This window comes from Pecten maximus, chromosome 7 (assembly GCF_902652985.1).
Source record: "Pecten maximus chromosome 7, xPecMax1.1, whole genome shotgun sequence".
Lineage (NCBI taxonomy): Eukaryota > Metazoa > Mollusca > Bivalvia > Pectinida > Pectinidae > Pecten > Pecten maximus.
In genome coordinates this window covers 40918514-40979461 of record NC_047021.1, presented here as the reverse complement: position 1 = coordinate 40979461, position 60948 = coordinate 40918514, and the positions used below count along the sequence as shown (strand labels likewise).

The following is a 60948-nucleotide window of genomic DNA, read 5'->3' as shown; positions in this document are numbered from 1 at the left end:
CGGCCAGGTAGTGAACATTTCGATAAAGTCTCGTCATCTACGAATTCCACCAACGTTTATAATTGACAGTGTGTCGACACTTGCCCATCAAGGATATGATGACATAGATTTCAATTAAATGATCACACGGAACCATTAATATTGTAACAATATTAACTACTTCCGGTCGAGAAATACGAAACTAAGATTGTAAATAAAGTTTGAACCAAAACTTCCGTTTTGTATACGATTCCGGGCCCACGATTCCGAGTCACTCAGTCAGATCATGGCACAGAGAAAAGCATTATCCTTCGGTTTCTCGAAAAAAGTTAACAGTAGAACACTAGAAAAATCTCAGTTACAAGAGGACAGTGAAAAGGCGAGCGAAGAACATCCAGATTTCGTCACATCTCTTGAAGATCAAGAAGTGAAAGGGTAATTGGCCATAACACAAAAAGTAATAACATCATGATCAACAGCTGATCTAGATCTCATGCTTGTCAGAATTTTCTGAAGATCTTGCTATGAAGATATAAACCACAAGGCAGCTTGAAAGGCGATTTTAACATCAGAACTCTTCGGATTAACTATAACCTGGGATATGCACTGGAACATGTTTACAGTATTTTATTTAAAACAAGAAATATCTTTAAAAAAGATAAACGGCGTAGTTTTAATGCTGGTGGTTATTATGTAAAACTGATGGTGAAATAAATTAACGAACTAAAGCGTTTTAGCACAAATAAAAAAATAATATCAGTTTGAATCATTTTTGGTAATAATAAGACTGCATTTGAATCAGGAATATGATTTTATTAATGTGTCATTAAAAAAGAAAATCTACTTATTCAATCTTATCTTTGTTTCGTTTTTAACTGCATAACTGTATTTTGCATTTACCGCTACATTGACCAATCACATACTTCATCTTGACCAGTAACGCCACCTGTCACGTCATATCCGGGGCAAAAAGAAAATTAAACGGCTATGCCGGAAAAAAAAACCAACAAAAATCCAGATTTTTTTTTATAGATATAAAAACCCAAGATACAGATGTCCCAAAGGGACATGCCTAGATATTTCAAAAAGAGTTCTTGTATATTTGCTTTAGAAAATACCTCCTTGTGGCTGTAATGTGGCTATATGGAACTGTCTCTGAGATTGTCTCGGAAAGACGAGAGCTATAAATTTCCAGAACTGTTTATCAGCTATTATTTTCATTCAGGTGGAAAAAGGGATGTGATATTACACACTACATAGCAGAAATGAACATTTTCACAAACTGACAAAATGACCACCTCCTCCACATTGACCATAGGGACATGCATATTTTATCATATGTTAGCCAGAAAAACCTCTATATAAAGAAAAGGGATCCGAATGAACAATCAACAGTGTGCCCTATTCAAACTTCTTATTTACATAATAAATGTTCATCATAGACATTATTGGTCTCTTTGTTGCAGGAGGATATAAAAGGTTTTATATATATAAATGACACATATAAATATAGTTCATTTTAATCATCATCCATGAAACGATTTGTTTACACTAGATAATACATTAAAAGTTAATATGCATATAGATAATTAATCAATTCTCCGATTGACTAATATAGACAGTTCTCACTCTTATTATACAATCACACTAGTAGTAACTGTTGCCTGTGATGTATCCTGCTACATATGTTTTTTGGCCTGTAGAATCTCAAACACCAAATATTTAGAAATGGTCTGTTAATGCTGATTGCCATTCCACACATACATACATTTCTACAGTTTTTTTCTGAGGGCCATTTAAGGGTCGTTAATTATATATATAATGTGATTGTCACCCATTCCAAATTGAAATAATTTTATTTTAAATTATCACATACATGCAACTTCAAGAGACGAGTCTGCACAGTGTTCTGATTATGAATGGTAATAACCATAATATACACATTCATATAGGACCTGCCGAATTGTAATGTTCTTGTTTTGCAATGATTTACATTTATATAGGACCTGCCGAATTGTAATGTTCTTGTTTTGCAATGATTTAGGTATTTACAAAACATGGTTGCAGATACATTTAATTTCCATAATTATGGGGAAAGATAAGTGTATAATGAGAATATTGATAACATTTTCTAACAATAATGTTTACAGATATACTTGTCAATTTAAATAGGCTTTGCCTGATGTCCGATCCTGTCAAATGTATTATGTCAATAAAATGTTTTAGTTTGAAATAGAATATATGTTAATAATTTCTTTTCACTCTATTCCAGATCATCAAAACCACAAGAAATCAAACAGAAAGAGTATGTCATTCCTTTGATATCTAAAAACAAATGGCGAAAACCTGAGAAAGATGAAGGCAGGTCGAACAGTAACGGCGCTCCAGACACAGGCAGAATAGACAACCAGGCAATACAGGAACTCATCGAAGGTATTGTCTTTTAAATATTGGTCACACGACTGCAATAAAATTAGAAATGTTTATGTAGCATCCAAATATGATGGGAGTGGAATTTCAGAGAGAAAACAATGCTTTAGTGATCAAATGAAAGACACTCGTACATCTAATATGTTTATCAGTTGAGCCATTTTTCTTTATGAAGTATAGAACAGCATTCATTTCTCTTTCTCTAAATTACCATAGGTTAAACTTGTTCCGGTGCATGTCCAGTAGACAACAGAAGTTACTTCCCTTGGTCCATCAGGAAACAGAAGTTACTTCCCTTGGTCCATTGGAGAACATAAGTTACTTCTCTTTACCCACTAAGAGAACAGAAGTTACTTCCCTTTACCCACTAAGAGAACAGAAGTTACTTCCCTTTACCCACTAAGAGAACAGAAGTTACTTCCCTTGGTCCATTGAAGAACAGAAGTTACTTCCCTTGGAGAACATAAGTTACTTCCCTTGATCCATTAAGAGAACAGAAGTTAAGTGCATGTTTATGTTTTACAGATGCAGCCAAACAAAATGATAACTGGGATGACAGAGGCAAGATTGATCCTAGTCTTTCCATTCCCCTGATAATGAGGAACAAAGTTCCAGAGGGATATGAGACTGATGATAAACTAGACGTCTCCCTACGACCTGACGAGGTATGTTTCTCACCTGAGTAAAAACTCAACAGATTTTAATTGTTGTAGATGGTCACCCCAAATTTCATTATAGGGATGTATATATAGCTACAGTCAAACCTGCTGTAATGACCACCTGTATATAATGACCCCTGTCTATAACGACCTCTTTGTAACGGCCCCAAGCATTTTAAATTATAATGGTATATAACAACCACCTGCACAATGCTTCCTGACCAGTCTCCAAGATTGATCACAAGAGTTGCTTCCCTTTGAACATTATTTCATTTTGATTATCAGAACTAGCTCATGTTTTTTAGTGTGAGCTTATGCCATGGTGAAGCAAATTTACTAGTGTTAAGAAGGAACAGAATCTTGAAATAGGGCCGGATTACAGAATAGACAGAGTCTGAATTAGGCAGAGTTAAACTACTGTCGGGAAAGAAGGAATTTTTAGGGACTAAATTATTTGACCAGTTTAACCAAAGATCTGGATTGGACAGGATCCAGTTTAGACAGAGTCCACTGTATGAATATATTGCGTAGTCAATTAGGGCTTTTTCTGAGAGCTTTTTGGGGCCGTTAATGGGCCCCATTCCTAATTCAAATTATTTCATTTTTAAAGCCAAATTACCAAAATTTTGTGTTAACTCCCGAAAAAATCTTTCCCAATTCACCAATTTTCTTCCCAAAAAGAGACATAAAAACCCCATCCCAAACTAGTGAGGAAAACCCCTGTCATTCAAAAGCTTTCAATACCTGTACTTTAATCATGCAATCCTATGATGGAAAATAATTGCCTTTTCTGTATACATGCATTCTACAAACTCATTTATTAAATTGAACCTGTGTATATTGAATAGTGTCCAGAGTTACCCAGATTGCCAGTAAGCCCCTGGCCACAAATAAGCAGAATCTTTTGCATTTTTGGTGTATTTTGGTAATTTTTAAAAGTTGTTTTCTTTTTTTATGTAAGCTAAAAGGAATTTGCAAATAGCTCTCCCAAACTTTGATACTAAACTTTTACACTAGGGGAGGGGGATTATTTGAGGTTATAGATGGTTGGTAGCCATTTCAGATATTCATCAGTATTAGTCTTTTTAGGAAATAAGTAAAACTGGTAAAGGAGGAGGGGGCTTATACTAACTAATGAGACCTGCCATGACTGGTCCCAGTTAATTTTGTTGTTTCTGTTTCAAATGGCTCTATAATCTGCTCATGAAATCTAAAGAACCAGATTTGATTTAAGTTGATAAGCATTTTGCATGAATTTCAGGTTGAAGTTGACTATGAGGAGATACCTATAGAACACTTTGGAGTGGCCATGTTAAGAGGGATGGGATGGAAGGATGGCGAAGGTATAGGAAAAAGTAAACAGTAAGTATAAATTATATGTACGGCTATGCTGTTATGAGAATTAGTCTTTCCTTAGTATATAAGGGCTATTCCACAATTATCTATGTGGGAGGGGTGGGAGGCACTTGTATTATAATTTGATGTGTAGAGGCTTTTTGAAAAAGTGCCTTCCACCCCTCCCATATGGAAAAATTTGGGATAGCCCTAATTAAGTTTATATGTCACCCAAGACCAATTTTCAAGTGACCTATTCTAAAAGACCTCGTTGTGCATCCTGCGTCTAAATAATTTACATTCTAAACTCCATCTCAGAAATTAATCCCTGAACCAATTTCAATGAAACCTCTATGGTCAAAGGTCAACCAAAATAATGAATTATGTGGTCCCCAACCTCCTAGAGCCTGAGGGGTGGTGGGTGGGGGTGGCAATTTTACACCTAAGTGTTGATGATTCCTGCTGATCTATCCTGTTCCTCTGTGTCCCATCACGATTGGTAAGGTCATGGCAAACCTTTTTGGTTGAGTCCTGATGACCCGTCGGCATAATTGCTCTATCATCTGAAAGGTTTGGTTTGGTTTGGTTTATTTTGTTTAACATCCTATTAACATCTAAGGTCATTCAAGGACGGCCTCCCATGCGTGTGACATGCCTGCGCGTGGTGAGTGCGTATGTGTGTTTTGGGAGGCTGCAGTATATTTGTGTTAAGTCTCCTTGTGATAGGCCAAAACTTTTGCCGATTTATAGTGCTACCTCACTGAAGCATACTGCCTAAGACACCCAGCAGGACACCCCACCCGGTCACATTATACTGACAACGGGCCAACCAGTCGTCCCACTCCTTGTATGCTGAGTGCTAAGCAGGAGCAGCAACTACCATTTTTAAAGACTCTGGTATGTCTCGGCCAGGGGACAGAACCCAAAGCCTTCCTCACAGGGGTGCACGCTCAACTAAAGGCCAAAAGTGAGGCAGTGTCAAGGGAGACGTTAGGAAGAAGAAAGTTGTTAAGAAAGAAGAGTAAAGATAAGATCCCAAATTTAGTCGCCTCTTACGATCATGCAATGGGGGCAGCAGGTACAATTCTTACGCCCTACCTGCAGGGCAGCATCTGAAAGGCCACTGGGTCATAATGGGAATGTGTTCAAGGTGGATCATAGCAATCCCAGTCTTTCACGGATCTTTCCTGTTCATACTTGGAATCAGTATGTTGATACTGACCCAGAAAACAGTTGTAAATGTTAGGTGTGGTATCCAGGCAGTGTTCGGAACTGAGGAGACTAACTCGGTGACTAGGAAAACAATATCTGCTTCTAACACAGAAAACAAAGACAAAAGTTGAACAATTTCTTTTAATATGCACTTGTATATAATACATCCAGATTCTGAAACAGTCAATATGCTCTCTGTTATAGTAAGTAATTAAACCCCTGAAATGTACATTTTCTTTGTTTTCAATCTTAGTCAAAACTATTTTCATATGTTGACAATTACCGATCTCTATAAACCGAATATGTGTATAAACCGGCCTAATATGCTGGTCCTGGTGACATTCAAATTAGACAGGTTATACTGTATATTGATGTCTTTGTTAAACTTTAATCTATTTGTTACTTTACAGGGCCATCGCCCCAATTGCAGCCCAGCTGAGACCAAAAGGCCTTGGCTTAGGAGCAGACAGAAGTAAAGCAGCGCAGGTCAACAATGCCAAGGCAGGTGGAGGCAACAGTGGTGACAAGGATGAAGAACAGTTGGAACTGAAAATTGGGGCTTATTGTATGATACAGAAGGGGCCACACACAGACCGTTACGGAGAGGTGGGTACACCATAATTACTGTATGATACAGAAGGGGTCACACACAGATCGTTACAGAGAGGTGGGTACACCATAATTACTGTATGATACAGAAGGGGCCTCACACAGATCCTGACGGAGAGGTGGGTACACCATAATTACTGTATGATACAGAAGGGGTCACACACAGATCGTTACAGAGAGGTGGGTACACCATAATTACTGTATAATACAGAAGGGGCCACACACAGACCGTTACGGAGAGGTGGGTACACCATAATTACTGTATATACAGAAGGGGCCACACACAGACAGAAAGTGGGTACACCATAATTACTGTATAATACAGAAGGGGCCACGCAGACCGTTACGGAGAGGTGGGTACACCATAATAACTGTATGATACAGAAGGGGCCACACACAGACCGTTACGGAGAGGTGGGAACTCCATAATTACTGTATGATACAGAAGGGGCCGCACACAGACAGAAGGTGGGTACACCATAATTACTGTATAATACAGAAGGGGCCACACACAGACAGAAGGTGGGTACACCATAATTACTGTATGATACAGAAGGGGCCACACAGACCGTTACGGAGAGGTGGGTACACCATAATTACTGTATAATACAGAAGGGGCCACACAGACTGTTACAGAGAGGTGGGAACACCATAATTACTGTATAATACTCCGTGGGAACACCATAATTACTGTATAATACAGAAGGGGCCACACACAGATCGTTACGGAGAGGTGGGTACACAATAATTACTGTATAATACAGAAGGGGCCCCACACAGAACGTTACGGAGGGGTGGGTACAGCTTGGTCCTTAGTTGTGTCATTTAATTCCATTTAGATTCCTCTTATTTCCAGTCTGATCAATTCTAGAAAATAGAGAAAAATTCAATTTCTTGAAAGTAAGTGTATTACAATATCACTCTGTTTTTTTTTTGCAGATAAAAGGCCTAGACGAGGACAATGCCCGCTGCATGGTGAAGTTGGCAGTCAGTGGTCTCATGATCACAAACAGCCAGTACTCCCTAAAACTTGTTGACAAGAAAGAATACTCAAAATACTCAAAATATCTCAGTAAGTGATTTTTGTCTGATCTGCAATATAAATGATTAAGAGTGATGTTTCAAACTTCATGTAATCTCATAATTTGTTTATGCTAGATCTGTTTTCATGGGTTTCGTTCAAGTTTTGAGATGGACTAAGCTATTGTTATTATAGATTAAGTTATACAAGGTGTCGTTTAGGTCACTTGAGATAAAGACCTATTATACTTGCCTTTTTTGTCTATCATCATGCATCTGTAAGCAATTTACATTTTTTGGTCATCTGAGACAAAGTCTCAAGTGGCCTATTCTAATCGCCTTTTGTCTGTTGCTATGCTTCGTCCATTGTGCATACGTAAATAATTTACATTTTCCACTTCTCAGAAATCCCCAAAGCACTTTCATTGAAACTTTGCAGAAACCTTCCATGGCAAAAGGTTATTCAAACTTGTGAATTACGTGGTCTGACTGACCCACATGGACTGTTGGACAAGGCCAAAATTAATTGAAATATTTCAGTGGTTAGGTGATCGTTAGGGCCAATGGGCCCCTTGTTTTGACATAATTTTTGTAAAATAAAGCTATTCTCTGAAAAGACTAAAATTTCTAATGGACAATTAAAGTTGAATCATAACTGTGTGTGGAATAAAACTTTTAAAATATGACTGTATATTGTATTTAAATGTTGAATTCTGATATTGCAGACAAAGGCAAAGTAGACAAATATAAGAAAGATCATGAAAATAATTCTGAGGAGCATGAATCTGAAAGTTGTAAACACAAGAAGGACAGACATAGTAAAGAAGACAGACGAGATAAGAAAGACAGAGAGCGACATCGACATCATGATGATGAGAGAAACAGAAATGATGAACGGAAAGACAGACGGAAGGAGGACAGAAGGAACAGGGACCAGGGATCAGATATGGAGACAGATAAGGGGAACCAGAGGCTACAGGAGGAGGACCACCACGGGGACAGGAAACGAGAAAGGAACAGGGACCAAGATTATACCTCTGGTGCTAAAAAGAAACGACACAATGAAGAGAGGTAGCTAGTCCACAGTGATACCATGTTATTACTACAATGTGTACTTGCATATAGATCTCCCGAAATCCATTGTCGGCCATTTTGGATTTTGACAGTTGAAGTTTGTTCTTTATTACATTGTACATGTATATAGATTTTTAGAATTTCAGCAAATATTAATATTTTAGCTGTAGTATTGTTTGTATGAGATTAATAGAATCTCTCACCAGCTGAAAGGTGACACTAATAGAATCTTTAGCTCCCCCTTGGGGACGAGACAGGATCTCAACCCAAGGGGAAAGATTCTTGAATTGCCAATCAATGGACATCATTGTAATGATGACATGTTTTCATTATTCTTATGGAATTTTAACATTGGATCAAGGGCCCAGTAATAGTCTATAGATTTTTTGTATTGTATTAATGTAATCAGGATGACAGATATATTCATGGCACCTGTTATGAATATTTATGTCAGCAAAATTGCATTTATATGGACAATGAATATAACTGAACAAGCATTTAATTGTTATATTTCCATTAACTTATGTTTAACTCTTTATTTCCTTAATAATTCTGTGCTTTATTGTCACCCATTTCCCTGTATGTTCATTTGAATAACATCTTTAAATCATATTCATTTCTGTGATTGATTGACAAGCAATCTGACACAGATTACAAAGCCTTGCCATGACCATGATCAACATAGTATCGAATGACATCACAGTAATGAAGTTGTTCTTAATCGTTATCCGTGCATTTGATTCATATGTAGCACATTGCACAAATAACAATGGATGACATCATAACTGTGTTTTAAATTCTAATATTAGTTGGATGAGTATTTAATCTTGTTATATTCTTGTCTTAAGAGTTTGCTGTTTTTTTATGTTCTAGATCTCATCATCCTGATCAATATGGCAGCAACCACAGACAGAGTTCCCCAGCCTCAATCTGGATATGTCCACAGCTACGGGTCAGAGTGGTCGATGACAAATACAAAAAGGGGAAATACTTTAATACAAAGGTACAGTACGGAGAGAAGCTTATAAAGTATTAATGATATATTGTGTGAATAAAGCACTTCTGATTATTGAATGGCTTTTCAAATACTTCTTAGAATACCTTGTGTACAAAGCAGACTCCTCCCTCAGAATATCTTTTCAAATACTTCTTAAAACATGCATTACATTTGTGTACAAATGGTTCAGGTCATTTTATTCTCACTGCATTACATAAATGGTTCAGGTCATTCTATTCTCACTCAGTACATGTGTGTACTAAAGGTCCAGGTCATTCTATTCTCACTACATTACATGTGTATACAAATGGTTCAGGTCATTCTATTCTCATTGCATTACATGTGTGTACTAAAGGTTCAGGTCATTCTATTCTCACTACATTACATGTGTATACAAATGGTTCAGGTCATTCTATCTCACTACATTACATGTGTGTACAAAAGGTTAAGGTCATTCTATTCTCACTACATTATATGTGTGTACTAAAGGTTCAGGTCATTCTATTCTCACTACATTACATGTGTGTACTAAAAGTTCAGGTCATTCTATTCTCACTACATTACATGTGTGTAGTAAAGGTTCAGGTCATTCTTACTCACTACATTACATGTGTGGAAAGGAATTAATTTAAGCTTTAAGCTTGTTTTCAGATTCGAAATTATAAAAATGTATATATATTTGAATGACTTTTTTGAATAAAAAAAAAAATTGTTAAAATACAAAAGGTTCAGGTCATTCTATTCTCACTACATAACGTGTGTACTAAAGGTTCAGTTCATTCTATTCTCACTGTATTACACTTGTTGTTGGTGTGCTTTAGGTTGAGGTAATAGATGTCTTGAGTCCAGATAACTGTGTATGCAGGACAGACAACGGCAGCGTACTTGAAGGTTTGTTTCTTATTTGATATCTATATCTCGGTTATTTTTATACAATGGCATTTCTACTCAAAATCATTAAAATAATAGCTTTTTTTAAGCTTTAATATACTTTACCTGGTAATTTGACCAAGAATGTTAATGATTAAGGAACTCCTTTTTTTTGTAATATAAAAATATATGATCCATGTTTATACATTATAACGATAATTAGGATTTTGACTTTTGATGACAAGGAGCAAAATATTACTTATCATTTACATAATTATTTTGCTGATTTAAAGTATTAAAAGATTATCGCTCATTAGAATAATAATGATGGTGTATGATTTCTAATAACCTAGTCTAAATGCATATATGTCTACCTATATCGTACACATATTTTACTACCGACCACTTGTTAGAAATTAATTATATATGTTGAACTTGTAGGCCTTTCACAGGAGATGCTAGAAACTGTGATACCCAAATCAGAACCGTCATTTGTACAGTTGGTAACTGGGAAATGGAAAGGACAGGTTGGTTAGCTTCTAGCTTCTGACATTTTTTTCTGACAATTAATTGATATAACATGCAATTAAGAAAATAAATGGTCTCTCAGCACTTTTATACTTTTTTCAGGAACTTGGTAATTGTCCATTAAAAATTTGAAGTCCTTAAATTGGGCGATATGATAATCTGCATCCAGGGTCAAATTTCATTGATTCATGATTTTTATTTGAAAATCTTTTAAACTTTCAAAATTTAGTTAATTGACAATTATTAGATATAATGCATGAAAGCTCTACCAAATGATTATAACAAATTTGTTTGAATTTTGCAATTTATTTCTTTTTTTCAGTTAGCAGAATTGATGAAGCGTGATAAATCAAATTGTATGGCGGTTGTCCAGTTACTGCAAAACAGAGATGAAGTCCTCAAATTATCCTATGACAGCATATGTGAATTTGTTGGAGACATAAATGCTGAATTTGACTACTGACGGACACTGTTTACCATTGTACCAAGTACATTGTATTTCACTAGCCAATATTGGACAGGTGATTTCTTAAACAACTCAGGATTGGTAATTTGTGTTCGAAATGTTAACAGTTAAATATAATTGGATCTACTCAGTCTCTTGAATGGTAATAAAAGACGTGATGGTTAACAAACATCCTTTGTCACTGATTTTTGGTTACATGTAGGCCACAAGTCAAAAAAGTTAATTATGAAAATTGAAATTGTCTGCATCCATGTTTTGAAAATACTTTAAATAAATGCAAAACAATAACATTACCATTTGGCCCTACAAGAATGAATACATTCCCACCATCTTCAAAACTACATGAACTTTCAGCTCAAACTTTCCTCAAATCATTCAAAGATGGTCTTAGTCATGAAATTGTGTAGTCTGAAATCCAAGATGCCCGCAATGACCATATTTAAAAACTTCTTCTCAGGTTCCACCAGTTGGTTTCAAATCAAACTTGCCTGAAATGTTTTGCTGAGATAGTTCTGAACAAGTATATTTATTTGGATGCTCAATATCCAAGTTGGCTGCCATGGACAACATACAATTATTGACCGAATATAGTACTAGGTTCTGTTAATGTCTGAGATGACCATTAATGCCCATAGGCCTCTTGTTGTGAGAGGCAGTCTTGGCAATACACTGTCTTAAATCAACAGACCTAGAAGACAAAAATTTTCCTAAACTACACTGAATGGACGTTGGTTCTTTGGGGATCTCCCCACTTTAATTTATAGACCTAGATTATGTTATTTTGATGAAATATTAAGTACAAACACACAGTTCAGATAACTATAATTTATTGTTTAATGAATGCAATTAAATATTATTTGATATCTGCTAGAGTAGGAAAACCGGTACAATGTGGCCTAGTAGTTCATTTGTCACTCTTGCAGTGACAATGACAAGGCACAGCAAAATCATTTATATTGACATTAAAGAATTGAGACTGTCAAACTAATAGAATAAATAATTTTCATGATAAATGTGATTATTGTTGTGCATTTTAATAGTAAAATACCTAAAAAATGTTTTTTCTCTTCTTATGAATAGATTCTGTCACTTGGGCATAGGCTGTACCAAAACTGTAGTCAGCCATGGGACGCTTGCTTCCTCTCTGGTAGACACTTTTCTTTGCCTGAAAAACATTACAATTAATGTTTAATCATTGAAATTTTAATGTGTAAAAAGTTGAGCTCCTCTTGAATGCAAATGGCAAATTAACTTACTCACACAATAAACAAAATAACAAAAAACAACAAATGGATAAGTATACAATTCTTGAGGGAAAAAAAACATGAGCGTTGAAACACCCACAAAAATAAAACCAAAATGAGTTTGGGCTCACAAAGATAAACCAACAACCCTCTGAACAGATGGCTATTTTGAATTTTTGCAGTTGAAGTTTGTTACCCGATACTCTATTTCTCAGAAAATACTTAATAGTCTCAAATGTCACATGTAGGTTTCTCTTGGCCTTTACCAGTTTTGCATAATTGATTTTCAGACTGCCTAGAAAAACACAATGACCAACACTTGCTAATCACAGATTTTTGATACATGAAGTTTGATACAACTATTTCGTGATAAGTAATGAAAGTACTCAAATTTTCATAATTATGTATAATTGGTCCTTAGTTGTGCATGTTCATGTGCAGTTTTTCAATGGTATGTCAAGAGGTAACTAGGAAAAGAGGAAAGAAGAGAAAATTTTGATCTTTTGATGAACCACCTAATGAAGTCCCACCAAAATCTCTCTGGGATCTTGTATTCAAGATGTTAAAGTGCGACCTTTGACCCTTAAACTTGACAGATGATCAACAGAATCTAATAAATATAGAAATTAAATGATGAATGGATACTTCAATATGATTCTGATTTGTACTGAATCTGTAGAAAGGTTCATAAGATATAACTTGATATTATAATACTTTTGGCGTGAATATTGGTCGGCTATCTTTCATTTCAAAAGTGGTCATGTGTGACCTTTGACTATTTCAACTTTGACTGGTGACCACCAAAATCTAATCTGATGTAGAACCAAGTTTTATAATAAGGTGTATGAACTGGCTGAACTGACCCTGCCTTATTGAGATGCCTGACTATAATGACTTTGACATGGGTTGTGTTTTTAAAAATTTATTCCTCTAATCTGTAATTGTTTTTTGGTCCTGATGGCATCTATGTGAATATGCACATAAAACTGGCCTGTGAGAACTAACAGCAACAGGACTAACTCTCTTAGTCATGCATGGGGACTCAAAGACAAAGTGATTTCTATATCAGTATAAACTGGTAATTATCGAAAACAGAACTTGGTTGAGGTGGTTAAAGCATGGTGTAAAGCAGTAAGCAGACTTGTATCATTCAAATGCTTTCATCCAAATTTGTGGAGCACAAATTAGCAACTGTTATGTACTCCATCATCATATTCTTCAAACAACTCCTGAAATGCTCAGTGTAATTTGATTTTAACAAATTTGGCTAAAAATGTTTTTAGGCTTGAAAGATGGGAATAACTTCATGACTATTTTTGTTGTCATTGATGAGATCAATTATCACATAATTCATTTTATGATTTAAATGAATTAAAATTTTACCTGTTTGCTGTACTTACTTGGTCGTTGATAGATCCAACAATGCTAAGAAAGTCGTCATCATACTCCTTATATTGACCCTGGCTTTTGTCCATGTTTTTGGCCGCTGAATATATCATAGATCAAAAGTTGTTATAAGATGAAGTTTGATGGATAGATATTATGAAAACCGGAACTGTAAGACTGATTGATTATCACTCATGAAACTTAAGCATGAAAGGGGTATAATTATATGTAAATCACCAAAATAACATATATTATATCACATGCTAACGCAACTGCTTTAGCTACATATCAGTATGTACTCAGCTTGAAGCTGCTTCATAAAAGATCAGTATTTAAGGAGCACATTCAACTGGTACTTTTAAATATGATTTTATATGTCTAACAAACTCATCATGAAACACAGCTACTTCATATGTATTAATCGTGTGAAGTCTCGTGGAAACAAGTTCAGATAGTAAAAAGTGTTTCTTCGGACAAGTGCAGATGAGATAGCTATGGTTACTCTGGTTACAGATTACTTCCCCTCTCGTCCTACTAATGTTGAAGTCATACAATAAACATAAGAGACACAGACCTAAATTGTCTTCTTGTCTACAAAGACTTAAGCAGGAAGAATAGAATTCATATTGACACTGCTTTCTGTAAAATCTTTAAGAATCTGTTTTCCATAATGGAAGTTTTGGTCAGCAGTGGTTAACTACTATTTCAGTATAGTCAACAAAAAGCATTTGACATAAGGAACTTGTTAAAGCCCTATTGACCATCCTCACATCTTAGTGTAACACCATGAGAAGTTCAGAAGTTTGTGAGATAACCTCTGGAAGTGAAAGTGCTGATGGATAGATGGACGAATAAGTGAAATCACCCTACCACATGGGACCCTTACAAGAAATTTGAGGAAGCAAATATCAAATATGGTCAACTTGTCTACATATGTCATTGCACAGCATTTACCTACCTGCTTCCAAAGTCTGATACCTCTGTGTCTTGTCTCGTTTTACTTTCCTCTGAATAACAATCTTTGTGACAGAGAGTGATGGGGAAGACTCTCTACTGCTTGACTGAAATTTGATTCATTTATAAAATCTTTACAGCAAGGTAGTATAATTATCTTATGCACAAGTATTAATTTCTTGACAAAATTGCTTGAATTCAAACAAACTATACAGCATATTCCAGCTATAATTTACTCAAAATATCATATCATCACCTTTACATATGATATTCATATCGCATAATTGCTTGGCTTTTGGAATGGTAGGTATCTATAACAGGGGGAAAGTCTATTTAAATCGACCTTAAATAGGGAAAATGTCTTTTTTAAGAGAAAATCACATTTTGATCTTCTTTGAAGTGTGATATCCACCTGTTGTGTAATAATTGATATAAAAAATGAACAGTATTGTCGGACTAAAATACAGCACATATTTGCCAAAATTTTTCAACTAAGGTATTGGATGGAAAAAATATTTCACTAACAACCTTCTACTGCCAATATCTACATGTGGGCTTTTTCGCACAATTAATGACCAAGGGGACTTGATCTAAGTTCTTATATTTCATAAGTACAATGTAGGTTTCTGTTTGTATCAAATAATTTAGAAGAAAGAAGAGACATTAACATAGAAATAAAGATTTCTGGAATCTATTGTTGATAACTCACCATATCTTGGCTGTATTCATTGTGTTGGCCAGGTAATTCTCTATGAACAAAATGAAGACAACAATGTTTTGTATATTTTTTAGCTCAGATGAAGTTTAGGGGAGCTTATTGCTATACCCTCGGCATTATAATACAGTGTTGAGTCAAAAACTAATGAGGATACAGCTTAGGTTTTTGACATGTATGTTCCTTAATTGTGACTAGACTTTTCCATTGGTACATACATGTATACTACATTCGCAGATCTGCTGACCTTGCATGACCGTGTTCTTTGATCATGCTACTTTAAAAAAATATTAACCTTGGCCACGGTATATTAACCGTATAAAATAGGGCTTGTATATATGTGTGTTTCTCGTATCTGTAAGACCTTATTCCATTTGTGCTAAATTTGCTTGCCTTGACTGTGACCTTTGACCTGCTGGCCTTGATTGTAACCTTTTACCTACTTTTAAAAAACTGATTCTGAATTTCAACACACTTTGTGAGCTACGTTATCTTCTGACAATTCTTGTTATAACAATACTTAAGGCAACTTCATTTGAAACAAGACCAAGAGGTGAGCCTCTTGGTGAGCCTCTTGGTTACATAGAGGTTCTTTCAGAATGATATGTATAGATTTTATTCTAATTATCTATTCCATAAATGTAAACATATTTTCAACAGTTGCATCTTCATTTCTCGATTATTACCTTGAACTGATGAAGTTGAGAGATCTGGAAGGTTGATTTGAAGGACGAGATCCAACAAATGACTGCTCGTCTCTGAAGTCGTACACAGAGGCTGTTTTACTTAGTCCACATTGTTGAGAACCACGTTGCATATTTGATGATTTAGTATCTGGAACTTTGAAACTGCTCTGTCTTGGGGTCCTGCTGTATTTTTCAGTGTTTTTGCTAGTGTAGCATTTTTCTGTTTTTCGTTGCCAAACAACAGGCTTATTTAACAACTCTTTATTACATTCTTGTCCAATTGTTTGCCTCTGACTGTGTCTCATGTCCGGCCTTGGTTCGTCTGGTGCTGTTTCTCTCTTCCATGATTCTTCTTGTAGTATTCTTGGTGAATTATTTTGCTTCTTTTCTTGGTACATCACACTGTTTTTAGTGTAGTTATCCCTTCTAGGTTGTTTGTCATCTTCTTTGGAACCAGTTTGCATGACCGAAATTCTCTGGGATTTTCTAAGTTCACCGCTGTTGAAAGAATTTTGTACCTTTTCCTCTACTGAAGTTTCCTTTGTTTCCAATAGTCGTTGTGACCTTCGTTGTGGCTGAGCACTTCCTCTCGGCTTCATCTTTACTGCTTGTTTCTGTTCATCAAAAGATGGCCTGTCATTTTCATACATTTTATGGGTTGTCCCCCTATCTTTTTGCTGTGGGTACACTGTAGCTACTGGAGACGGGTTGGATCTACTAAACAGTTGCTTTGCTGTCCAGCTTGTTTGCGTTATTTTACCAGGTGATATGAAAAGGTTATTTTTACCTCGTTTAAATGTGAAAGAATCTCTTTCTTGGTCACCATTCTCCATTTCTCGAGACTCTAAAAATTGAGAATGTAGCATACTGGTGCTTCCAGGGGGCATTAAACAATCTTTTTTCTTTTGGCTTTCTTCATTTCTCTGATTAATTTCCCTTCGGATTCTCTCAACTTCTTTGATATGGTTGCTATGCATTTCATCCAACTGATCCTGAATTTTCTTTGGTACAGATTCGTGGTAGTCAGAAAATCTCTGTCGACTTTCCCCAATCCTTGAGGTTTCTAATCCAGGATTTGTTGAGGCATTATTTTCTTTAAACTTTTGGTAGATAAAGCCCTTTAAATTGTCTTGTTGTGCAATGATATCCTCTTTCATTTTCTGACAATGGCTGTTAAACAAATGCTTAGATTGTTCAATGTTGTCTTGTACATTGTCATCCAAACCAGATCTTATAAATTTCTTCAGGTCCTCTGTTCGTCTTTGTGATGAATATACATTTTCCCTGCAGAAATTCTCTAGTTCATACTTGTGACGATCTAATTCCTGTCGCAGTATCAAAAGTTCATCTAAAACACTGTATAAATAATAAAAAAACCTAACTTTATAAATTTGACAGCATCAAAATGATAAGCTGCAGTTCACCTACTTCACAACTTAATGTTCACACATATAATGCCAAATATTTGTTTTACACAAGTTATATTTTTTGAGAATTTTTTATATACCAGAAATTGAATAGAACAATAATAATTCTGATAATAAGGATCTTGATTTCAACATAATTACTACACATATGTCAATAAGACTGGTGCATTTCAATTTTCTAATATAAATGCTGTAATCAAATAAAAAATTATTTGGAATACAGCCTATAACTGATTTTTTTTCTTGAATAGGACAAATAGATTTTGAGATTTTTAGAAAAACCTACCCCCACCCCAACCCAAACCAGGACTGAAGCAGTCAGACACGAAAGCAATTTTTTAAGAGATGTATATTAGAATTTATTTTTTGTATGTACACTTATTTCACCTTTTATTATCTGTGCCTGTCTGTGCTCTAACTGCATCCTGAACTTCAAGATTTAGTTGGTGCTGCTGATCCAGTCCCTCTCTCTGCTGGTGAATTATCTCCTTCTGATGATCCAACAACTCAGTAGTGATATCTGCAAGCCGCTCCAACTTCTCCTTGGTTACGGAATGATGCTGGTCAACCACTTCCTTCACTGACTGGACAACATTCCTAAATCCCATTTCATGTGCCTCCTTTACCTGCTGTTCCAGTTCTTGGATTCTTTCATTTTTCTGAAAAATAAAAGTAATTATCAGGGAGAAGTATTATATAGAGAAGACATGCATAAATGTGAGAAGACAGCAATAATAATACGTCAAAATCATTTAAAGATACAAATTGTCACATCTCAAATATCAAAACTGATTGAATTATGTAAGAAATGATAAGCAGATCTAGATTTGACCTCAACACATTATGAAAACAATTAAGGAATACCGGTACATGCATTTGTCCCACCATATTCAGCCTTCCATCTTTCCCGTATGGATTATATGACAACTGAATTATGAAATAGCATGTGCAGTACTTTTCTTGCTGTTGTTTGTTTTCCCTTCACCAATTTGTCTACATACTCATTGAAAATGTAAAATGTTATGGCTTTATCGCTTTCCTTAATTGTCACAAGAATAACCTATTGAAACAAAATAGTTTTGATTACATAAATCAATAAATATGTGAAAATTAAAAAAATTATTTAACATCAAATTTAACTCTTTACAATATAAAGAATTTGAATTTGTGTTGTTTGAATGACATGTATACAGTAACAAAATTTCAATGTACTGACATGTGTAGATTATCCACTGATATTACCTACATGAATATACGACAAAAAAGTAACAGACCTGTTTTATTTCATGTTTGAGGCTATTCTGTTGATGCCTATTCTGATCTCGTTCCTGTACAGCTTCAATCATTTTCTCACAGTTCTTGTGGATGTTTTGAGAAACTGCAACATATTTTCATAAACATCAAAAGAGCTATTGACTATAATCCTGAAAGTGATTGAACGTCTGGTGCTGAAAAATATTATCAAAATTCACCAAAATCTTTACTTTAAAATTGTTAATACAGAATAGTGAATACTTAATTAATAGCTGCCTAGGAGATGATAATTATCATTATAAGTTGTTAATGGACTAAAAGGCCAGAATATTTAACATATCTCTCAATACCCTGACTCTGCCTTCAGTGTCAAATATTTCCAGCTCTTCAGACACAAAAATAACTGACAAATGTATTTTTTGTACATGTATTGTAATGACACCCCACAGACCTTAGTCTTAGTTCCATTTTTTAAAGATGGGTGTTAATAAAAGAAAGGGAAAATGAGAAACTAAGATGTATTTGGTAGAGCATTTTATATGGAATGCATTACTTTTTTGAAATAAAACTATTTGTCAATGAATCACGCACGGGGCTGCAGTTTCACTGAAATGGATCTTATTTTAGATAGTTTCTTGCTAAAGATATTAGCTATGTTACATTTGTACAAAACAACAGTAAATATAATCAATGAAGAGACAATTGGAATACGGTATATAAAAATCCTATGGCTATAGCCATCAATTCAAAACAGCCAAAGTGCAACTTATTTTTTCACATCAATACAATGATAAATTGGCTCTTACTTGAGGACATAACTTCAGACAATTTGTCATCTGTAGTGTTAACAGATCTGCCCAGTGTATCTTTCATGTCGTTCATGGTGTGCTTTATCTGCAACAGACATGAATTTCTAATTTTTACTGATGATGGTCCCGGGCCATCTTAAGCTTCAATTGCTGTTTTGCTGCTATAGATTTATATGACTGAGACTATAGTAGACCAATATCCTTGTAACCAAAGAGAGCACATTTAAATTCAATCCTAATTTCTGTATGACTGTCATATACTTATTCATTTCTAACTCTATCAGCTATCTGTTAATAGTAATTAGTGAATCTATAAATCAGTATGACATCTGAAAGATCTAAGAACTTTTTGATAAATATTGATAGCATTTAAAACTTTATATGTAAAAATTCTAATAGCCAACTATTTCAACCTAATCAGTCTCAAATTTGAAACATGCACAGTAAGGGACCATTGGGGGGGGGGGATGCTGGTTTGGTCTACATAGAAAGATCTATGAAGAACTTTCTGGAAAAAAAACCTGATAACATATATGTACTTTTTGTGTTCTGATCAGTCCCAAAATTAAACATGCACAACTAGGGACCAAGTGAAACCTACATAATGAAATTGATAAAGATGCACATAGCAGTTTCTGAGAAATTGGGATAACATTAACTTCAACTGTCAAAATTGAAAATGGGCACCACTCAGCCATGGATTCTGTTTTCTAATCAGTCTCAAAATTGTTCATGCACAGCAACAAAGGACTAATCACAGGGAAATGTGATATGATATTTGAAAAAGATATGTATTGTTGGAGAACTATCTGAGAAATAGCAATGATCAACATACATATATACGTATATAATGCTTCTACTGTTGAAATTCAAATTTGCCACCTGTCCACCATTTTGTACTGAGTACTCACCAATCCCAAAATTAAACAAAAATAACTAGGGACCAAGGGGAACCTGCATATGAAATTTGATAGCTACCTGTCTGGTACTTCTCAAGAAATAGTTTGCTCACAGATGGTGAGGTAAGATGGAAGGATTGATGGATGCAGTCATGAAAGACCATAGACAAAGGGCAAACTGAGTATACCATTTCTTGCAAATAACTTACATCTTCTGAACATTCTTTTACTGTTTTTACCATCACATTCAACAGGTCTCTGCAAATAAAATAATGTTTTCAAACATTTTCAAGAATTTTGTTCAATTTTTAGCTAGCCTGCCTTTTCCTTACGGTGTGATATTGTATTCCAATACAGCAAAAACTTTAATATGTTTATAAATTCCTTTCATGGCTACCAAGGTAAATGTATTAAATACTTCATCAACTACATCTATGAACTTGACTGACTTTCCAGAACACTAATAGAAATAGCTGGAGTAGCATGCTGGGATGAATGGCCAACAGAACATGACAGTCTTTTAGGAAATTATGCTACAAATATAGCTAGCATGTTCTTTTCTCAACTTTAAGTAAGTTTCTATTTCCAGTCTTGAATTCAGTGAAAAGTTGATTCCAGATGAACTTATGAGTGGGAAGAGTCTGACACAACACAGCATAATTAAAAGCTTTACATTTTGGCTAGGTGATCAGCTACAATTTAACTAATGGTTTAGTATCCTCTAGACAACTTAATATAAAAAATACCCTGACAAACAGGTAAAATCAGAAGAGCTATTCATTTATAAAGTTTGCTTTTTAAATACACTTAATACTGTAGTGTAACCTCTAATTTGATAAAACATTTTTTAATTGAGTGCATTTTACCTCTCATCTCTTTCTTTAGCTTTGGCTTTGTTAAGCTGCAACTGTTGTTGGAAATTAGACTTTGCAGAAACAGCAGAACTGATGTGATCATTTTTTATAGGTTTTTGTTGGTGGATACTTCCATGTCCTCGAGGCTGATGGCTACAATTTTCAGACATGTAATTGTCTAAAAATCTTCTGCGGCCCTGAGACTGGAATTTTTCAAATGAAAGAAGAATCTTTTATAATACATTACATATACTATCTTAGACTCTGGTGTCAAATTCAGTTATATACTCAGGGATCACTTTGGGCAGAGATTTGGGGATTTTTACCCATGTTTTTCAAACAAGAATTCCACGGAAGTGGAGGTGTCGCCTGTGTATGCGAATAATTAAAGGGTCATAACTCTTTAAAATTAGGACTTGAAAAAATAAATGGCTTAAAAACTTGCGAAAGACTTCCCATGAAATTTTGAATTAATTCCAGTAATTAAAGGGCCATAACTCTTTAAAACTAGGACTTGAATAAAAAAAAACAATAACAAACTTATCCACAGTATTATGGTAACGAACATTCTATTTTCGCAAAAAAAATTAAAGGGCTATATTTCTTTTAAAAAGGTCCGAATAAATTTGGTTAACGAACTTGTCCACAGTATTATGGTAACGAACCTTCCCATGCAGTTTCAAATTAATCCAGTAATAATTATTCAAGTTATTGAGTGGAAACCATTTTCGCAAAAAATTAAAGGGCCATAACTCTTTTAAAATGGTGCGAATAAATTTGGTTAACGAACTTGTCCACAGTATTATGGTAACGAACCTTCCCATGAAGTTTCAAATTAATCCTGTAACAATTATTCAAGTTATTGAGTGGAAACCATTTTTGCAAAAAATTAAAGGGCTATAACTCTTTTAAAAAGGTGTGAATAATTTTGGTTATCGAACTTGTCCGAGCTATCATGATAATGAACCTTCCCATGAAGTTTCGAATTAATCCGTTCTAAACTACTAAAGTTATCGCACGAAAACCATTTTCCTGACGACGCCGACGCCGCCGAAAAGTAATACCTATATGTCTCCTTTTTCAAAGGCGACACAAAAAATCTCATTAAAAATTCAAAATTGTACCTCTTTATACAGACAAATCTCATAGGAATTTTGCTTATCTCATAAAATCTCCCATAGGTTTTAAAAGCCAGAGTTATCCCTGTATACTAGATTTGAGTGTAAAAAAAATAGCTTGCTTATATGTGACCTTGGTAAAAAGTTATGGTTCATGGATAAGGGCATTTCAGCTGTATAGTCCAATAGCTAGCAAAGTTAAACAAAACAGAAAGTTTGTGGGCTTCAGGAATAGTCCTTGTAAAAAATGAAGATGGCAGTACACATGCAGTTATGTTGACTGGCTATCGCACTTTGAGTAAATTTTGACAGTATTGACTAACACAATTAACAAATCATTTATTATTATATTTAAATAATCTATCCATTCATGGTTAGACAACTGAACTAATCTTCCTTTAATTTATTGTTGTGTTTTCTAAACTGAATTGGTTATATAATCATTCTAATATTAGGTTTAACTGGAGTTTAGTTCATACACTTTGTACTTCTGATCCACTGGACATCTGTTGAGAATTGAAAGCCTCCTGGGAATTTTGAGTCATCATCTCATTGTACTGTGAACTTGGTAGCTGAGAGAAACATTCATTGCCATCAGCATATTCATGTCTGTCACTGCAAATAAGCATACCATGAAATGTGAATTAAATTTGAATTTAATAACTACATTTGTATATATTTATTGTATTATGATAATGGATTCAATATTTCTTCACTAAACAATCATAATTTTGGCAATCTGTTAAGTAATGTTTCAATGTAAAATGAAAACATTACTGAATTTTTCATCTACCTTACATGATAAGTTCATTGACCAAGGATAGTTTGACATAGTATTTTTTTCCAATGGGGCCCCTCAGGTAGGTGACTTTTACATCAGAAGACTTTCATGATGATCATTCTTCTTCTTTTCGGTAGGAGAATGCTATTGATAATGATGGTTTGGGTCTCCTGTGCACAGAGAGAGGGAAGGGTTAATTACAGTATATTTGTTAAGGTTAAAAACTGATGAAATGCAGTGTGTGCAATGGGTTCAAGGGCTACGCAATGGATATGTGCCTTGAAGTCCTCTAATGTGATGCCTAGATATCTACATTTGTACTTGAATCTACATGCTTTAGTTTGTCGCCCACTGTCCTGTAGGCAGTCAAGGTCTTGTTGAAGTTTTGATGTGTCGCATATAATATTACAACAAATTGGTGATTTTTTATTCAATATCATAAAATGCTAAATATTACCTAGACCAGTTATGGTCACACAGAAAATTTTTATTTGTGACTTAGGCCTAGCATCTTGCAATAATGATACTGATAATAACATATTTATTTGCAATCTTTATGTTGAGTCGTTAATCATGAGATACTAAATAAGCCGTTATTACAACTGGCCTCCGTACATGTATATCGTATCAGGGAAACTTATTTCATGATTGTAATGTAGCCTGCAGGCCTTATAAATTTACAGGGTACAATAGACCTGACCTGGGTCTACTTGCAAAGTTCTGCAAGATTAAGCTCACTGCCATTTACATTTAACAAAAAAAAAAAAAAACAAGCTTACCTCAAGTTATTTGAAAACAGTTCTCTAGTTGTAAGTTGATTTACGTACATCACAACTTCTCCTAAAACAAAACAAAAAGCTGCATTTAAGTCCAGTACAACTGTTTTTTTTTAAATGGAACATATTTGTTTGTATTGATGACATTGGTGATGAGCATTAGAATATGATACTATGCTATAATTAAGATCATAGTAAATTATTCCTTTTTTTCCATTTTTTTCCTTTTTGAAGATTTTTTAACAATACACGATACATTTACAATCTAATATTTCCATACATACACACAATCATTCCATTCCTTATCATATAAGCTAAAATTCAACAATATATTAAGGATAATATTATGTCAATGTTATAGAGTGTAACTAAATGTTAAATAACTGTGATATATGCAATATCTTTTTAAGAAAGAAAGAAAGAAAGAAAGAATAATTAGGAAAAATAGAACAGAATCAGTGCAGAGAATGAAAAGTTTTAAGTAAGAGGGAGAAGGGTACATCATTCAGGATATGAAAATGGACTATGATGTATTGAATAAAGAAATAAATGAATCAAATGAATCTGTACTTGGGTTCATGGGTAATGAATACTGATATTGACTAGAGAAATAACAAATGGTAATTAGTTCTTACTGAAAAACTCAGAAACAATATAAAAAAATAATCACTTGGCAATCAGGCATATATGCTGAGCCAGACATATAAGTCATATCTCACTATTTTTTTAAAGTTATAAATAGACTAGATCTAGTCCTGATTTTTCCATATACATTGTATATAAAGAAAAAAATATGGAACAGTCATCCGGAAGATGCTGTTGCTGCTAAGAATATACACACTTTAAAAAATGGAAGATCCTCAAGCAAGGTAGAAAGAAAGGTAGCCCTGACACCATATCTGGACATGGTGTCAGGACAAGAAGAAACTTGGACTACAAAAGAAAGACAATAGGCCTACTGTAACCCATTCAGAAATATCACTAGGCCTACTATCATATTCCAAAAAGTTAACAAGTTTAGATACTAAGTAACAATATAAGAACTGATCACCAGAGTAAGACGAACAAGGCTACTGAGTATGCATTAAAAACATATTGTACTAGGTTAGTATCACATAATAAAATATTCTGAAAATAGAATGAATGATTGAATCCTCTTATTTAGGCCTAATGAAGAGACCAGTCATCTTTCCCATTTTTTCCAGTCAGTATTAAAGAAGGCAAGATAACTTCCCCCTTTGCTAATAACATTATATCTTAGACTGTGATATGTTTCTTTTAAATATATTCCTTATAATATTCTTACGTTCTGCACAACCGGGCTGATACCATCTAGAGCTCCGAGCAGACGACAACGATCGCTTTGGTAATTAGTACCTATCGGAGTTTTATCTATAATCACTGGTTAAAGTCAAAAGCCTTCCGATTATTTCCCGAGCACCTTGCACGGATAAGACACGGCTGTTGATTGGCTTAGCGTAACCATCACTAGCTACGATTTGTTTACACCGCCATTAACACTCGCATTGAAACCGGGCTTGGTAACTGAAGTTCAGGTCCTCGCACATGAGATCATCTGATAACGACATAAGTCAAAAGCCCGGATGATTTATTTAATGAACACCAATATCAACTGAGTTATATTGGTGTGACAAGTAGGATTTCATTTGCCTGTCCTTTGTGGATGGCAAAAATGAAGATGACAGAGCAAGTCGTCGGAACGTGGGTAAGCAAACAATAGATGGAATTATTACGCTGTTCGGCTACTAGTCTGAGGTTCAGTCCTTAAAAGAAGTACACTTTCTTATTAGTATTTATCGAAAAATGTGTTAATGCTATTATCATTATGTGTATATATGGCAGTTGTAACAGTCAATTAAGTGTTCGTCTGTTCATAAATTCAAACAGTTAATATTGAATGTACTAATAAAGATCTTCAAGTTCTGGAGTTCCTACCAACACGAAAATGTCCATTTATATATTGGCTAGGCCATTTGTTTTTGCTTTAAGATTTAATTGTAGACTTGTAACTGGGTTTTGACAATCTAGTATGAAGATATGACAGTGAATATTATTTGTATATCTACCATAGTCATAGATACATTAACGGCCAAGTGGTTAAGGTGTCCCAACACTTTATCACTAGCCCTCCACCTCTGGGTTGCGAGTTCGAAACCTACGTGGGGCAGTTGCCATGTACTGACCGTAGGACGGTGTTTTTTCTCCTGGTACTCTGGCTTTCCTCCACCATCAAAACCTGGCACATCCTTAAATGACCCTGGTTGTTAATAGGACGTCAAACAAAATAAACCAAACCAAACCAAAGTTGTTAAAATTTGGAAACCAGTTAAGGCGGGTATTGTTATATTTTTAAGATTGTCTTTGTAGTCTGTTAAAGTTACTGGTTTACTGCCTACATGACTCTGACGCCTAATTACAAATGTACTAGGCTTCAACATCATCACTTGCCTATATAGCCTATACTATTCATATATGCAACTACCAATGAGCTGCAGGTTATCTTTCAAAAAAGTCATTAGCAGGTTGATGTGCAGGAAATACACTGTATGCTGGTTCTAATGTTAGAATTTATCTGAATTGTTTCAGTTTCCATCTGGATACTATGGCCATTTCCGAAGCAAGTCCAGGAACGACTTCTGCAATGAATACCGCAATCTTGCAAGACCACAACCCCCCAAGAAATTTTTCAACAGGTCTAAGGTAATTATACTTTGAATTTGCAAATTTGAACACTTTTCATGTAAATTATTTTACAGGTCCTAAATTACTACATAATAATGTACATGTATAAACAAACGTTCTTAATCTTGTGTGAAATTGACCACTTTCACATCCATGTACACATGCGCCGTTACCTGTACTATGACAGGGACGCAGAGCGAAATCACACGTGCCTATCTGTTACTTACATTTGAGTGGGGGAAGCTAGAAAGAAGCATGGGGTGAATTTCTCCATCAAAAGAATATTACAAAAAATAATCATCACAACTTATTTTCATCGTTACTTTACTTTTCTAATAAAAAAAGGTTTCTTTTTGGGTTTAAAGGAATTGAAATTTGTGTATGAAATCATTATGTTTAACATTTTCTAAAATTATAGAGCCTGCATGTGCAGTTATACTTACCAATAGTGGCACACATTGAATTTCGAAACTGATAGCGAAAATAGTGCAATGAAACAAAATCTTGAACTTTTTTTCAAATTATAAAATCATACGTTGTGCACATTGGGCACCAAATGTAACAGGAGAGGGAAATGCTATTACCATGGCCATTTTGCGATCCAAACGGTTGGACTGATGTTCTTTTAATATATGAAATATAGACAGACCTGGTGATTTTATATTTTTTCATGCATGCCTCGATAAAGACTTCCAAGGCCTGTATTAACATTTGCAAGTCCATCAAGATATATGTTTGAAATATTACATTTATAAACTGGTGAACCAGTTTGTCCGCATTAATGAAACGCCCCAGACCGGGACTCGAACCTGGGACTCCAAACTCTAGACAGATACTCTAACCTTTTGAGCTACCTGGCCACTGCCACTCAGCCAAGTCACGTTCTGCTACAATACCAAAGTTGATATTCCTTTAATACAATATGGTTATGGTATCAATCTATCATCCTCATAATTCAACCTGAATCCATAAAGCAATATACTTCAAAGATATCTTAAAATTGTCATCATGATAAGCTTGCAATTGAAAAAAAAAAAAAAAAATTTAATATAAATATTTAAGTTGTAAAACTCATATTGTTGGACAAATAACTAATTTAATGATTAAGTATGCTTTAATATGAAAAAAAAAATATATATTGATTAAATTGTCATAGACAATATAATGTTGGAGCACATTAAGTTGACTAATCGTAGACATCTCACATTATGTTGTTGAGATTGTGAGTTATTGTGTTCTGATGTTTGTATTGGATCTACAGATACCTATCATTGTAACAATACTTTACAAGAGGATTGTTTACAAATCAGTCTTACCTGTACAGGTAATAAAACACAGGTAAGGTCTAGAGAGGTGTGTCTACCAGTTTTTATGACCGTTGTGTTTGACCAGTACACAAGGGGCAGTGATACTGTGTGTGTAAACAAACTCATCAATACCTGTAGTGTCCACAATAACAGCTAATGACGTCGTCTAGTCAAAAGAACTGCTGTAATGGACGTACTTATCTCTTGTAGCAGTTCAATATCTTTATTAATGAAAAACAGAATAAATATTTTTAGGTCATATAAGTGTAGCAGGACTGGACTGGGTCGATCATTGGTGACCAGGTAGCTCAATTGGTAGAGCATCAGGCTAGTGTTCGGAAGTCCTGGGTTCGAATCCCGGTCTGGCTGCTACATTTTCTCCTCTCCTGTTACAAAATTGGCACCCAGCTAAAATACCCACAGTGGTGGTATAAGGGTCTCGTGTGTCTTCGAGGGCGAAGACTTTGAATAAAAGGAAGGAGGTGTGTAGCGGGACTGGACTGGGTCGATCGTTGGTAACCAGGTAGCTCAATTGGTAGAGCATCCGGCTAGTGTTCTGAGGTCCGGGTTCGAATCCCAGTCTGGCCGCTACATTTTCTCCTCTCACGTTACATAAGTCTCAAGTGACCTAAATATTTTTTAAAATCACATTTTTTCCGTCTACATGCATATTGTGTTGTAAACTATTTACATTTTCATTGTTTTCTCAATAACCAAGAGGCATAAAGGGTCATGCTATCAGACCCAGTAGCATGCTGGGATGAAGGGCTTCCAAGATTGTTCAAATGAATGCTCTAAGCTTCACCTTCTTTCCTAATTGTGCCCTTTCAAATTTGAGTCTGATTGAGAAAACAAAATGACAGACAAGCAGCCATCTTGGATTTTGATATTTAAAATTTGTTATTGATACCTTTCAGAAGGTTCTTCTTAGATCTTCCTTACACTTCATATGGATGTTTCGAACGCTATCAAATGATTTTGAGGAAGAAGGGATAAATAGAGAAAAGATAAGTCTTTCATAGGACGGATAAAGATAATTCAATAATGGGTACTATGATCCCTTAAAGATCTCTTGTTCACCTATTAAGATTACCACAATTAAGCACATTGAGTGATAATCACAATATTTCTACTACAAATACTTTCAATCAATATTCATACACCTTACACACACATATCGCTGCATGGTTTTACCTTTCCAATATTCTCTAAGATAGAAAATACAACAGATATTTATTTGAGCATGACAATACACCGAAGTATGTAAGGTACGCCTCTCCACTCAGTTAGGATTTAAATGTGACTATGGTACATTTTAAAAGTTTAACATTCCTTTTTCTCTAATATAATGTTGATTTAAACTACCAATACATATTGTATATCTACAGCTTTGGTTAACTGAGAGATGTGTTTTGAACGAGGTTTTTGTCTCAGTTAGGATTTAAATGTGACTATGGTACATTTTAAAAGTTTTACATTCCTTTTTCTCTAATATATTGTTGATTTAAACTACCAATACACATATTGTAGATCTACAGCTTTGGTTAACTCAGAGATGTGTTTTGAACGAGGTTTTTGTCACCGATATTTTACAAACTTGTACTATCTGTCATAGTTCAATAGCTCCAGTGTTGGAACATGGGTATATTTACTCTGTCAATACTTACCCTAACAACATCACAAACTTACTATACAATTCTCAACCCATTCAGTGTTAACTGTGTTTAAAGAAGCAGATAGCGTGTTTATACATAAAAATTTTAATTGCTGTTTGTAAACAATTGACTTGCTTACAAAACCAACACCATTAAAATTTAAACACTATGTACATGCATGTGTAAAGCAGCGAGCCGAACAAAGGTTCTAACGATGGGCCAGATTTTTTAAGTAGAGGGATAGTCCAATTTTGTTTAATAGAGAGCCAGGCCAGGCTCTCAATTAAAAAATCGGACAATCGATAAAACCTCTCTATTCAGTTTCCTCTTTACACAGACACATTATCTAGATTTTTGGTGAGACCTCTTGTATACACCTGTATCCATGGCAGATTTGACTGGATTTCCACGATCCACTACCTTTTGGGACTTCATGTCTCAATCCCCACCCCGCCCCCCACCCCCACCTCCATATTGACTACACACATTCACATATACAGAGGAGCCCACTTATTTGCATATCGGTTATTTGAATATCCCGCTTATTTGCATAAAATTCTCAGGTCCCGATTTTTTTCTTCTTTATCTTTGTATTTCAATCCCGTGTATTTGCATCGACTAAAACACCGACTCCCGCTTATATGCATATAAAAATTCCAAAAAATCGAAAAATTTTAATTGATTTTAGGGTATTTTTGTGATTTTCCCGTAATAAAAGTTTTATGAAATGTGTTTTAACTTACATTATTGATTCGACACGATGTACAACGTTATCTTATCGTTGGTTCACACTTCGTCATTACAGGTTACGTTCGATGCATCGATATCGACATTGTTATTATTTAACCATATCAGTAGCAATGTGCAGAAGAATTACTGAATAAAATATCTATATGCCTCATCTTTTGATGAGATTTGTTTATTTATTATAGCATCGATCCAAACCTGTGTTCTGTGCACTTGAACACTCGCTGAGGCAGGTTGCGATCGCCATGATTGTTTTCTAGGCGCGTTGCATTGTGGGGGCATATGTGTAATGGACGACAACTCTTTCTGTGTGTGCGCCATTTTCCAAAACAAACCCAAACGACAATACACATGTCTCGGTCATTTAAGACAGTCTATTGCTTCAGCAGTTCATCATCTATGATCAAACAACTAATATACTCATAGCAGGAACACAACGCATCTTGAGACGATAATGAATGTTAATTGAAACGATGACATTGTACATTGTAGTGCCAACCCACGCGTGTATGACCGATATCGGACCCAGAGACTCGGAGTGACAAGTAGTAAACGATGAAGTGTATGCAAATATTTGTACATTTACAAAGAATAACAATCCATGTATTTCGTATTTACTCTTATATTTTAAATAATATATTTTTTTTTAAATATATTTTTAATGCAAATAACGTAAACAATCCTATAGCGTCCATTTTGAGTACCTACCTGACGATCTACATGTGTATAAGAGGGGCCAAAACCCAACTCCGCCTATACGAATACTCCGGTTATTTGCATATTTTGTCATGGAAAAAGGGCTATGCAAATAAGCGGGTTGCTCTGTACAGTCAAACCTGCCCTGGCCACCTTGAATAAGCGACCACCTCCAATAAGCGGCCAGTCTGTGGTCCACCTGATTGAAAACACTATATAATGTACCTTAAATAAGCGGTCACCTGTCTAACACGGCCAACGGTCACAAAAATCTGCCCCAAGTCGTTGTATCGTCCTGTATTAAGCGGCCACTTTGTCCGGAAGTAGACACCCGCCATGATTACATGACCAGGTATTTTTTATCAAATTCATCAAAACTTTGATCTTTGTTGGTTTTCATTTCAAAATACACTGTACATGGTATATTGTTATCAATATCAATAAGTGCATCATAATATGAAAAATTCAATAAACTGTTGAAAAAAGAATTGGGCAACAGGCCGTTTCTGGCCAACCTGGTTTAAGCAGCCACCTGTCTTAAGCAGCCAATATCTGTCGGGCCCTTGGGTGGCCACTTAATACAGGTTTGACTGTAAAATATATATATATTACATAGTAACACAAATGGCGAAGGAAGACAACTTTATGATTTGTGCCGTGACCTGGCCTCAAACTCACGATCTACGGCAACAAATCGTCTAGCCAGAAATACCTGCAGCTTATACCGCTGCACCACATCAGATTTCTTATATATATATATATATATATATATAATCCTACATGTAATATGATACATGTATATGATATAATGGGGCCGCGGTGGCCGAGCGGTGAAGGTGTCCCGACACTTTATCACTAGCCCTCCACCTCTGGGTTGCGAGTTCGAAACCTACGTGGGGCAGTTGCCAGGTACTGACCGTAGGTCGGTGGTTTTTCTCCGGGTACTCTGGCTTTCCTCCACCTCCTAAACCTGGCACGTCCTTAAATGACCCTGGCTGTTAATAGGACGTTAAATAAAAACAAACCAAACCAAATATGATATACATGTATAAGTAGAGCAAAATATGAAACATGATTGTACCTTAGATTTAAGTCTCTTTTGCAGAGTGATATTGCAGAAAACTATTAGTCAATGATTATTTTGTAAGATTTTTAAAAATGAAAATATGCATATATTATATCATCTTCGCTAGCCAAGGCTTCTGATTACGTTACACTACACGAACCCTTGGCGGATATAGGCGTCGGTTCTGGCCCTCTAGCGGAGATTCAAAATTACCACTCTTTACGCATGAAATTTTTGACCAATCAAAACGAGCGTTACCGATTTACTTCATCTGTGATGTTAACAAACACACATGGAGGCTTGTGTCATTTCGATGAGATATGTGATCAATGACTTAAATAGATTTATCAAACACTGCGAATGTTCCCCTAAAGATTGTATGTCTCTGTATATAGGTAAAATGCCATGACATAGTCGACATTGTAGCTCTGTACTGGGTGCCGCAATTTTTGTTTACTGCGAAACCAAGCCCGAGTGTAAAACGCGATTTGATTGGATGCCCTGGGATTCCAGGGCGCGATGGTTTGAACACGACTATATCCGCCAAGGGTTCGTGTAGTGTAACGTAATCAGAAGCCTTGGCTAGCGAAGATGATATTATATATACACATATGGTTACAGAGATGCTCTACAAAGATGGAAAGAACCTGAAGATTTTAAGATGAAAGAGCTTTTGCTTTACTACAAAGTATTAGCATGTTAATATTTTCAGTCTTTTTTTCATATCTGAGTGTAATTTTATGCATGCACATGGCACACAGCATTCTGTATCTTCTCCATCTGAATTCTTTATTCATATCATTAAAAGTTTCCTTTTTTTTTCATTTTTCTATATTTTTTTGGGAAGTACTTTAATTGGCAAAATTTTCATATCCTTTCAATAATTAAAAGTACAAATTTCATTAAATATGCATGATTGCCTACTTTTATTGCTGTTTAACTATCCCTTTTGCTAGTAATATTAAAGATTGAATCTTTTCTGAATATTCACAGATTTTATCCAAATTACTCAAAACTTTACTGACGTAGACAACAAAACATCTTTTGTGTTTAATATATACCTAAACTTACATTTTTCATTTGTTATAGCAGTTATGTCCCTTCCCTTGCATACAGTGTTTATGGAATTATTTTCATCAAAATGTTATGAAACTTCACAGTGAAGTAAGCATACATCTCTCAGATGTGCAGCTGACCATTTCTTTTAAATCACCTTTCGTCCATGATCTGTCATCCGCCCATCAGTCCGTCCATCCATCTATGAACAATTCTTGTTAACGCTGTATGTATATATCTCAGAAAGTTCTTTATGGAAATTTTATCAAATTTCACCTGTAGGCTATCCTTAATCCTTAGTTGTACATGTTCTATTTTTTAGACTGAACTGGAAACAAGATGACTGATAGGCGGCCATTTTGAATTTTGACAGTTGAGCATTGTTCAAATCACTATTTGTCAAAAGTTTTTTATAGATCTTTCTTAAACTTCGTCTGTAGTTTCCCTTTAGTCTGTAGTTGTGCATGTTTCATTTTGAGACTGTTCGGAAAACAAACTGGCCAACTGCTCTTTTGCTCCTTTTTATCTTAATCAACAAGTTTTGGGGAGGAGAGGGAATCAGGGTGGTTAGGGGAGGGGAGGTATTGGCATTTCTGTTGATAATTCTAGTCTAGCTATTCAACAACTGTTTGAGGCAGAGTTGGAATCAGGGTGGATTGGGAAGTGCATGGATATTAATCAGTAATTATGGTGATACGTTCTAGGCTAATTAACATTAGTACATGTTTGAGGCTGGGTGGGAATCGAGGTGGGAATCGAGGTGGATTGGGAAAAGGAAATATTAATAAGTGATCCTGGCAATAAGTTTAAGGCTATTCAACAGCTACACGTTTGAGGTTGGGTGTGAATCAAGGTGGATTGGGGAGAGGGAATATTAATCAGTGATCCTGGCGATACGTTCTAGGCTAATCAACAAGCGTTTGAAGCAGAGAGGGAATTGAGGTGGATTGGGGAGCGGGGATATTAGTCAGCCGTCCTGGGACAGTTTAATATGTTATGTTGTTTATCCCATGTAGGAGGGACCATATGCATACAATGTACCAGGTACTATCAGTTTTGTAGTACAATTCGTCTGACACTGACACTGAATGCCTAAATAAATGCCTATATGAACATGTCATTTGAAGAAATATTATTCACAGTATAACTCCTATACCTCTCACTTGATATCAAACAGCTATTTAAATGAGATTTACCATCATAATACTTCCTTAATTAGCACCTTTCTTGATTGCATTAGGGATAAGGGATGCTAATTAAGGCATGAGGTGTGCAGCCCAAAAAGAAATCTCTCTTCTTTATGGAAAAATGATAATTAATACACTGTACATATGTATGTATCCTAAAATCAACGTAGATAAATTTAGATAACTAATAACAATTACCCTTGGACATTGCTCCCTTGTGGTGTCAAGGTAAAGAGTTGGTGTATCTAGTAGGATACTATAATTGCCCTCTGACATTGCTGCCTAGTGGTGTCATGGTAAAGAGTTGGTGTATCTAGTAGGATACAACAATTACACTTGGACGTTGCTCCCTAGTGGTGTCATGGTAGAGAGTTGGTGTATCTAGTAGGATACAACAATTGCCCTTGGACGTTGCTCCCTAGTGGTGTCATGGTAAAGAGTTGGTGTATCTAGTAGGATACAACAATTACCCTTGGACGTTGCTCCCTAGTGGTGTCATGGTTAAGAATTAGTGTATCTTGTAGGATACAACAATTACCCTTGGACATTACTCCCTTGTGGTGTCATGGTAAAGAGTTGGTTTATCAGATATTATTCCAATCATTTCCAGTTTGTATTGTGTTTTGAAGTTGAAATGGCGCGTTACAAGACTGTCTCTGTGTTTTCAAATGCGGTGCGGATGTTCAAAGAAGCAGAATTTATGGTCACATTAAAGTCCCCCAATGTATTAAGCATTAGGGGCAGGTGACCATATAAACGAAGATTTGGAGACTGTGGGTACCTGCTGACGAGGCGTTAAGATGTAGTTTTCTGATGGTTCATATCATGCATATTACATTTATCGTGAAAAAAAGCGCTAATGTCATTTCCAAGGTCAGGACAGGTTTTTCAGTAGGGCATCACATGTGAGGTTTGATACCTAAGTATGAAGGGCCGTTAATGTACTGATGTGCATCAGGCTTCTTAGAGGCCTTTCTGACAGTATCTTGTACATTCTGGTGTTTTAAAATGTAAAACATGCACATTGTAACTGAAAATTTTTATATTTAAATTTAAGAAAAAAGCAAAATAATTTAATGGCACAAAATAATTACCATATTCCAAATGCACTCTCGATTTGACAGGTTTGAAATGTTTATGGATTTCTTTGCAAAGTTTGAATGTATTAGCTTCTAAATTCAACTCTGATAACTTACCTATATATCTATATAACTATCTTCTAGTACATGTCACCCGTAAGAGAAAGTACAGAACTTCACATAAAATTTGTCAATATTATATTTCAATGGAGAAACTTTTGCAAACACTGACAGGACATCATAATTTCAATCTTTACATCTCAGAAAATATACAGGTATATTAATTCATTAAGAAGCATGACACATCATGTAAGCTGATCCATATACATGTGTTACATCAAAATGATATAACGTCTGTGCACATACCGCGGTAAGTAAATTCTATAACTTTCTAGCCAATCCACCCCTTTATCAAGACACAAGTAAATTACAAACAATCGCACATAGATATAGAACATTAAACAGTTACATAGATTTAGTAGATAAACTACAAACAATTTTGTTTTTGTTTTTTTTGTTTTTGTGTTTATGATCCTTCAGTTGATACAGAATTTGCCTATAAATTTAGCAGATAAGGAACTACGAACAAAACATATATATTGATTCTTTAGACTGATATATTCAAATCAACTTTGAAGTCTGAAAAATCGCCAAGATGCGACGAAAGCTCTAAAGATGTGTTGTCGAGTTTTTCTTTCTTTTTACATACATGGATGTGAATTGTACACATGTAACAGAGCGCATGATTAATATAGAGCGGTATATTGCGGCTAGTATTTACCAGGGTTACACACATATTACAAATATTCATCGAGTACAACTACGACAGGAAATTCAAATCTTTATCTTCAGCCCAGACAGGGCACAAGTCATAAAGTTGTCTTCCTTCGTCAATTGTGTTACTATGTTAATATGTCAAATAATTAGCACAATGTATCATATATACCGGGTACATAATGTGTTGGTGATCCGAAGATAATGATTTGAATTTCCTGTCGTAGTTGTACTCGATGAATACATGTACACATATTACAGACATATCCATTTTAATAAGTAAAAAAGAGTATGTTCAGATTGGGTATTTTTTAGCTTACCTTGTCTGAAGTAGCATTGAGCTTTATTCAAGGTAGTGTACTTTGTTCGTCATCCCAGATCCAGCAACTTAAAATCATTACTAGTCCAGAATCCCTTAATGGATTGTGATGAAATTTGGTCTGGAGCATTTTTAGGTGAAGAAAACCCAATGTATATATGAAAGGTGTGTCTCCCTTGGGACTTGAGTGGTGGGGCCAAATAGGGAATCCTTGAAAGTGCTACTAATCCTGAACAAATGAATCGATTTTGATAAAATTTGGTCTGGAGCAATATTTGGCAAAGGAAATCAATGTTGCATAAATTGAGTGTGTGCAGCTCCCCTGGGGCTAAATAAATGGGACCCAATATAAGGAAATAGAGGTAAATGCTTCAAATCACTACTGCTCCTGAACAAATGAATGGAATATAATGAAATTTGGTCTGGAGCATTATTGTGTAAAGGAGATTAAATGTTGTTTAAAAGTACGCTGTGGCTCCCTAGGGACCAGAGAGGTGGGGGCCCAAAATAATAAAGGTAAATCATGGACCGGATTATCTCTTTTGGATGAGGGAGATCCAGAGTTTTATGAATTGAGAGTGTGGCTCCTCATTTGGGCCAAGGGGGCAGGACACAATATGAAAAAATAGATCGAGAAAAGTTTTATGTCTTCTGTATAGATTAATGGATTTTGACCAAATTTGTTCTACAGTGCTTATCTGACCATCACATCTATTGATCTGATAGTTGGTTATTTGGGCATAAACAAACACAATATTCAAAGCAGATAATATCATTTATTCATAAAAGAAACAAAATCATTATTTTTTGTTTTGTCTATTTCATCAACATTTGGATCAACTTTAAACATAAAAAAATTTTAAAGACAAAAACAACATCAGGGAGTGGGCTATTACCAAATTTAGGTCTGGTTCTAAAAGACTTCATAGAAAGGAGAGGGTGCTTATTGCAAAGCAGGGAATTATTACCAGTCGAGAACGGTTACAGAGGGAAACCAGAATTGAATGTATACAGTCAAACCTCGATGATTCAAATTTCGTTGATTCGAATTTCTTGCTGTATCGAACTTTTTGCTTGGTCCTGAGTTTCCTCACTATATAACACTACTAACGAACCTATGTATGATTCAAATTTTTATAAATCGAAGTTTTCGATGTTTCAAACTTTTTTCATTGCCTGTTAGCTATGATAGCTATCATAGGTAATGCACATTTCTTGATTCGAACAAAAAATTTACCTGTACTGACCACTGGACAGGTGTTTGTCGTGACCCTCGCGGCAAGACTTCACACCCCTCCCGCAAATGCCTTCACCGACAATAACGATAGCGTGTGTTGTCACTCTCGATCATGGGGTTAATTAATAATCAGACCCAATTGATAGATAAAGTGTGTATTAAGAAGCCATGGCATTTAATCATTCTGGTATAACATACCAGTAGTCGTCTTTGATGATCTCCGCCGCCATTGAAATCAGTGGTCGGTGAGTGAATTTTACGGAACAGTAAAACAAGCCGATCAATTTTAAACACAAACAATTAGCGATGTCTTCACTCCTATTCAAAATGTCACGTTTCAAACTTATACATACATATCCATGTAAATCGATTATTTGTCATCAATCATGTATTCTCTAACTGATCGGCATTCCGTATTTCATATGCACGTAACGTAAACACATGTGTCTTCAGCAGAAAAACGTTAACGTAAGTGTGCATTGTACTTCTTTTGTTTTATCTGTTAAACGTGATATAAGTGTTTTGTAACTGATTCATAGTTTATTTAATTAATAAAATGCTTAGGTAAATTGATGAAAAGTATTTTATTTTGGTGGGTTTGAGGTAAATTAACTAAACTTTTCGATGTGAGCCTGACAGGCGATGATCAACACGAAGACACTGAGGACATGTAAAGTTAACAGATATGGTCATTATCAAGAAAACATCGATCTATTGTCAACCATGAAGTCACGCTGTTTCAAAGTTTTTCTGTTAGTCCCTTGAACTTCGAAACATCAAAGTTTTACTGTATAGTAGTATAGACTGGCCTCCTGTCTCTAGAATATTAAAATTATAAATTCAATTGAGTTTTATTTATTTTGGTCTCGAGGATATGTTTGATTCCCATGTTTAAAACTAGGGAGAGATAATCTTTTATTAGCATTAAGTCGAGCAATTCTAACAAAAAAACAAAATAAATATAAGGGCTGGTGGCCATGCAGTCTAAGTGGCGGGCAAATTATTAAAGTTGAGTGCTTTTCCACTGAATTTTGCCTCAATTATCTTTGGAAACAAAAAGTTCAATGTTAATTAAAAATACTATATCGCCGACAAAAGATATAAGTATGATGATTAAAAACAAGATTAGGCTGTTATATATTTTTATACATATATTTATTTGCTGTCGTTTAAATTTCAAATGAATAAATTTTTAACTGCTTCCTGAAGATATTTTACTGTACTTTAATTACCTCTGTATTCGGTATGTATCTTGTGATGACAGTTTTTAATTCATTTGTTGGTGTCAAATAAGACGGATTACTATACCTGATTAGTGCCACATACTTGCGCATTTTTTTGAAAATTCTCCCAGTGTCAAGTGCTGTAACATGTGGAAAAAGGAAAGTGTTCGTGCTGAGAGGCAGATCTACGATGGAAAAATATTACATTAATAACTTAAACTATCCTAGATCATTCTATTTTTGCTAGGAGTGTATATTTTTGATTTTCAAAATCTCAAGACATATACTCTTTATTCTCATATATAGAAAGTACCCGTTTCATATGTTATTTACTCACGAAATCACCTTCGAACCTAGGAAACACATTTTCTTCAGTGACTTGGTTCAGGTGAAACACAAGCTGATTGGCTGAATTAGTTGTGTGAGACCTAAAATAAATTATTCTAATAGGAGTTACTTCCCTTGATTTGTATCAAGCTGATCTATTGAGATGATGGAAAGATTCAAATTTTGTTTTGGTTAACAGTTTTTACAGCTTTTATGATGTATATATCTATTTTTTTACATATACTAAATTTATTCAGAGTATCTAGATGTCATTCAGATCATCTAAATTCAAATCTTCACGAATTATGGCGCTGCTGCTTGCAAATAGGTTTCTCTGATGCTTACAAATTATGAGGGCCATTCATTTACAAAGGTTCCTTTTTATTTTGCAATAACATGCGTACTAATATTGTTTACATATCAGATATGAAATTAATGGTATTTTTCTTATCTGAATAAATAACCAAACATGCATATTAAAGTTATGTGTGTTTTACGACCTTTCTATATCACCTTAAATAAGCAAAAGTAAACGAGAAACATATCATAAATCACAGAAAATGGGCCATTAGAGAAACTTAAAAAAAGCTAATGGACATTCAAGCTAGAAACATGTAAAAGCATTTTCATTATTATTTTTAGAAAACATCTTTGGAAGTAAATGGTTATCTCTTCCATTCTGAAGTTTAATTTGGAATCCGAGACAAACTAAAGTTCAAAAAAATAAAATTTATTGACACATATTATTTTACATCATATTGAGTTTATGTAACTACCCATAAATAATGTTTTAACCTCTGTCAAGATGTCGGATTTTACAGCTTTATAAGTATGGCCTTTCAGATTTTGTATCACAACAGAAATTCATCGGACTTTTAAAAAGAGGATACTGTTTCATGCAAAACATTTTTACAATTTCGCTAAAAACTTTTGACGGCCAATTTATTAGTCCGTCAGAAAACCTTAAGTGTTATGTCATTTAAATGAGGCTTCTTTACAGCACATGTTGTGCATTAAATAGGTTAGGCTCCTGTGACCTAATTTACAAATTGTCGGTCACTGTGCATGATGCATTGTCAACAATTAACATTTTCATCTTCTTCTCATTAACCAAGAGGCCATTGGTCATGATATTTGGCCAGTAGCATGCTTGGATAAATGGCTAAAAAGTTTGTTAAAATGGATGACCTTGACCTACTTTCTAGACCACTAGGGTCAAATGAGTTAGAATCCTTTAAGCAAATTCTTCTCAATAACCAAGATGCCTATAGGTTCATGATATGACACTAATGACAGACATGGATGAAGAGCTTCCAAGTTTATTAAAATGAATGACCTTGACCTACTTTCAAGGTAGACGGAATCAGTAGTGTATTAATTTTTGATGTTTTCTGACAGTACACTGGTCCCCCTCTTATAAGACCATGCATGGGACAGGCATCAGATGGTCTTTATACACAACACAAACAGTATGAAAGTTAAGACAAAATTTATTGATTTCCTGAAACTTATAACTTGTTCAGGCTTTTAATTAAGATTTGGCATTCTCAGGGGCTGCTCATTCTTACATTGAATACGAAGATTAACTAAATACACTTAACTATATACTGCTAATGTGGGGGCGCCCCCCAAGCTTAAGCGCTCCCAAGCTTATCTACGAGACTTGGTAGTGAAAGGAGCGATCCCCTTAAACTTGAGTGATCTCAAGCCACAGAGTAAGTTGCTGGTAGCAGGCGACCCTGCCGAGACTCATTTCAGAGTGGCTAGGTAAGTGAACGTGAATTACGGAGAGATCCCCAACAGGCACTTACATTGACTAGATAGAAGAGCTGGACAAACTCCCCAAGTCACACCTACCTATAATTCAAGATACACGAATACAATGTACAAGTTACATAATCAAATTTAACTCAACTATATTAAGTATAAACTACATGCTACTAGTGGGGCGACCCCCAAGCTTGAGCGATCCCAAGCTTAACTAAGAGACTTGGATAGTGTAATTAGGAGCAATCCCCTTAAACTTGAGTGATCTCAAGCCACAGAGTAAGTAGCTGATAGCAGGCGGCCCTGCTAGAATGTTTCAGAGTGACTAGATAAGTGAACGTGACTTACAGGGCGATCCCCGACAGGCACTTACATTGACTAGACTCTGAACAGCTGGACAAACTCTCCAAGTCACACCTACCTACCTATAGTTTACAAAAGAACCTGACAGTGTACATATCTACATAAGAAAATAAACGTAAAATAATTAAATGAATTGGGGGTGAAAAATTCCCCGAATTGCACGTCCAAATCGAAAGAAGTTACAAATAAGAATAAAAGTAACTGAATGAGAGCCCCTATAATGGGGGTGGTCTTTGTTGAGAGTCTTGTCATCTAAGTGACATTAGTGAGGTTTGGTTTGTTTTTGTTTAACGTCCTATTAACAGCCAGGGTCATTTAAGGACGTGCCAGGTTTTGGAGGTGGAGGAAAGCCGGAGTACCCGGAGAAAAACCACCGGCCTACGGTCAGTACCTGGCAAATGCCCCACGCAGGTTTTGAACTCGCAACCCAGAGATGGAGGGCTAGTATTAAAGTGTCAGGACACCTTAACCACTCGGCCACCGCAGCCATCAGTGAGGTCAATGATCACACAGACTAGTACATGTAACATTATATACATGTACATTTTAATTTACTGAAATGAACAACAAAACAGTGCCATTTTGACTGGGCTGTTGAATACCATATCACCTTTTCTGTTGTGAATTGCTAAGTTGCTTATAAAAATATTATCTTATCTATATGTTTCCTTTAAATGTACATCAAAATGATTACACAGCCGTATTCTACATTTACGTCATTTGCATCTGAACCGAAAAATAGGCTGATTTCAATGCAGTGAGTAACAAGACATCCCAGAGGGACCTTGGCATCCACCATTGAATGATCTTTCAATTAGTACAACAAAAGAAAAATAATAGCATTTGATAAAAAAGGATTCATGGAATAAACTTCTGATTAAAATGACACACCATGACTTTATGAAATATCTCATCATAAATGGATATGCTTTCCAGGCTAATTTGAATCTTGCGTCTTTAATCTCATCATAAATGGATATACAACGTAATTACCAGTCTAATTTGATGCTTGCGTCAACAATTTTTCCTGTTATTATCATTACTGGTAATGGGTTTAGCATCTGCTGTTGTGGCCTTTTGGCCTTTTGACCTTTCAGTAGATGTAAATTAAGAGATAGGAAAATGAGGAAATGGGGTATACCGGTGTCCTATAAAATTCTGATCCCCATGAAATACCGACCCGGGTCAGTATTTTATGCATAAAATATTGATCCCCCCCATAACAGGTCATGATCTCACCTTTGCAGCTGATTATAATTAGCCCCCTGGTCCCATCATCAGCTGTGAGAATGACCCCCTATGTATTACCAGCAGGACTGACATGTAAGAATTATGTATAAGAGCTCAGATGATTTAATAATGCTGTTAAGTTTGCTTTTATATAAACTGTTTCATCACAAGTTAGGGGGGATCAATATTTTATGAGGTCTAGGTCATCATTTTATGCATGAAATACTGACCCAGGTCGGTATTTTATGGAGGGGTCAATATTTTATATGACACCGGGCGGTAGCATGGCGTGATGGGTGAGGAAATGAGGCAGAAAGAGATGATACGAGAATCGTCTGTTGTACCCAGAATATATCTATAATTTTGAAGACGATTTCTTATTCAAAAAGCTACCCTGTCCGAATTCTACTAACCCAGGTTATGTCTGAAATTTGAGAAAGATCCATACATTGCTCTATGGGAAATGGCAGTAACCATTATTGTTTACAGACAGAAGGATGGTCCATGTGGACCATAGAAAAAAGGCGACTTTGAATCTGATGATAGTGTGCTAAAATGCACTGTGCTGATTGGTGAATACCAAAATTGATATCATTATACCCCCGCAACGAAGTTAGAGGGAGTATACTGGAATCAGGTTGTCTGTCCGTCCGTCCGTCCCTCCGTCCGTCCGTCTGTCTGTAGACGCATTTTGTCTGGACAACTCCTCCTAAACCGATGGGCCAATTCCGATGAAACTTCACACAAATATTAATGATCATGTGTAGATGTGCATGCCACTTTATTTTTCTCAAAATTATGGTTGCTATGGCAACTGGTCACTATAAACAGGTTTTCCGATAAGAACCATAACTTTAAGTTTGTCCAGACAACTCCTCCTAAACTAAATGGCCGATTTCGATGAAACTTCACACAAATAAAGAGGACTATGTGTAGATGTGTATGCCACTTTCTTTTTTTTCAAAATTATGGTTGCTATCGCACCTAGTCACTATAAACAGGTTTTCCGATAAGAACCATAACTTTAAGTTTGTCCGGACAACTCCTCCTAAACCGAAGGGCCGATTTCAATTAAACTTCACACAAATATAGAGGACCATGTGTAGATGTGCATGCCACTTTCTTTTTTTCAAAATTATGGTTGCTATGGAAACTGGTCACTATAAACAGGTTTTCTGATAAGAACCATAACTTTAAGTTTGTCCGGACAACTCCTCCTAAACTAAATTGCCAATTTCAATGAAACTTCACACAAATATAGAGGACCATACATAGATGTGCATGCCACTTTTTTTTCTTCAAAATTATGGTTGCTATGGCAACTGGTCACTATAAACAGGTTTTCTGATAAGAGCCATAACTTTATGCTTGTCCGGACAACTCCTCCTAAACCGAAGGGCCGATTTCAATGAAACTTCACACAAATATAGAGGACCATGGGTAGATGTGCATGCCACTTTCTTTTTCTCAAAATTATGGTTGTTATGGCAACTGGTCACTATATTACTGGGTTATCTTAGTTAGCCTCTAATTAACAGTTCCAATTCACCATTGACTCGTGCAGATTGCGGCGGTATTAGTCAGCCATCCTGGCGACAGTTCTACTTATTGATATGATTATATAAGCAGCTATGATTTTGCCAAGTTGATATTTTCTGATGTTTCACTGGTAAAAATGTTATAAGATGTATTTGTACGTCATAGGTTTTGCTAACATATATAAATGGTTGTTTTTTCTTCACATAGTGTCTTGCAATGCATGTTGTAAAATTTTGGAATTGCCAAGTTCACTATGGTTACAATGATGATCGATGTGACCTCAAACATTACACCTGTAATTGGTGTATATAATAGATTATAAGGATATATTATACCTTACACATTACACCTGTAATTGGTGTTTGGATTATAAGGATTATATTATACCTTAAACATTACACCTGTAATTGGTGTTTGTATTATATGTAATTGGTGTTTGTATTATAATGATATATTCTACCTTACACATTACACCTGTAATTGGTGTTTGGATTATAAGGATATATTCTACCTTAAACATTACACCTGTAATTGTTGTTTGGATTATAAGGATTATATTATACCTTAAACATTACACCTGTAATTGGTGTTTGGATTATATGTAATTGGTGTTTGTATTATATGTAATTGGTGTTTGTATTATAATGATATATTCTACCTTACACATTACACCTGTAATTGGGGTTTGTATTATATGTAATTGGTGTTTGTATTATAAGGATACATTCTACCTTTAACATTACACCTGTAATTGGTGTTTGGATTATATGTAATTGGTGTTTGTATTATATGTAATTGGTGTTTGTATTATATGTAATTGGTGTTTGTATTATATGTAATTGGGGTTTGTATTATATGTAATTGGTGTTTGTATTATAAGGATACATTCTACCTTTAACATTACACCTGTAATTGGTGTTTGGATTATATGTAATTGGTGTTTGGATTATATGTAATTGGTGTTTGTATTATATGTAATTGGTGTTTGTATTATAAGGATACATTCTACCTTTAACATTACACCTGTAATTGGTGTTTGGATTATATGTAATTGGTGTTTGGATGATAATGATATATTCTTCCTTTCACAATACACCTGTAATTTATGTATAGCTTAAGTATATATGCTACCTGAAACTAATGATGATTTGGTACACACCAAATAAAAAGAGTTATTTCCCAAAATTTCTTTTTTTGTTTTGTTAGTTTTTCTTTTTTTAATTTATCCTTAAGAATTGGTTTTAACTGAGACAGTTCTAGCTGATCACCATTAATTTAAGTGTGAGACATTATAAATCAGAGGTGTGATGTCACAGTGATAAACGGTCACCTAGAACTACCTGACAGACTAACAGGAATTTCCCTTACGCCTAGGGGTAGAATGTCCAAATGCTGGGAGAGCAAAACGTTTCTAATTGGAGGCCCAGATCTGGGTATTTTTCATTACCCCTTCCTATTTTATGATTGGTTTATGAACTAAGCAATGAAACAATAACAGTTTTCTATTTCTTTTTCAGCAACCCACACCAAGACATGTGTTCTCTCACCATGACAACAGAGAATCGTTTCTGAATGATGCCCTGTATTTTGAGCAGGTAAACATTTATTTTTCTCTTTATGTAACTTTACATGTGTGTTTGTGTACGACCATTGGTGCACAAGAGTATTTTTATTTTTTTGAGCGGTCATCCGGCCAGTCAGCTGGACCGAGGCCTTTCATTGGTTAAAATTTAGATATTATCTGATTTTGATGAAATTTGGTATTATAGGTGAAGTATGACACTTCAAACACTTTTGCGAGATCAGCTACATTATTTATGACTACGACAGGGTCGTTTCGTGGACATATGTAATGGTACCCTTTACAATTAACACTAAATGTAAAATTAATGTTTTAACACCATGCAGTAACAGCATTTAATAAAATAATTGTTATTATGTTTCTATGTTATGTGTATCTCTGTAATATAAGGGACCACAATAACTCAGTTGGTTAGCGCATTGACCTATTTAACCTCGGTTAAAGATCCGAGGTGTGTGGCTTGAAGCTCCTTGTTCTTTGTTTGTCGGGAAGCTGAGAGAGGAACCACAAGTCTGTTCTGTTGTAGCTGCTGTGTACCTGTACAATACACTTTGCCCTAATTATTCTGAATGGCATGAAAATGACTATCTGTATATTGTTCAATGAGGTAGCCATCAGCTACTACAAGGAGATCCCCCTAAAAACAACCCTGGCTGTTCAAGGGGTGATTAACAAATCAAACAATGTATTGTCTGTACGTAAAGTGGATAAAAGATGTTTATCCAGCCATTTGTTGTTCAGTGTGGTAGCCACCAGCTACTACAGGGAAATCCATCTCAAAACAACCCTGGCTGTTCAAGGGGTGATTAACAAAACAAACAATGTATTGTCTGTATGTAGAGTGGATGAAAGGTGTTTATCCAGCCATTTGTTGTTCAGTGTGGTAGCCACCAGCTACTACAGGGAAATCCATCTCAAAACAACACTGGCTGTTCAAGGGATGATAAACCCAACAAACAAACAATGTATGTCTGTATGTAAAGTAGATGAAAGATGTTTATCCTCCCGTATGTTGTTCAGTGAAGTATCCACCAGCTACTACAAGGAGATCAACAAACAAACAATCTCACATGTATATAAAGTCGGTATAGAAATGCGGGTGACCTTGAATATAACTGACAAGTCTGAATAAGTCAATAAGAAATTCAGTTATGGCAAATAAATTCTCTATTTCTGTAACAGACCTCAACTGTAGATGAGTACGTCACATTTTAAAGGAAAACGTGTTAATTATTTTCGAAAAAGAAACAGGCGCCATTCGATTTACCTGTCATCCAAATTGCATTTATACTGACAGTAATTAAAATATAACGAGAGTTTAATTGTTTAATATTTACATTTGGCACTGCAGTGTCCTGGAGTATTTCTCCAATATTAATGTGGGATGCATATATAAGCGGATAGATGCAATCTAGATAACATTATGTGATGGTTACACCATTTTGATCAATGTCACTGAAATGCTTTGCATTTCCTACAGATGAATCAAAGAGGCGCTGATTCTGATTGAGTACAATTGCGTTTTTATGATGTCATTTTGGAGCTTCTTTGATCTTCGTCATGGCAAGGCTTTCTACTGAGTATTATAAGTGGGCTTTGAATCAATTACAGAAATGAATTTGATTTAAAGATATTATTCTTTTAAATGAACATTCTGTGAAATGTGTAAAATTAAAGCATGTAATTATTTAAAAAGACAGTAAAACGAATGTAAATGCAAATATAACAATCAAACACTTGTTAAATGGTATTTTTTGTCAATATACATGTACCACAGGTAAATGCATTCTGGGTGATAAATAGATATTCATGACGCCCTTTAATAAGTTTTGAATATTAACTACATTATGTAATAAAGGATGAAAGTGGTATCTATATGGTAATTAATGCTCACCAAAACAGATAACAAAATAAATGTCACATATATGAACCAAACAAGGTTTTATAATCATCTCAAGTCTAACATCTCTAAACCAAAGAAAATTTTATTATTCTTTATGGAGTTATGAATTTAGTGCAACGCTTTAATCTAGATTGTTATAGCTATTCTGCCTAGCACAATAAAAAAAACAGAGACAAGTTCAAATGAAAGATTTGAGCATCAAATTGACCCTTTGAGAACGAAGAACCGTAAAAACTGTCTTGTATACCTTGTTTAGCAGAAAGAAGGCAATCGAAGGCTAGATGTTTAGCCCTCCCACCATCATCAAATGGTGGACTATGCAAATCTCTCTTTGTCCAAGATATGTCTGTCAGTCCTCATACAATCCTTGTTACCAATATTTGTCATAAAGTAATGTATGGGTCTTGCTCAAATTTTATAATATAGGTTCCCCATGGTCCCTAATTGTACATATTGAACTTTGAGACTGATCAAAAACAAAATGGTCAACTGGTGGCCATTTTGAATTTTGATAGGTTGAAGATTGTTACTCATATTTCTCAGAAAGCACAGTACAGATCTTCTTCAAATTGTTTTCCCCATAGGGGCCGCGGTGGCCGAGTGGTTAAGGTGTCCCGACACTTTATCACTAGCCCTCCACCTCTGGGTTGCGAGTTCGAAACCTACGTGTGGCAGTTGCCAGGTACTGACTGTAGGCCGGTGGTTTTTCTCCGGGTACTCCAGCTTTCCTCCACCTCTAAACCTGGCACGTCCTTAAATGACCCTGGCTGTTAATAGGACGTTAAACAAAAACAAACCAACCAAAATGTTTTCCCCATGCATATGGTTTACAGAGTTCTTCATGTTTCATTACAAAGGATCATAATATCTCCGACAAAAACAAATTTCAGGATTATTGGGTCAAGGTCAAGGTCACTGTTACTTTTTTTAGAAATTCATTTTCAGTGCTTTAGCTAGTTCCTTTGAGGGAATTTTTCATCAAACTTCATTTAATCTCTATAAGTTTTTGTTTCAAATTTTTTTTGGGGGGGGGGAGGGGAAATCAAGGTCAAGGTCACTCTGGTAGGAGATGTGTATTGCTTTCTTGTTTTGCTGTATTTTTGGGTTAAAGACCTTAAATTGATTTTGAGAAATTGATATAAAATCTTTCTTGCTTCTCCAATTGATTTACAAATTATTTTACAAAGCCAAATTAAAATAAATTCTAAATTATAAATCTGATGTAATTTCTTATCACTTTCATTTGGTTATCACTTAGGAAAAACAATCATATGTCATTGAAACAAAAATATAACTAGTCATTAAAAGAAGGTGGTGAAAGCACTGAACATGACATATGTGCTTAAAATGTTTTTTTTGAAATTTGTAATAATTTGAAGGGAACAATTTAGTCATTCATTTTTTTTTTAATTCAAGTAAAATAAAATAAAAATACAAATTTTGTTTACTGCATGATTTGGTGCGAAAAAAAACAACTAAAAACTAGTCCTTGTACATACATGTATATTATACTTTTATCTAATTTTGTATATCCTTGTAACATTTAGCAATAGAATTGAAAACTGAAACTGAAATGACATGCAGTCTATAGGTATATCGTGATGTAGGTGTCAAGTGACTCCATCTAGGTGGCCATGAAAAAAAGCTAGGCTTACTAAATTTCAATGTCCTTTGTGTTAATATAGTGGGCTGGGTGCAAATCATCCTGTTTTTAAAGTATGCATATATGTCAAGGATAGTTATATATTCATATGAGGATGAAGATGGACTCAACCTGATGAGATTTAACCCACGTGTATCAATCATACTTACATAACCCTTTCGGAGAAAATGTTTTAATCACCCTTACATTACCAAATGGACAAGATGAGTAGAACCAGAGGTCACTATAAGAAAATTAATATTCAAAAAGCGATGTCGTCTTGATGGGAGGAAACATTTTTTCAGTTACCGAGTTATTGATTTATGGAATAGCTTGCCACAAATTGTTGTCGATGCTGATTCTGTCATAAAATTTGAAATAATGTTAGATGATCATTGGAAAAATAAACGTTATTATTCATGAATGTACAGGAACTAATATAAAGCCATTAATTACATAGGAAATATTTATATTATACTATGTATTGATATTGATATGGATATAGAGGCTACAAGCCTGCGTCCATTATTTATGCTAATAAATGCTAATAAATTACCTTTTACGAGAAAATTTATAAATCACGCTTGCATAACCCCTTACAAGGCCCCATAGAAAATACAGATATTCCTGAGTACATTAGAAGCAAATGCTATAATGTGCATCTAAGTGATTTAAGTTTCATCCATGGCATAATAAAAAAACGATACATCCGTACTTATAAAAGTAAGAGCTCAGTGATGTCTATAAAAACTTGAGAACTAAAACTTCATAGTATGTGACATTTATTTTGAAGGCCTAGATAGCTATCTAGGTCAAGTCGTGGAATTTTCTCGCAACATCTTCATATTTGTTGCAACCATTTTCTTCCTTGAAAAAAGCCACTCTCCCATATTCATGGCCAACATTAAGTTTCAGATTTTTTTTTTATATTTGAATCCGTTCACTGTTTCTCGGTTTGATGTGAAACCTGTTAGCCGTTTTATCTTCCCCGTTACTTATAATGTTTCAAAGTTATTTTTGTTGTTAGGATTCAGACAGGTTGGACCAGAGAAAGAAAACTTATTTACTGATAAATTGGATAATTGGTTTGTACAAATAGGAATAACTTTACAGTTAACTAAAATATGCATGGAAAACATGGAAAAGCTTTTGTTGATATAAGGGCATGGATAATTGATTAGGAATAGAGAACTACAATTTTATAAAAAGAATTTACGACAGGATAAAGATAAATGAACAAATTTGACTTAATCTTTGATCTTTGTTGATTTTGAAAAAAGTCTTTGTGGGAAAAAAACATTTGCCAGCCATTAATCCACTCTCAGATTTGATCAAATAACAAACTTTTGTGATTTGTGATCGTGAAACACGCCTCTTCTCTTAATTTCCTTCACACCTTATCCAAAGCAAATAAACATGTCTCTAATTCATATCCAGTACTGCTCTGAATCTGTTGGATATCTTATTTTGTAGGTCTTCAATCAAGGTTAAAGGTCAAAGATTACCTTTGACCCAAACTGAATGCGACAATGGCCTCATTTCAACTTCTGAATCATTGTCGTACCTTGAAAACTGCTTTGGTTTTAATGTTTGTGATCGCATGATGTGTCCTGCTGGGTGTCTTTGGCAGTACGATACAGTGAGGTCGCACTAGAAAGTCCTCAGCTCTATTGAAAAGTTTTGATTTATTTTATTTTCATTGTTGAAATGTTTTGGAAAATGCATGTCATTGTGAATATTGCATGATATATAGCCTGAAAATTAAATAATGTTAATTTTTACCTGTCCATTAACTTCCGATACATTTTACAGGGATTAGGAAGGAAACGGGTTCCAAACGAGACTTACAATTTCAAACGGGATTTCATCACATGGATGCCAGAAAAAGAGTACATGGAAAGGTCACGACCCCTAGTTTCAACCTACAAAGTTGACTTTAAGAGCAAGAAGACGGAAATCACCAAATTTTCGTCAACAATCTCAATGGAAGAAAAACAACACCACAATATACCGCAGATAATGGTGAAACGTCCAAAGACTTCGTTTGACGGAGTTCCGACAACATCATATAGATATTCTCATGGTGACATGAGCAGTAACCCAAACAAGGAGCTTATCACAGCCGTAAATAATGACGCACTGCAGCTAAGTTTGCTAAACAGGAAAAACAGGGCCATGTCAGCTAAATCAAGCGGAAGAGAATCTGTTGCTTCATGCATGATTTGGCACAGCGCCAAAACTCAAGAATCAAGTTCGAATGGAAAATCTAGAATTCCCGAAGCTACAGCAACAACAGTGTTTTTACCACATCCTCCCCCGCCAAGGGACACACAACCAGCAAAACAGGTCACTATTGCATCCCCGCCTGTTCAAATGGAGCAGACGGTCACTGTACCAACTTGTACTCCAATAGCTGCACCACAGCCGACTATAGTGTGGACGCCGCCTCAAACAGAAGTAGCCTGTTGATTATTTACGGCCTGAAACATAACGATAGGTTACATAGGTATATTTCTTCATTGTTTTAGCTTGTTCATAAAAAAAAATATGTCTTGTCAAAAAATTTGTAAGGATATAATTATATTATCAAGATCTGTTATACAAAGAATGTAATTTCTTGATAGCAAAATGATGCAAAAGTTTCTAACATAAGGGAAAAACAGGAGAGCTACAGACAACAAGTAGTGCGTTTACTTATTATGACAGTTTTACTGGATACACATCTATGTTAATGAAAAAAAAAAAAAAAAATAACAGTTTGTCCCATTTACATAGAGATGTATTCAGTAGAAATGATGTGTCTGAAGGTCAGATTTACTTTTAAATCTTTTCCACTTTATTCTCATGTGATGTCCATTTACACAGCTATGCTCTATATACCTTCTATTCTACCCTCAAAGGAAAAACTGTAATTATAGTAAATTTGAATTGTTGTGTATTTATAAATAGCACTGCAGAGTCACTGTTATACATTTGTATTTTATCAGTCGTGGGAAAAAGTAGTTTAGGGGAGGGGCAATAGAAGGGGGGGGGGGGGGGGCAATGGGAGGGGGAAGAAAGGTAAAGGTACAACAAATCACTTGAAATTTTTGTTGTTAGGGTTTGCTAAGAAATCTGATAAGCTATCTTCAAAATGCATTGTTTTTTTTATTTCTTAAATTTTTCTTAAAATATAGCAAAAGTCATAAATATGATATGTAAGAATGTTGAGGGTATTAATATTCATGCTTTAAATGATTAGAATATTTTTCATATTAACCTACATTACTAGATCTGAAACATTTTGTAATCACATGTATATTATGTATATATGCATCCAAAGGAAAAACTCTTTCCTGTTTTATCTCAAAGCCTCGTCATATAAATTGTCTAATTATTTCAGGTGCTTTTAGGGCACCTTTTGAGACATGCATATGTAATATATATATACAAAGTGTGGAAAAGAGGAATGGGTAATTATAAGTATTATAATTATACAGTTTGAAGACCAACTTCCTAGCTGCTTTCACCCTTTGCCAGGCTCTTCAGATGTCATTTATTTTCAAAGTGCAACTCATGCCTAATGACGTCACAATTTAAATGCGTTTATTTCAAGTTTGACTTACATAAAAATCACCGCATGCATTTAGAATAAATTATAACATATATCGTAAATTATTTTTGCTTTTACTGTGACACTTAAGCCATTTTTAATTGTGTATCATGTATCGCACCTAGGTTTCAAGGGGATGTGGGGGCCAAGTAGTTAAGGTGTCCCGACACTTTATCACTAGCCCTCCACCTCTGGGTTGTGAATTCAAATCCCACTTTGGGTAGTTGCCTGGTACTGACCGTAGGCCGGTGGTTTTTCTCCGGGTACTTCAGCTTTCCTCCACCTCCAAAACCTGGCACGTCCTTAAATGACCCTGGCTGTTAATAGGTAATGCTAGAAAAATTGAAAACTCTTATCATGAATGGCCTTATTTCTTTTTCGATTTTCGTTTTTCGTACATACTGCCATTTGATAAGAGAATTGTGGAAGCAAGAAAAAATGGACAACATACAGTCAAACCTCATTTTTCCAAACTCAGTCAAAGGGCAAAAATACAGTATATCATCTGACTGACAGTGAGGGGGCGGGCTTATCACAGGACAATGAATTGTCATCTGATAGTCATTTTGCTAAACATTTGCACATGTTCTCCTTCGCTAAGCATACCCCGATATAACAGATAATAATATATACACAACTCGTATATCAGCAAATTGATTAAATATGCAAAAAAAATTTGGATGTTGGAAATTTATATATGAATGGCTGTCCTCGCCTAATTAGGTCCCATTCCATTTGAGATAACTTGAAATCTATATAGGCATGGCTGGGTATGCGCAATTGTTTCCACCGTGTCACACTTTAATATATAAATTCCTTCTCTATACTTGTATTTGTGTGTATGAGTATCTAATCTTGTCAGTCACAGGATGTGGAGTCCCTAAAAAGTGTTCCCCTTAATTTTGACAGTTGTTGTTATGTACTTGGAATTGTCCCTGTGATACCTCAGCATATTTGATATACGTATTATCTTCTCACTACAAAATCAGCCTAAGATATTAGTAATTAGGTTTTAAGTTTTTCAGCTGTCGTCTGCTACCACAAGTGGTATAAGCTAATGAGGTCTAACTGTGTCATTGACCATTAATTCTCACCTCTGACTGATTAATTTACGTTTCCTTAATATTGTAATATGTAATAGGAAGGAATAATGAAAAACAGCCTGCCTGCGCTGGGGCTCGAACTAGCAACCTTTTGCTCTCAAGGCCAACATCATTATAGTCTGAAAGGAAATACCCGCTAGTCTGAGCTAGTCTTCGGCCGGCCGAGCTAGTCTTCGGCCCTAAAGACAATTACAACCCAGGTTCTTTAGTTCCAAGGAAGCCTCTAAATCTCCTATAGCTTTCACTTGGAGTGGTCAACAGCAGCAAATCTTTGATATAAAGGAGTAATGAAAAATAGGGGATCGCACTGGAAACCTTGAATTTAAATTTGCACACAATTTCTATGCATATATCTGTGAGTATATATACTATGTATAATGAAATACACAATTCAGATCATTGAGTTGGAAATTATGACAAGTAATTTAAATGTGTGTGTAGTCTGTCTTCTGAAGTCCGTAGGAAAACTGAACCGAATGCAAATACACTTTGGTGGGAAAAATACATGCTTGAACATTAATTTAGATATTATTGCCTTGTATATTTTAAGATTGTTTTTTTGTTGATGTATCATTTATGTTAATTAGTTTGATGTGATAATTAAACCATTAAATTTTTCAGTACATGTACTTGTACAAAGGAAAAAATCATGAAGTATAAATAATAAGAAATGAACATCATATTGTAATATTTGATTTCAACTGTATAAATGTTGATCACCTGTGTATGAACTTAACACACTCCGGTATAATGCTGTTTATTTAGTCTTGAATGAAGAGAGATTTTTAATATTTATCTTAAATCAAACATGTTTGTATATTTAAAAATAGTGGATACTGACACAGACACAAATTAGCGCTTTCGCTCCATCACGGGAGCTCATCCGACTGTTTAATTTATTTGAAGACTTATATATATATAGTTAAAGTATGAAGCCTATGGACGAAGTAATGAATTAAAGAAAAAGAAAATTAGAAATAAAATTTCGACTTATATAAGATGTGTCGTCAAGTTTTTCTTTTTCTTTAATACATATATATATATATGAAATGATTAATACAAGTGTCACTTTAGATAGATAAAGGATATCGTGACATATATATTTGACCTCAGGTGAGGATAAGTAATGCTTTTTTTCACACAGGAAATACACGGAGTGATATAAGTTTTAAACGTAGATTTTGTTAATTGAATGTCTGCAATAAGTTTACATCCTGATTTTTCATTGACGTTTTTGACACCATCAGATAAAAGATATACATTACGTATTTAAACTTTTATTACTTTTCTCTTAGACATGTGTCATGATTATTCGAACTTGTAGTCGATTCAATTATGCGGGATGAGGTTTTTTGTTGGCTACATCAAGGAACAACCAAAATTAACATTTTTAATTTGTCGTTCAAAAATCATTTAAACCTTCATAAAGGCTATATAAATGTCAAAATCTATTGCACAAGTTTTGTGTCTCTCCATATATATATTGTTGGCTCTTTGGAAGTATGACTAATGAGAATTGTTACGAAAGAGTGCTATAAAAATATATTTAGATTCATTTTACAGAAAATTGTCCTTATTTCACCTAAGCTTTTAGGATTTGCTTTTAATTCTTTCATATTGTTGACAGCGAATTTTCATATTTTTTGTTGTATTCTGTATAAAACTGTTTTTAATGCTAATATGTTTTCGTAATTAAAATTTTATTTATTAAGTTATATATATAGTTATATTTATACAGGAAAAAGAAACTTATCATAGCTTTGTACCCAGTATTTTGTGTAGAATTGACAAAGCATTGACAAAATATATTGCTACATGTAAGAAGTGAAATATTATATTGGAACAGACAAGCTTTAAAGCTGAATTTCAACGTCAGTGTCAGTTTGCTGTGCTGGTGATGGATCACTTTTTGGTATATATATAAATATATAAATATTTATACTTAAAATGACAAGAAATGTTTTATTTGAATGAATTGTTGAATTTTTGATATTTTTAAGTGACACTTCCTGTTGTCTATACAAGGTTATCCAATAGCACTTTTGTGAAAATAAATTCAATGCACTTGTACAGTACTTTTAAGGTTCAGTTGTTTTGTAGGCTGTTGGAAGACCATTATTTCGGCTTTAACTTGAAACAAACGGTACTGGAAGGTACCTTAAAGATGGAAACTTAATGATTAAAAAAAAAGTTTGATATCATTAGACAATGTAGCTCAACATTTTTAGCTTCTGAGTTCCAATAGGAAGTAGTTTAATTTTTAAAAGACATTGAATGCCCAATGTATTCATATATATATATATGTATGTACTTTATTTCAAACATGATTAGTTTGATGAAACTGTACGAAATCTACTCTTACTCTCGTAGACATTTACACACAATTAACATCTTTTGTTTTATATAAATGATATCTTTTTGTATTTCTGTGAAATAAAGTTTCTCTCCAAATAAACTATCGGCAGTGTTACAATATATTTCTGTAATAGAAGAATTTTTCCTGTGATATATATTATATTATTAAAAATCCTAATCATGATTTTTATTAGCCCGAAAGGCCGATGAATTTATACCATGGTGAAGTGTCTGTCTGCCATCAACATTTCATTTAAATCGCTACTTGTTCAGAACACCTGGATGGATTTTAATGAAATTTGGTCAGGAACATTATTAGCCAGCGTGGTTTCAATGTTGTATAAATGAGAAGTGTAGCTTCATTGATGCCAGAGAGGGGCTCAGTAAGGGAAATACTGTAAAAAAAATTCAAAGTCGTTCTTCTCCTTTAAGAAATCCATGATTTGGTCTACATCTTGTTTGAACCATTGATGAGAGAGGCAGCTTAAATAGTAGGAAAATATTTGTAATATAATTCATATGAGAGTAATTTGTCATGACTACTGAAATATCCAGGTGATGCAGGCCTGCTGGGCCTCTTGTTGTTTCATATATGTATGCATCATTTAATTTCATTCTTTACCAAAATGCAAGTAATCATATTTTCTAAAAGCATTGTTATTTTCTCTCTCTCCCTCAAAGTGTGTGGTTGTTTTTAAGTGAAATATCTTTTGTTAAGTTGATCTTTGTTAAAACCTTTTTATTTTTATCTTTTCATTATTTCCAAACATCAGTAGCAATCTAGAAACTTCTATACCTCATAAATGTATGGTTGATTTTTTTTTTCGTTTATTTTCATAGCATGTAGATACAGATAAGTAAAAATTTATGTGAAACTAAAACTAAAAAGACAAATTCAGATTATAATGCTGGATTTTCTGGCCACAAATGAAATCCCTTCCATGATTTTCGTCTCACCTGTGAGGAAAAACTGCAAATCGGAGACCATAACGGCATGGTCGACATTTCTGACCGCAATAGCAGCAGTGCTAAATGAGTCATCATCTTTTTTCTATTTAAATTGAGTTATGTGTTAAGATCCATTCCTAGAAATGTTTAAAGTCAGACTTTAACCAAACTTTAAAACTAGATTTTATTAATTAATTTTCATTAAGTTAAAAAGAGCAGATTATTGTTGATTTGTTTGTTGAATATCTGGTGTGTATATTTAATTGTCTGTGTATATTTTTTATGTTGCTAATTGATGTGTTATTTGGTAGACTTTGGTAGACTGTAAATGGTTTAGTAGATATATATTATACTGCCAAATATTTTAATACATACTGTTAACTAATCAGATAGAAAACTCATTAAGTTTAAATATTTACTATACAATATAAAATTTTGTTTATTTTCTTTATCATTAATAAATAGTAGATGGGCAAAATTTGTTGTTTTCTTTGTGATAAATTCATATATGATCCTTAAAAAAAGGGGGGCCGTGGTGGCCGAGTGGTTAAAGTGTCCTGACACTTTATCACTAGCCCTCCACCTCTGGGTTGTGGGTTCGAAACCTACGTGGGGCAGTTGCCAGTCAGTGGTTTTTCTCTTGGTACTCCGGCTTTCCTTCATCTCAAAACCAGGCATGTGCTTAAATAACCCTGGCTGTTAATATATATATAGGACGTTAAATAAAATAAACCCAAACATGCTTAAAAAATATTACTAAATAATATGGATCATGGGTCAATATTCAACATTTCTTAAATAACTGTACAGAAAAGGAATGAACCAGGTGAGTTTTATTATACAGGTGTTTCAAACTTCTAGGATTCATCAGTTTGGATACTTGGGACTGAAGCTTTTGACAGCAGGTGTTAAGTTTTCCCTTTAAATGACTTCTTCTTACAAACCAAAGTACCTAGAACTATGATATTTGGCTGGTATGTTTCTGAGGGGAAAAGAAATTACCTTCAAGTTCACAGAGGTCAAATATGATAAATGAAAAGAAATGACATTGACTGATATCCAGGGTCACAGGTGCCTTTGTATTCTCATTAACTAATAGGCATTGACTCGTGATATTTGACAGGTAGGTTACAGAGATGGAGCCTCACAGAGTTTGTGAAAATGATTGACCTTGACCCATATTTAAGGTCACAGGGGTCAAATTTGTTAAATCATTCAAACAACTTCTTGTCAAACTAAATGTCAAGGTCAAATTTTGTATCTCTTCACTGATGAATATTTTGTTAAGAATTATGTAGTAAAGTCGATGGAAATTGTCTGACCAAAGGTCATGGTAAATGGGTCAATGGTCAAGTTTAATTTTTGTTTGTTTTCACTAAGGAAAATTTTGTTATAATGTGTAACAAAGTTGGCCAGTATTATACATCATGTCCAATGAATAAGGTCACGGGGTCAGAGGTCAAGGTCACTGGGTCAGAGGTCAAGGTCAGTTCAAATTTTGTACCATTTCACTACTGAACTTTTTGTTATGACATTACAAATAAAAAAATGGTTGGGAAAAATCAATGAGTCAACTGACTAAATGTTCAGGTTGAAGGTCAAGGTTATTCTGTCCAAAGGTTAAAAGTCAAGGCCAATAATGAAATGACATGAAGAAAAGTTGGCTGAGATAACACAAGACATCAACTGACCAAACATCAAGGTCACTGGAATACAGTTCAAGGTCATTTGGGACCAAATTGATCTCTGATGATAACCCTGGATTAGATAAAACAAATCAAACCAGTATGTGGAGATGGAAGGAAACACAAGTCCCCTCATAGTACATGTATAATGTATATTTCACTTTCTACTTGCCATTGTTTTTGAAATCCAAATGTCAAATATCAACCTTAACTTCAGAGATATGGGCAGATAGGTTCTGGATGATAATGGGAGATATATCACCACATTGCAGAGCACTTGCAGACCTGCGGGTGTTGTAGCTTGCTTTGAATTTTCTTTGGAATCAGAATGCTATATCTATAGTTAAAGGAAAAAGTTGACTGAAATACATGGAACTGAGAGGGAGCTCCCAAAATGGGAAAGTATTTAATATGGCTTAGAGCGCTTTATCACAATACACAGGTAAAGACATAGGCCCTATGGGCCTCTTGTTACTCTTGGAACTGAATTTTCACCTGACTTAAACATTACAAGAGTTCAAAATAATGGCTTGATTGTATTTTGTATTCTTGTCATTTATGTTAGGAAACAAAAGTGAACTTATCAATGTCAATTGAAATCAACCCACCCCAACCTCCTTCCCAAAATTCGCCATTTTGGCAAAAGCTATCTCGTGTACTGTTAAAAAAGTTAATAAGATATATGCTCCTTTTTATATTATGTATGTCCAACATCAACTTTTTTCTTTTAACAACTTCTTCTCAATAACCCTGAATCACAGGGACCTAATATTTGTCATGTGGCATGCTAGGATAAAGGTTATCAAGCGTGTTCAAATGAATGACCTTGACATACATTAAAGGTCACAGGGGTCAAATGTGTGAAAATCTTTAAATGACCTCTTCTCAATAACCTAGGGAACAAAGGACCAAAGGAGTTGGTATTATGTCTACAGCATGCTGTGTTTAAAGGGCTACAAAGTTCGTTCAAATGGATGATCTTGACCTACCTTCAAGGCCACAGGGGTCAAATAGGCTAAATTCTTTAAAGACATCTTCTCAATAACCAAAAGTCAAAGGAATTTGTAATGGGCCTGTAGCATGCTGGGTTGAAGGACTACCAAGTTTGCTCAAATGATTGACCTTGACCTACATTCAAGGTCACAGGGGTCAAATGTGTTAAAATCTTCAAACAATGATTTCTCTATAGCCAAGAGACTCGCATACCTAATATTGGTCCAATAGTAAGCTGTAATGAAGGATAAAAACATTCATTTACACAAATAAACCTAGCCTACTCTGTTATTTGAACAAAATGCTAATCAACTTAGTATCTCCATAAATGACTTGGATCAACCTTAAAGTTGCCCTAGAAGCAGGTGAACGATACAGGCCATTGGGTCTCTTGTTCTAATACTGGTATTCGTTTCATATCTTTATATTAAAACGCTGAATATTTCAAATTGAAGAAATAAACACATTTTCTTTCATGATCTATCATGGTCATGTCAAAAATTAATTATCAAAATCAAAGAAATCAAATGAGCTTTATACCGGTATGTATGTTGCATATTTTCCTTCCTTACGGTTGTTGTTCAAAAAACAATTTACATCAAGCGTGAACTTAAGCGTTCTGATATATTGTCACGTGACTTCTTCATGATTCTATGATTTCAAGATTCTGATATATGGCCATACGACGACGGGGCGTTTTGCTGACATGTCAGTGCCCTAGTTACCAGTTAATTTAAGATGTTAAATTATAAGAATCAGCTTATTGAGAAGATATTAAATTACAAGAA

General features: G+C 34.8%; 3 protein-coding genes across 3 annotated transcripts; 2 read left to right on the top strand and 1 right to left on the bottom strand.

Annotated features, from left to right (window-relative positions):
* The first annotated feature begins 211 nt into the window (after nt 1-211).
* Nucleotides 212-11350, top strand: LOC117330848 (G-patch domain and KOW motifs-containing protein-like). The gene is made up of 11 exons (XM_033889375.1): nt 212-414; nt 2252-2412; nt 2935-3074; nt 4330-4430; nt 6026-6221; nt 7164-7296; nt 7970-8315; nt 9192-9321; nt 10137-10206; nt 10627-10712; nt 11036-11350. The coding sequence occupies exons 1-11, from the start codon at nt 266-268 to the stop codon at nt 11174-11176; spliced, it is 1653 nt and encodes a 550-aa protein (XP_033745266.1). The 5' UTR covers nt 212-265; the 3' UTR covers nt 11177-11350.
* Nucleotides 11351-11989: 639 nt separating this feature from the next.
* Nucleotides 11990-25474, bottom strand: LOC117330846 (protein MLP1-like). Its single transcript, XM_033889374.1, has 13 exons — nt 25389-25474; nt 24086-24146; nt 23005-23140; nt 21420-21610; nt 20763-20811; nt 19652-19739; nt 18866-18969; nt 17979-18250; nt 16165-17520; nt 15473-15512; nt 14768-14870; nt 13824-13909; nt 11990-12344 (listed from the first exon to the last, which is right to left on the bottom strand). Exons 2-13 carry the CDS (start codon nt 24133-24135, stop codon nt 12228-12230), a joined length of 2592 nt encoding a protein of 863 aa, XP_033745265.1. The 5' UTR covers nt 24136-24146; nt 25389-25474; the 3' UTR covers nt 11990-12227.
* Nucleotides 25475-25571: 97 nt separating this feature from the next.
* LOC117330849 lies at nt 25572-52258 on the top strand. The gene is made up of 4 exons (XM_033889376.1): nt 25572-25808; nt 26690-26803; nt 45875-45952; nt 51297-52258. The coding sequence occupies exons 1-4, from the start codon at nt 25767-25769 to the stop codon at nt 51951-51953; spliced, it is 891 nt and encodes a 296-aa protein (XP_033745267.1). The 5' UTR covers nt 25572-25766; the 3' UTR covers nt 51954-52258.
* The last annotated feature ends 8690 nt before the right edge of the window (nt 52259-60948 follow it).

Excerpts from the sequence above, each read along its gene's own strand:
- LOC117330846 (XM_033889374.1), bottom strand. The coding sequence starts at position 24,135 with ATGTACGTAAATCAACTTACAACTAGAGAACTGTTTTCAAATAACTTG. Across the intron at positions 20,812-21,419 it reads GCTAAAGAAAGAGATGAGAG|AGACCTGTTGAATGTGATGG; the intron begins GTAAAATGCACT and ends TTTTATTTGCAG. Across the intron at positions 15,513-16,164 it reads CTCAACTTCATCAGTTCAAG|AGAATTACCTGGCCAACACA; the intron begins GTAATAATCGAG and ends TTTTGTTCATAG.
- LOC117330849 (XM_033889376.1), top strand. The coding sequence starts at position 25,767 with ATGGCAAAAATGAAGATGACAGAGCAAGTCGTCGGAACGTGG. Across the intron at positions 26,804-45,874 it reads AATTTTTCAACAGGTCTAAG|CAACCCACACCAAGACATGT; the intron begins GTAATTATACTT and ends TTTCTTTTTCAG. Across the intron at positions 45,953-51,296 it reads ATGCCCTGTATTTTGAGCAG|GGATTAGGAAGGAAACGGGT; the intron begins GTAAACATTTAT and ends TACATTTTACAG.
- LOC117330848 (XM_033889375.1), top strand. The coding sequence starts at position 266 with ATGGCACAGAGAAAAGCATTATCCTTCGGTTTCTCGAAAAAAGTTAAC. Across the intron at positions 4,431-6,025 it reads GGTATAGGAAAAAGTAAACA|GGCCATCGCCCCAATTGCAG; the intron begins GTAAGTATAAAT and ends GTTACTTTACAG. Across the intron at positions 9,322-10,136 it reads GGAAATACTTTAATACAAAG|GTTGAGGTAATAGATGTCTT; the intron begins GTACAGTACGGA and ends GGTGTGCTTTAG.